Source organism: Malania oleifera, chromosome 8, assembly GCF_029873635.1.
Source record: "Malania oleifera isolate guangnan ecotype guangnan chromosome 8, ASM2987363v1, whole genome shotgun sequence".
Taxonomy (NCBI): Eukaryota; Viridiplantae; Streptophyta; class Magnoliopsida; order Santalales; family Ximeniaceae; genus Malania; species Malania oleifera.
In genome coordinates, this window is record NC_080424.1 from 51,264,804 (window position 1) to 51,336,892 (window position 72,089).

General features: G+C 36.8%; 1 protein-coding gene across 2 annotated transcripts; it reads right to left on the reverse strand.

The window, feature by feature from the left end:
- Positions 1-22,159: 22,159 nt before the first annotated feature.
- Positions 22,160-53,986, reverse strand: LOC131161393 (uncharacterized). Of its 2 annotated transcripts, XM_058117134.1 has the most exons (22): positions 53,529-53,986; positions 52,800-53,405; positions 49,959-50,233; positions 46,235-46,306; positions 45,961-46,095; positions 44,528-44,646; positions 44,149-44,448; positions 42,949-43,036; positions 42,761-42,866; positions 42,563-42,676; positions 41,862-42,025; positions 41,602-41,722; positions 41,269-41,493; positions 40,982-41,172; positions 25,485-25,652; positions 25,291-25,396; positions 24,603-24,740; positions 24,315-24,476; positions 24,041-24,241; positions 23,379-23,573; positions 23,221-23,292; positions 22,160-22,683 (listed from the first exon to the last, which is right to left on the reverse strand). In XM_058117134.1, exons 1-22 carry the CDS (start codon positions 53,574-53,576, stop codon positions 22,531-22,533), a joined length of 3,759 nt encoding a protein of 1,252 aa, XP_057973117.1. In that variant the 5' UTR covers positions 53,577-53,986; the 3' UTR covers positions 22,160-22,530. The 2 variants fall into 2 exon arrangements, with proteins under 2 accessions (XP_057973117.1, XP_057973118.1); XM_058117135.1 differs by lacking the exon at positions 46,235-46,306 and having other exon boundaries at positions 53,529-53,868.
- Positions 53,987-72,089: the final 18,103 nt, after the last annotated feature.

Genomic DNA, 72,089 nt, shown 5'->3' on the forward strand with positions numbered 1-72,089 from the left:
ATTTCTGCGTAAAACTATTGTTATCAATTACAACAATAAAATTTTATAATTATATACTATAACTGTTAAATTAAACTTTTAACTTTAAAACTGTATAAATATTTAATGATAAATATACATATACTTTTCCTTATACGTTTTCTTTGAATCGTCATTTAAACACTAAAATGATCATTTTTATGTAAACTTATTTTTTCTTCAAATCATCAGTAACTTTGTACACGTAATATATATAAACATATATTATAAAAACCACCCTTAGGCCTGTTTGTCGTAAGTCATATTTACCCCCATGACTGGGTTGTGCGGTCTGAAGACTGGACTTAGCTGGCTGGCCGACCAAACTAAATCAACGTACGTAAACTTTAAGTGAGATTTTCCTTATTAAGTCCTGGTCCGGAACCAGGTGTGCACTTAGGAGAAATCCACTAACATAAATAACCACTCTGTAAACAGTGTGGGGGCACTCTGATCCGTATAAACTTTAAGCTGCGGTACCGAACATCTATAACTTTGAACTTTCGTTGCCATTAGGAGTTTTAAAATCATCTTATTATAATTTATGCAATTTAAAATAATATCGTAAAAATCTCATCTTTACTCATATTTTCATAAATAAAAAAAAAAAGTAACGTAGAAATGAACTCATGCCACACAATTTTTGTATTAAAAATATATATAATTTTATTTTTGAATAGAAAGAAATGCTAAAAATTTACCCGAGGGGATTAGAACATTTCTTAACTCAAAAATATATGCAAGTATATTAAAAATAGAACTGGTATAAATAAATACGCGTAAAAATAAACTCATGAAAATTTTGTGAAACTAATTAACATAATTGAAATTTACTTATAAAATAAACTCGAGTATGAATTTTAAATAAAAAAAAAACTAATATAATCAAAATTTACTTACCTTCTTCCTTACGAATAATGTAACTATCTCTAAGAAATGAGATCGGAAAGAGTGGGTGATTGAGAACTTATTCAAAAATTCTCTCTTCACAAATTCTTTCACTCACTAATCCTTCTCTTCCTTGGAAAATTGTTGTGAAAAATGAAGGTTGAGAGCTCCCTATTTATAGGAAAATTTTGGAGAAGAAATGAAATTTATAAAAGTGTGGGGAGATGGGTGAAATTATAATTTTTTTAAAATTAAAGAATGGGCAAGGGATGGGCAAGGTATGGGTTGAGTATGGGATGGGGATGGAGGCCATGTCGGAGTGCTTGCCACCATTCCTATTAAATAAATTTTTAATTAACTACTTACCTAATTAATTAATCAATTAGTTAATTAATTATTTTATTATTTTATTATTTTTCTTAATCATTATTATCATTGTTATTACTTTTAAACTATTTTTAGTATTTATTTATTTTATTATTTATTTTGGAATAAAAATTAAATTTAAATTTTGAAAACTCATGTGGGCCCCACATAGTCTTATGGGCTCCACACAACTTCGAGACCCAAATGGATCCTACGTAACTCGAATAATTCTTATACGATTTTATGCATCCTAAATAGCTTTGAGACTCGTGTAAACCTCCATACGGCTTCGGGACTCATGTGGGCCCCACACAGTCTTATGGGCCCCGCATAGGATACCTATATTATTATTATTTTATCATATATTTCTATAAATTATATCAGTCAAAACATTATTTTATGTACTTATTTACGTATATAAACAGTGTCTTGTGGCTCCGGGACTCATGTGGACCCCACATAGTCTTGTGGGCCCCACGTATGATACCTATATTATTATCATCTTATTATGTACTTTTACAAATTATGTCGTATGATACCTATATTATTATCATCTTATTATGTACTTTTACAAATTATGTCTGTCAAAACACCATTTTATGTATATATACTTATTTACGTGTACAAACAGTGTCTATCCTGTTTATCCTATGAAATTCCATTTTGACCAAGCCGACCTCCAGGGAGCGACTGAGCCGCAATGGTCTCTGAGCACTCACTAAGATAAGGTCTTTCTTAGGCATCAAATATGGAATCAAGGATCCTACAGAAAGACACTTCTGTATTGATATTAACTTAATGACCATTTTTATTATTTTATTATTATTGTACTTTAATTATATATATATATATATATATATTTTGGGTCATCACACACTCTGTGAGGTTAAGTTATCAAAACTTGTGGTATATACGTTTTCATGACGCTCAACTGTGAATAGTATCTTATTATCAGTTTTGTGTTCAACTATGCACTTGTCATGTTCAATGACACTTTGTAGCCTTTATCACACAGTTGGCTTATACTCAACAAGTTGTGCTTTAAACCATCAACTAATAAAACATCATCTATAATTAATGACGAATCATTACCAACTTTACCTATACCTGTGATCCTTCCCTTTGTGTTATCTCCAAAAGTGACAAATCCTTCATCCGTGGGTATGATGGATGTGAACTTCGCTTTATCCTCGGTCATGTGATGTGAACATCCGCTATCCATATACCATCTGTCTTTTAAGGATGATGATCTTAAGCATATCTGCAATACATAATCAGACAACTAGCTTTGATACCCAGATTTTTTGGGTCCAGGGGGGTTAGTGCTAGATTCTCCTTTTACCTTCCATACTTTCTTAATTTTAACATCTTTATTTTTGAAAGGACAGTCAAATTTTATGTGACCCAACCTTTTACATTTAAAACATGTAATATTTCTATGATGATCCTTAGTTGGAGCATATGATTTTGACTCTCTTACAAAATATCCAATGTGAAGATGTCTTTGTTTTAGATTTTCTTTCCCATTAAAACCAATACCTTCCTTTTCTAGAGAATTTCTTTGAGCTCCTAGGAGTTTTTCAAAATTTTTTTGTCCTTCAGTAAATTTACAAATGATTTCAGATTTATCTTTCAAATCCTTTTCTAACTCCTCAATTTTTAATTCTTTGTTTTTCATAAGAGATGCATGAGATTCATTTTGGCTTTCAACTAAACTTGAAAGTTCTTCGACTTTACTTTTCAAATTAGAAATTTTCTTTGTTTTTTTCTCAAGCATTTTAGTAGTGTACAAATATTCTTGTTTCGGTTCATCATATGAAATCATGTCATTTTCATTTTCAAATTCACTAAAATAATAAGAAGATGATGAAAATGATGATTGTACCTCAAGGTCATCATGTGCCATTAGACATAGATTGGCAATCTCGTCGTCGCTGGATTCAGATTCTGAACAGCTAGTCCCGTGTGTATCACAACCGACTTTCAGTGCCTTCTTCTTTTTCTTGGAGGCTTTCACTAGTTTGGAACACTTAGACTTGATGTGCCCAACCTCTCAGAAATTGTAGCACATTGGAGGATCTTCCTTCTTTTTCTTCATGCTTGACTCTTTTCTTTCTGATTTTGAGTTCCGTAATTTATTGTTGAACTTCTTATTCTTTTTCAAGAACTTCCCGAACTTCTTTGTTAGTAAGGTCATGTCATCCTCTGATTCTGAATCACTTTCCTCACTGGAGTTGTTTGACGATGCCTTAAGTGCTGTAGTTTTCTTTGTTTTTCTTTACTCATTCTTTCTCTTATTTATTGTCAGCTCATAGGTGATAAGCGATCCAATGAGTTCATCAATAGACATCTCCTTGAGATTTCTCCCTTCTGCTATTGTTGTAGATTTTTCTTCCCACACTAGAGGTAGTCCCCTGAGTATTTTCCTGATCAACTCATAAGTAGGGTAAGTTTCCCCAAGTGCATTTAAAGAATTTGTGATGTGTGTGAATCTAGTGTACATGGATTGTATAGATTCATCAGCAGTCATTCTAAATGCTTTATATTCACTAGTGAGCATGTCTACCCTACTATCTTTTACTTCCTTAGTGCCTTCATATGTAACTTCTAATTTCTCCCAATTTTTTTTAGCAGAGTTACATGTGATTACCCTATTAAATTCATTTACATCTAATGCACAGAAAAGCAAGTTCATCGCAGTAGCATTTATTTGCACTGATTTCCAGTCTTCCTCTGTATATTCATCTTCAGATTTAGGTACATTTACCTTATCAATTATTTTCATGGGAACATGATATCCCTTAGTAACTATTTTCCATACCTTCCAATCTACGTTCAACAAGTATATGTTCATCCTACGTTTCCAATAGGTGTAGTTTACACCACAAAAGATTGGTAGTCTAGTGGATGAGTGTCCCTTACCGAATGGAGTCACAATGATGTGTGCTATGTGATCTTTTTACAAATGAACGGTTAAGTCTATGTAACCCTCTCTGAAACCAAATGTTGATTTAGGTGTAATCCCAAGAGGGGGTGAATTGGGTATTTTAAAATTCATTGAAACTATATACCAATTAATCCCTATTTCTATATTTAACTAATTAATGGCAAAAATTTGAAGCTGATTTAAATTACTATATCAATGACTTCCTTTTTACCCAATTTAGTGTTTGTGAAGTTATTCAACATACACAAGCAAGTTAAATATTGAAATGCAATGTGGAAAATAAAGAGATAAGGGAAGAGAGAATGCAAACGTAGTTTTTACGAGGTTCAGCCAACCCGGCCTACGTCCTCGCCTTGAGCAACCCACTCAACGATTCCAATATAATCCCTGCTCCTTAAATTGGGACGGAACTTCCTTTACAATCCACTGCTTACAAGAGGTATAGCTTCCTCCTACTCCACTGCTTACAAGAGATACAGCTCTCTCCTCAAACTCGGTTCACAACCCGAACCGTGAATACAATGAAATTTGTAAACCACTCAAATTTACTTCCAACAAAAGCTTGTGAGTACAATTCAAATTCCTAACACATAATCATATGATGAAACTTGAAGCTCAGAATGTATGAAACAATACAATCGTTTATGAATGAATATGCTTCAATACACAATTTCCCTTTTTACCAAAACTCCTAAGTAATGATATATCTAAACGCTTTGGAGAATATTAGGGTTCTAGTTCACTTTGCGAAAATGCACAAATATATCTTATATGAAGTTATTCAAAAAAATTTTATTGAATATTAGATCAATCAAAATCAACAACTTTCTTTCAAATATTCAATCACACAATGTTCTTTGTAATATGCAAATATATATATACGATATGTATTCCAAAGATCAAAAAACAATGTAATATCTTTTAGAAAAATATCCTTCAATAATATATCGTTATGAACTCTATGGATATTCAAACAAATAGTCTTATAATATTAAAAATATCAAGTCTTTGAATGAAACCTCACTTGACTCAAGAATATTTAATCAATGACAAAATCATTTCTCAAGTGATAATCTTGTCAAAATGATCTAATATATGCACACTCAAGATCAACCTCTTAACACATATTCAAAAATGGATTTTGCAATGAAAAGCTCTTTGAAAAATATATATCAATCAGCAAATCGGTATAGAAAAAAAAAAAAACTCTTATGAGAATAACTATTAAAGTGCAGATTGATTTTCCAAACCTCAATACCAAATGGAGTGCACAATGATTGCTAGATTGTCTTTTGTAAATCGAGGTAGGCTCAGCTCAGATTCGACGTAAGAAATTTAAAATCCCAATCTAATGTTTCAGCAGTATGTTCTAATTGAGCTAAAACGTGCAATCGTCTCAAGCGAATGCCAAAGGTTTGTTTTTTTTTATTCTCATTGATCTTCCTTTTTTGCACTAGGGTTTAGATGATGTATATATAGGTGCTTTACCCTTAGAATAGATCTCAATCGTTGGATCAAAGAAATGTCTCGCGAGTTCTTATATTAAAAATTAAATTTTTAAGCTTTCCCGCAAGTTCAGACGAATGAGGTTAAGGCCCAAACGACTAAAGTTCCTTAGAGCTTCGAAAAAATTTAACTTGGATACAGGGTCAGGCGACTGAAGTAGGGTTCAGGCTTCTGAAGTGTTGAGTTTAGGAGCCTGAGGTGACCGAAGTGCCTCAGCCAGGTTCTGTGTTTCACCATTAATTCTTCAGGTGACTGAACTTAATCTTCAGGCGATTGAGGTTAAGTTCAGGCTACTAAAGTGGCCATTTCCTGAATTTTTCTTTCTATTTTAAAATTCTACTTTGCTCTCTTTCTTGGGTCTTTTATAAAAATACTTTTTCAGGGTTTTAAAAATTATTTTCTAAGTCCATGAAAGTCCCCTAATGATGTTCATGAATTGCATGAGTCCTAAAGTCATTCTTGTTCATGATTTGAGCCTCAAATTAAATCATATGAAAATGTAAATACATGAGTTCTAAGTACCCATTCTCATGATGCTCTTGAACTTGGTGCTTGCATCTTCATTCTTGTACTCTTTGAGTTCCATGGATCTTGCCAAGTTGTGTAAGCTTTACTCTTCATGGCTTCCATGACTTGTTATCCTTCCGTGTATGCTATATAGTTCTTGTTCACAATCTCAATGCACAGATCAAATACCAAGTGATTTGTCATTATCAAAACTGGATTGGACTAGTACAGACAACAATTATTTCAAATCCTTTGTCGCTAAGTTGAGTAATGCTTAATAGATTATGCTTTAGACCATCTACTAATAAGACATCATCAATAGTGAGTGAAGAGTCTTCACCTATTTTACCAATTCCGATGATCTTACCTTTTGCATTGTCACCAAAGGTTACATATCCTCCAGTGAGAGAAGTGAACTTTGATTTATCTCCTGTCATATGTCTTGAACATCCGCTGTCCAAGTACCATTTTTCTTTAGACAAAGTGGACCTAAAGCAAACCTACAAGAGAAGATTCATGTGGTTACTTTTGGAACCCAAACTTTCTTAACTCTCTTTATCTTCCATTCATTTTTCACTTTGATGTACTTTTTTTTGAGTGGACAATTAAATATTATATGTTCTTTATTTTTACACATGTAGCAAGTAGTATGCTCGTAAATGTTTGTGGATGAAGTACTTGCATAGTGTTTAGATTGCTTTACAAAATACCCCATAAACAATTGTTTCTTTATTTTGGTTGGTGTTCAATTGTAACCAATTCCTTCTCTATTGTTAGTCATCCTTTGTTGTCCTACCATTTTTTCAAAGTTTACTTTACCTCTAGTGAAGTTGTAAATAATCTTTTCCTTATCTCGAATTGAGTTTTTGAGATCAATTATTTCTAGCTCTCTCAAACCATCTTCATTTACTGGAGACTTAACTAATTTCTGAGATATGTCATTTACTTTCTTCTCAACCACATCAATTTTTAGGTCTTTTTCTTCTTCAACAATTTTCGAAAATTCAAGCTGATTTCTAAGTGTTTCATTTTATTGTTTCAAACTTATGTTCCTTTTTGAGACCTTAATGAATTTATTATGAAGAGAGAATAATTCAACTTGAAGTTCTTTATAAGAAGGCATACTTTCACATGAATCATTACATGATTCATTACAAAAATCTATCGAAAAAGAGTAGTATGAGTTTACCTCTTCGTTGTGTGTCATGAAGCGCATGTTTGCTACTTCTTGTTCGCTAGATTCGCTCTCTGATTCACCTGAGCTTGTGTCATCCCATGTTACCTTCATTGTAGGCTTCTTTTTCTTCTTTTCTTTATTGAGTTGAGGGCAGTCCGGCTTGATGTGTCTGGCCTTTTTACAATGATAACAAGTGGCTGGTTCATTTTTGCTCTTGTATTCCTTTTTACGATTTTCACCTTTTTCATTTCTTGACCCTCTGAATTTTCTAGTGAACTTCTTGTTTCTTTTAAAGAATTTTCCAAGTCTTTTAGTTATGAAAGCTAATTCTTCATCTTCTAATTCACTAGAGTCATCATCTTCTTCACTTGAATTTTCTTTCGAGGTTTTTAAAGCTATAGACTTCTTATTTTTATTTTCAGTGCTTCTTTATTTTATAGCCATTTCATAGGTTAGAAGTGATCCTATGAGTTCATCTAATGAAGTTGTTTTGAGGTTTCTACCTTCTGCTATGGCTGTGGCTTTTGGTACCCAAATAGGTGGAAGTGCTCTTAGAATTTTGCGAATCTTCTCATGGGTGGTATATGTTTTTCCTAAGGCACTTAGTGAGTTTGTGATATGTGTGAGCCTGGTATACATGCTTGTGATGGTTTCATCGGTCTTCATCCTAAAAGCTTCGTACTCACTAGTCAACATATAAATTCTACTATCTCTAACATCTACTGTGCCTTCGTAGGTTACTTCTAATTTTTCCCAAATTTCCTTTACTGTATTACACGCCATTACTCTATTGAAATCATTTGCATCATGTGCAAAATATAGGGCATTTATTGCACTTGAGTTAATTTGGAACACTTTGTAATCTGATTCGATTAGTTCTTTTTCTTCTTTAGGTACTTCTTTTCCATCCACTAGTTTAGTAGGGATCAGATTACCATTTGTGACCACATTCCATGTCTTCCAATCCATTGTTTGAAGGTAGATTTTCATTCATTATTTACAAAAGATGTAATTGAGTCAGCAAAAAATGGGTGGTCTAGTTGAGGATTCACGAAAGGGAGCTACTCCTATTTGTGTCATCTAGATCTTTATATAGCTACTTGTTAGGATTTTTTATAACCGGACTCTAATACCAATTGAAACCTATGGTGTAGTCCCAAGAGGGGGGTGAATTGGGTTATTTAAAATTATTTTTTTAAGTCCCTTTTTGAAATCTTAACATTTTACAATTCTTTTTAAAGACTTCTTATTTTCTTATTGATTAGGCAATCCATAAGAAAAACTTACGTATTCTATTCAATCCACATCCACAACATAAACAACCAAATAATCAACTATTCAAACCAATCAAACACAATACAAGTTATCAATTAATGTATGTTTTGCAGTATTCAGCTTAATTACTAGCAGCCCTGTATATGAATATGCAAGTCCTGTAGTTGGCCTTTGAACTGAAAAATTAAAATAACATCCAATCACTCTTTTCAATAACTCAAATTTTAAATAAACCCTTAGTTAAAAGAATTTAGGAGTTGATCAACCAACATACTCCCTTTCGGTTTCTGCAATCAATGATGATCAACCTAATCAATTTTAATCTTAGGTTTATTTAATATCCAAGGATGTTTATAAGACTAACGCATCCATGCAGTTTATATTATTGCTGGAATTTAAAAGAGAATAAGAGAAGAGAGTAACACAGTGTTTTTACGAGGTTCGGCTTACCCCAGCCTACGTCCTCGCCTTAGGTTAACCACCTAAGGATTCCACTATACCTTGTTCCTTCCGGGTGGAACAAAAACCTTTACAATAACCAACCTCTTTTTTAGGAAGAGAAATCTCTCCAAGCAACAACCTATGCTTGGTGCAATGATCCAACTATACATTGAACCATCAAAGATCTAATAGAAAGGAACGGATATCTACGTATAAAAACACTCTCAAACACAAAGCAAGTTGTACAAGTTAAATCACTAATCGTACTTCAAAACCAAAACTAAATAGAAAATATGAAACTCAAGGTTTAGAAGTCACCAATGGTTCTTTCTTATTGATATAAAAATCTTACTTGCAAATCAGAACCAAAGCTTTTCAATCAACCAACAATTTCGTAGAGTTTCCCCCAGCAAGAGTGTGAGCAAGTATGAGCTTTAGGAAAGTTTTAGCGTAGAAATCTTGTATTGCTCGAGCGTATTTTTTCATTGAACAAGAGAGGTGTTTATAGACTTCTTAAAGAAAAGTTTCCTCATTTAACAAGTTGACATGGAGTGTTTAGGTAACCTTTCAACAGATATTAAATCATAGAATTAATTTTGAAAAACTTCCCGTATAGTTTGAAATTCAAAATCTCCATAGAGTCAATCAGCTAACTCACTCAACTGGGTCATTTTTTGTACTAGTCAACCGGCTGGACAGGCGACTGACAACATTCTGTCTTCAAAAAATTAATTCTGAAAAATTGTTAGTCGGCTGACTCAACTATGTTCAAAATAGTCAGTCGGCTGACTGATCCTAGTTCAAAAATGGTCAGTCGGCTGACCAGTCCTCTCTTTTTCATTTTTGATTTTTAAACTCTAGTTCATTTTGAAAAGCTCAAGTACCACTCTTTCAAAATCATTTTCAAGGGTTTTAGAAGAAATGGTTTCTAAGTCTTCTTATCCTAAATAACTTCACATATCTAAATAGTAATGAATTTGAAGTACTTACAAACATTTTTCTAAACATGATCTCCTTAATCACTAAGTCTTGCAGCTTCTTAAGGTTCAATCTTTACTTCAAGTCCTGCCAATCTTTTAAACTCTTCATTTGTTGTTCATTGCTTCAATATACTGAGAAGCTTTCACTTGATTGACTTTGATTTCCAGCTTACTTCCATGACTAACCATGATTGTCCTTTTACTTAGACCTGAAATAAAGTCACTCAACAACACATGTTAAAATATTCTTCATTTGTTATCATTAAAATAAGATTGAAAAATCTAGTTAAGCCAACAATATATATATATATATATATATATATATGTAAAAAAATTGGTAAAAATTTTGGGTCATTACAAAAAAAGCGTAGGTTATCTCATTAAAATATTAATTAAGAAGTTCTTTGAGCCTATACACAAAACACTAGAAATTAGACATAAAATAGCTTGCCTTGGCCATAAAATGAGACAAGCTTGACTTGTTCTTAACATTTGAACGATAAATATCCTCATGACAGGCATCACTTCTAGACATTGAAACACCACCTTCTTTTGAATCTAAACCAGAAGTAAATAGGGTGATTTTAATCTTCTCCATTGTTATATTTAGGAAAGAGTTTAATGTGAGTTTGTGCAGAATATTGGAGTTGCAAATGTTTGCAATACTAATAGTTGTCAAAGTCCTAACTTTTGGACCATGTAGCCATGAAAACATAAATATGCACAAGCACTCCTCTTCTCCATTTCTAAAAGAATGCTTCTTAATGGGTATGCATGTCTTGTTAGCATGCGTGGGGACTTATATTTATGCATGTACTTGGGTTGGTATAAATATGAATACTCATTTCCGTGTGTGTGTGTGTGTGTGTGTGTGTGTGGATGTGTGTTTAAGAGGGGGAACTAGTCCTTCAAACGACCAAACTTAGTTGATTTTAAATACTCAGGTGCCCAAGTCGGGCATACCAGGTCCAAACCAAGTGGGGTCAGTCCCAACACGTCTGTAACATTGAGCTAGATGTGCAGGAGCTGACAATGCCCAAAAACTCCATCCCAGGAACTTTTTACGCACTTAGAAACAAAGTTAGAATAAAAACAAACTTAGCAAACTTAGTGGTTTTAAGGACTCAGGTGTCCAGGTCAGCCATATAAGGTCCAAACCAAGTTGGGTCAGTCCCAACACGTCTGTGACGTTGAGTTGGATGTGTCGAAGCTAAAGGTACCTAAAAAATCTTCCTCGATTGAAAATTATGCATTTATAAGTTAACTTAGTTAACTTACTTGATTTTAAGCACATTGGTGTTCAAGTCAGACATATAAGGTCCAAACTGAGTGGGGTCAGTCCCGACACGTCCATGACATTGAGTTAAACATGTCAAAGCTAACGGTGCCCAAAAACTCCTCCCCAAGAGCTTTTTATGCACTTAGAAAAAAAGTTAGAATACAAACAAACTTAGCAAACTTAGTGGATTTAGCCACTCAGGTATCCAAGTTGGGCATACGACGTCCAAACCAAGTGGGGTCAGTCTTGACAAGTCTTTGACATTGAGCTCGACGTACAGAACCAAACAATACCCAAAAATTCCTCCTTGAAAGCTTTTTAGGCACGTAGAAGTAAAGTTAGGATACAAACAAACTTAGCAAACTTAGTGGTTTTAAGCACTCAAGTGTTCAAGTCGGGCATACGATGCCCAAATTGAGTGGGGTCAACCCTGACATATCCATGACATTGAGCTAGACGTGCCAAAGCTGAAGGTACCCAAAAAATCCTTCCCGATTGAAAATTATGCGTTTAAAATTGAACTTTGTAAACTTAGTTGATTTTAAACACTCAGGTGTCCAAGTCGGGCATACGAAGTCCAAATCAAGTGGGGTCAATCCCAACACGTCCACGACATTGATCTGGATGTGTCGGAGCTGATGGTGCCAAAAAAACTCCTCCCCTAGATCTTTTTATGTACGTAGAAGTAAAGTTAGAATACAAACAAATTTAATAAACTTAGTAGATTTAACCACTCAGGTGTTCAAGTCGGGCATACAACGTGCAAATCCAGTGGGATCATTCTTGAAACTTCTGTGACATTGAGCTCAATGTGTCGAAGCTGCTGGTACCCAAAAAATTTTCCCTAGCTGAAAATTATGTGTTTAGAAGGGAACTTAGTAAACTTAGTTGATTTTAAGCATTCAGGTGTCCAAGTTAGGCATACGAGATCCAAACCGAGTGGGTTCAATCCCGACATGTTTGTGACATTGAGCTAGATATTCCAGAGCTGGCATTACCAATAAACTCCTCCCCGGGATCTTTTTACGCACTTAGAAGTAAAGTTAAAGTACGAAGAAACTCAGCAAAATTAGTGGATTTAACCACTTAGGTGTCCAAGTCGATCATACGACGTCCAAAATGAGTGGGGTCAGTCCTAATATGTTCGTGACATTGAGCTCAACATGTAGGAGCTGACAGTACCCAAAAAATCCTCCCATATTGAAAATTATGCATTTAGAAGCAAACTTAGTAAACTTAGTTTATTTTAAGCACTCAGGTATCCAAGTCGAGCATACGAGATCCAAAATGAGTGGGATCAGTCCCAACACGTCCGTGACATTGAGCTGGACATGCTGGAGCTGACGGTGCCCAAAAACTCATCCTCGAGAGCTTTTTACGCATTTAGAAGTAAAGTCAAAATACAAACAAACTTAGCAAACTTAGTGGTTTTAACCACTCAGGTGTCCAAGTCTACCATACGACATCCAAACCGAGTGAGGTCAGTTTCGACAGGTTCATAACATTAAGCTCAATGTGTCGGACCTAACAGTACCAAAAAATTCCTCTTCAATTGAAAATTATGCACTTAGAAGCTAACCTAAAAAACTTACTTGATTTAAGCACTTAGGTGTCCAAGTCGGGCATACGAGGTAGCCACCGAGTGAGGTCAATTGCAACTGATCAAACTTAGCTATTTATCATCTTTTGTTTAACTATGTATGATCATTCTTGCTATCAAATCATTTTTACTTATAGTACGTATGTATTTAAAAATTGTATACTAATTTTTTGTATAATTATTACTTTGTAGGACCTGCTGCTGTCAGGAGAAGATGAGGACAATGCCGAGTACTATAGTCGGATGCATTTTTTTTTTGTTTTTTTTTTTTTTTTCATCCAAATAGATTATATATATTTGATGTTTCTGAACAATTTATTATGCGTATATGTGTTTGTATCTATATATATGAAGTTTTATGAACCATTTATGGATGTTTCATTAATTAATTCTGGTTCAATATTTAATTACAGGTTTTGAGAGGATGGGTGATTTTTAAAAAAAATAATTATTATTTTAAACTTTTAGTGATGGTTCTATAAATATCACTAAAAGTTGATATAGTATGACTTTATAGTGTGACTTTTAGCAACGGTTTGTAAATCCGTCATTAATACTATGACTTTTAGTGACGATTTTTAGCTGAGAAAATGTGTATGTTATAATGACGGTCTTAGACTTTTAGCGACGAAATGAAACTGTCGCTAATAGTTAGTCATTACCGCTGTTGTAGTTACCAATCTGAAACTGTCACTAATAAGTCTTAGTGACGGTTTTCTAGTATTAGTGGTGGTTTGAAACCATCACTAAAGACCTTATTTTTTGCAGTGCTTTATAGGACTTTAACCCTTTTTTTTCCTTTTTTTCTTTTTTTGTTATTTTCTAACCTTTCTGAAATTTTCTAGAATTTTTAAGTATTTTTATGCGGCTCCATTAGTGATTTTTTTCATTTTGATAAAGTAAATTTTTAAAAAATAAATTAATTAATTAAATTAAAAATAATTTAAAATAATTAGCCAACTACACAAGTGCAAAAACAATGTTGTTGGTCAACGATCAATTGGTGTTGGCATGTGTTCACACGTGCTAGTGCGCGAGTGACCCGTGCATGTAGATGATATCATTTTGAAAAGTCAAGCCAAATATTTTTTTAGTGTTTTTTATGCATGCATCCCACAGCGTCTGCGGGCACATGCCTTTAGTCGAGTTTTTTCCTTTTTTAATTTTATTTTATATTAAAATATTAAATAACAGTTGGTGAAATTTTCATTTTTTATTTTGATGCATTGTAAAACTCGTTAGATGGTATAGCAATTTTTAAGCAAAATTTGCTAGACCATACAGTGATTTAAATAAAACTCGTCGAGATTTAAACAAAACGTGCCAACAAATTTTGTATGGTGGACAATTAAATTTGTTAATTAATTAAATAAAACCTTAGAATAATGGAGGATAATAAATGCAAACGAGACAGCTCTGCAGCAGCTGCATGAATATCTGCTCCTTCTCCATTAGCAATATTGTCTGCAGTACACAAGGAACTCCCCATGTATACAATAAGGCTGCAAATTGATTAAGCCCATCAAATAAAATAAAGAGTCAGAACAATCAGACATGAGGAAGAAGACAAACATGCACATGCATATATATATATATATATATATATATATATATATATATGAACACACTTATTTATATATATTATATAAAAATGGAAATTAAATAATTGACAAAAGGCACCTGAGAAATTTCATGATGATTTGTTGCAGCTGCAGCATCTGCTCCTGCTGCTGCAAAGAGGAGAAGATGATAATCATAAGGAAATGGAAGAATAAAACAAGTAAGGATGAGGAAGCCATGAAAGAAAGAGAGAGAGATGCAGTATTGATGATATGGATTATGGGAGTTTTTTCGCTTTTTAATTTTTTATTATAATAAAATATTAAATAACGGTTAATGGAAACTTTTTTTCTACTTTGATGCATTCTAAAACTGGCTAGACCATTTTAAGGAAAATTCGACCATGGCCGCTAATTGACATGTGGCAAAATTTGCAAGAAGACGTCTTTTCCCTCTCCCCCATGGAAGCAAGCTCTGTTTTGCTGCCAAAATCCGAGACCCAAGTAATCATCGGCACTATTTCTATCACCTTACTCTCCCTCTTATGGCTTCCCCCCAAAAAGTCCAAGAAGACATAAATGCGGAGAGGATGTTGGGCACAATGGCGGCCTTGAACCACCCGCAGGCATCACTGACAAAGGAAGTGGAGGTGGCGAGGCGGCTGATCTCAAAGTTGAGAATGTTGAGGTCGGTGAGATAGCTGGAGATGACGATGAAGATGGATCGAAAAACTCTTCCCCATCTTCGCCGGTGGCCTCGCCCACACCCTCGCGCCCTCCTAATCTCCACCCTCGCACTGTCCTTCCTCAACTACATCGGCCTCTCCGTCGTCGGCTACACCTCCGTCTGCCTCGATATCATCTCCCTCTGCTCCTTCATCCTCATGTCCCTAATTGCAATCCCCAAATTCCATATCCGCACATGCGATAAAGAAGTCAAAAAAGATTGGAATCTGTTCTTCATGAAAATGGGCTGTGGGTTTGAGCTCAGGATCTGGTTTCAGGGGTTCAGTTCAGGGTCTAGGGGATCTGAACCTGAGTTCAGATTTGGTGGGTATCGAGGAATTTGAATCAAAGCTCGGGTTCGGGTCCAAGATTTGGCAAGCCTGAGTTTAGGTTCAAGTGAGAACCTGGACACTGAGGGGGTACCTATATTCAGAATTGACTGAAAATGCACACTAATTGTGGAAATGATGAAAGGAGGCGGTTATTGGGTTTTACCTCGAGTCCTTTCTCCTCCGATCTTCTTCTGAATCCCTCTGGTTGTATGATTGGGAGTTCCAGAACTGCTGTCCATCAATACATACCATCCATGCAGCGGAATATACAAAGTGTCTAGGTCCCATATATTATTCTAGAGTGCTATAACCTCAACATATATATATAGATTCCCAACAAAACATATCCCCAACTCTAAACACTTACCCTGAATACTAGGGTAACAAGATTACCTCTACCTCAGAGCTCTCTCTACTTGTCTGTCCTGATTTCCTGAAATGTTTAAATTCTAAGTGAGACACCTCTCAGTAAGACGAAATAAATTATTGACAGTGTGTGGTAACATGAGTTTTGTTATATCATAACACATTCATTTAAATAATTATATCAACTGAGAAAAACATACAGATATGTACTCATAATCATATTTATATATAAATCATAATTTCATAAACTTTCATATCATTTCTCATAATCATATATCAACATGTTTCCATAAGCTTTCATTTCTCACAATCATATTCTAACTCATGAGTATCTACCAATATATAACACAACGCGTTCGTAACTCATAACTATTCAATTTTCATTTCATTTCTCATATTCATATTCTAACTCATGAGTATCCACCAGCATATAGCACAACGCATCTGTAACTCATGGTTGTTCATCATATTATAACATACAATTATCGCGTCTGTAATGAGGAACCATCCTAAGGATATTCATGTCACATCGTCATGTGCGGCGGCCCGTAGGCGGGACCTAACCATGGCTGGCCTACTAGGTTAGATCAAAACTAAACGCGTCTGTAGTACGGTTGGCCTACCCAATCCTGGTCCGGACCCCAGGGGTAACTCTACTATTCACATGCCCAATCGACTGTCTCGCCACACTCCATACAAGACCTGTGGTTGCACTAACACATATGCTAGCAACAGTACCGTGCTCTTTGTATATCTCTGGTCCATCAGGGTTCTCATTTCTACATTTATATATTCAATCTCATCATATCTGTATAATTCTCATCATGTCTATATATATCTCATCTTATCATTTCTATATAAAATATTTTTGTGTATATCACATATCATCATTTCTATATAAACACATCTGTGTATATCACGTATCATCATTTCAGTATAAAACATATCTATATTTCTCATATCATCATTTTTGTATAAAAACATATCTGTGTATAAATCTTATATTATCATATCTATATAAAAGATATCTAGGTTTCTCATATCTTCATAACTGTATAAAACATATCAGTATATCTCATATTATCATATTTGTATATCTTATAATTTCATTACTGTATAAAATCATATATGTGTTTCTCATATATCATTTCTCAGTGCAAATCATATATTTCAATATCATTCACATTTCCAACATAAAACTATTATTTCATATTCCTCATGCCACATAATTTTAGACTGACAATCATAATATAATAATCATAGGGAAAATATCCATAACATACTTTTTCCAAAACCATATATAGTATTCTCAATTTCACATATTTTAAATCAACCAGTTAATTTTCTAAAAATATATGTTATAATTTATTCCCCTTACTTGCTTACTGAGAGGGTGTCTGCTAAGATCTCTGAACCAACACCCACGGCATTCGGAGCTCAAAACCCTGAAATCATATTTTTACAGTTTAATCAACTCAATCCCATAATTACAATTATCTTAATATTTCTAGGCACACACACTCCCATTAACCGGTTAAATTCTACAAAAAATGCAGGTATGATCCACCTCCCATATTTAAATTTAATTTCTAACATATTTAAAAACACCAATATGATCAAATCCCCATAGTTTAATTCAATCCCAGGAATATTTCAAAAAATTTAATATAATCCAATCTTACAGTTTAATTTAATCCCATGAATATTTCCAAAAATCTAATATAATCAAATATTACAATTTAATAATTAAATACTAGAATTTAATCGGTTAAATTTTTTAAAACAACAGACATAATTTGCACTCCTCACCTTAACCTTGGAGTGGTGCCTAGGATTCCCAAATCAAAAATTTGCTCTAATTAACTTGCTCATAATCGAAAATCAGGATCTCGTAGTGGTGTCTGATTGTCGATTTGGCCGAAGATTGGGAAGAAATCGAAGAGAGAGAGAGAGAGTGAGTGAGGACGTGAGGAGAAAGAGATGAGAGCTCATGGCCTTTGGGAGAAATTGTGAGAGGGGCTGGGTTCCAGAAGACTTAAAGAAGGAAAATGAAATGGGATTTCAATTGAAGTCTGATCGATCAATTGCATTTAATGCAATCCATCTTCATATTATATTAAATATTACTTATCATGATAAATACACACACACACACATATATATATATATATATATATATATATATATATATATTACTTATCATCATACATACACACACACACACACATGCACATATATATATATATATATTCCAATAAATTTTTATTATCATTCTAATACTATTCATTTTATTTGTCTATTTATTTAATTAATTTAATATAATAATAATAATAATAATAATAATAATAATTATTATTATTATTATTATTATTATTATTATTACATATTTATTTTTTAAAACACTAATCATATATATTATTTTTGGGATTGTTACAAAAGACATGGTGAAACGCACTCAGGAAGAAGATGAATTGAAACAGAAGCTAGAAAATTGGAGCAGAGATGAGCATGTTGTGTAGGTGGAGTTAGAGACTTAGGACAGTGATGATAATATTTAGAATGTAGGGAGTTCTAACTCAAGAACTAGCAGAATGACAGTATTTCTATACACAGGCCTAAACGCACTATCAAGGCACTGCCCAAACATAGATTTGATGATCAAGTATCTTATGCCCTTATTATCAGTTGCAAGGATCAAACTACTTTTCAAGAGGCAATGCACAACCAAGAGAAAAGTATATAGATGGATGCTATGGTGGAGGAAATTGAGTCATTGCATAAGAACCAAACGTGGGATTTGGTGGAGCTTCTAGAAGGGAAGAGGGCGATAGGCTGCAAGTGGGTGTATAGAAAGAAGAAAGCGATTTCAGAAAGGGAAGGAGAGAAGTTCAAAGCATGGTTAATAGCAAAGGGATACTCAAAAGAAAGTGGTTGATTATGATGAAATCTTCTCATCTGTGGTCAGACACACTTCCATCAGGGTAGTGTTGGGATTAGTGGCGCATTATGATATGCAATTGGAACAAATGGATGTAAAAATAACGTTTCTCCATAGTGATTTGGAGGGGCCGATTTATATGGTACAGCTAGAAGGGTACAGTCAATCCAAATAGGAGCATTTGGTTTGTAAACTGAAGAACTCACTTTACGGGCTGAAACAGTCTCCGAGGCAATGGTACAAACGTTTTGACTCCTATATGATCTAGATAGGCTAAAGGAGGTGCGAGTATGATTGCTGCATGAATCTAAAGAATCTTGATGATGGTTCTCTCTTTTTCTTATTGTTTTATATTGTTGACATGTTAATTACTGCAAAGGATATGACTAAGGTAAATCAGTTGATGACTCTGTTGAATAAAGAGTTTGACATAAAAGATCTTGGTGCGGGTATGAAGATAATTGGGATGAAGATTCTCAAGCACAGAACTGTAGGGAGATTGTGGTTATCTTAAGATAGTTATGTGGAGAAGGTGTTAAAGAGGTTTAGCATGACTGATGCAAAACCGATAAGTACACCGTTAGCGAATCAGTTTAAATTGTCTACCGCTCAATGCCCAAGGATGAATGATGATATCTATAATATGTTAAAAGTCTCTTATGCTAGTGCAGTGAGGTGTTTAATGTATGTTATGGTATGTACAAGGCCGGATTTGGCACAAGCTGTCAGTGTGATAAGTTCTTTTCAAATTCAGGTTGACAGCATTGGAATGTCGTTAAATGGATTTTCTTATACTTATGTGGTACTTCTCACTATGGTATCATGTTCAGCAAGCAACAGAGTGATCTATCAGTTTTAGGGTATGTTGATGTAGATTATGCAGAGGATCTAGATGACAGGAGGTCTACAACAGCGTATGTATTCACCGTTGTGAGATGATCTATTTGTTGGAGGTCCATGGTACAATCTCCAATGACATTATCAACAACTAAGTCAGAGTATATGGCAATCACCGAAGCTGCCAAGGAAGCATTGTGGCTTACTGGTTTAGTTAGGAGTTGGGCATACAGCAAGGTGGAGTTGAGCTACATTGTGACAGTTAGAGTGTCATCTATTTGGCGAAGAACCAAGTATATCATGCCAGAACCAAACATATAGATGTGAGGTTCCACAGGATCCGGGAGTTGATTTCTTCAGGTGAACTTGTGCTTGAAAATTTTCACACTTCTAAGAACGCATCAAATAACTTGACAAAGCAGGTTACCATAGAAAAAGTTCAAGCATTGCTTGGACTTGCTGAATGTCTCCAGTTGCTAGACGGGAGGCAGTTCCAACCAAATGTCCCAAGGTCAAGGTGGAGCAGCATGTTTATGTTTTCAATTTTCTCCTAAGGGGCATGTATTCGCCAAAGTGGAGATTATTGTAATATGTGGCTCATATGATTGAGTGGAAGGCATATACAAATAGAAAACATGAAGAAAATAGGAATGCTGACTTGCAAGAGGAAACTGTCGACGGTTACCGTCTGGTCCAGGTGTAGTGAAACAGTCGACGATTTTGAGTCTATTACTTCGATTGTTTGCTCTCAGTATTAAACCATCGACAGTATCTCTGCAAACCATCGACGATTTGCCTCGATTACTTAGTGTTTGTTTTCAAATTTTGAATTAGGACGTTGGACAGGCTGGGTTTTGGAGGGAAAGCCTCCGAGAAATTTATAAATATATGTTGTACTATGTAACAAAGTGTCTTTGGACACAAGATAGTAAGAATTACATTGCCGACTGCTCCTATGGGTGTAGACATTGCCGAACCACGTAATTCTTTGTGTCATTGTTATTGCTTTCACTATAATCTGCGAGATTGTTGTTTTGTATATTTTACTGTTGGTTGTTGCATTTGTAAGATCATTTTATTCCGTTGTGCATTCAATTTTCACAACAACCAGGAATCTAATAATGATCATACATCTTAAGTTTGAAAATACCATCATTAGAACTATCTGGACCAACCATTATATGAAAGAAACATACTGAAATCATCCTCATGATAGTCACACAGTCCAATCCAGGTTAACCGACCATACCTCCAAATCAATAATTGTATGCCAAAACCAAGTGTTAAAAGTCATAGAACTCTTAGGCCCTAACATTGTTGCCTTCTGCCCATACGATATTCACTCAAGAGAAATTGTCACACAAGCAATGTCCGTCATGTGTTTCAATTAGGGATCTCCACGTAATTTCTTGGATGACTACCTTAGTTAGGTGATTATCACCCAAGCTCCAAGGGGAGGCACAAGGATTGCACAAACAAATCCCCCACAAATGCTTCATTAGTTGCACTTAAACCTTTTAAATGAGCAATCATAATTTGTTGAAGGCATTACTAGCACGGGCAAAGTATTGGCCAATTGTGAACTATTATACCTTTTGGCCATAAAATATATATTTAGTTCACTATTTTCTTAGATTAAAAGATTGTCATGCTACACAGCTCAAGCATTGGCTGATTTATATGTATATTTTACTTCTTTATTATATCATTCAACCTAAAGTATTCATAAGCGGAGCAACTTTATGAGCGATGTTTATTTATGAATTGTGCCTTCCAAGCATGTTAGAGCATGTCTTAACCAACAAGGGTGAAAGATAAAACTTGGTCATCCTATGTCATATTTAGGCCAAGCTAAAGCATGGCCCTCACTTTTCATTGATGAATTCATCAACCTCCAAGCCAACTTGAGATCATTTTCAATCTCAAGATGATTGTAGCCTTTATCATTAACAGGCTTTGAATCCTCATCCTAGAAAGAGTAAATTTTCTTGTAATTTTATTTTCCTTCCTCAAAATCCTTAATCCACTTAATAAAGCAAGATAATCTCGACTCACACAACCCCTTCCCGTAAAAATGGATTATGTATTGGAAAATTGTTATCCTTGTAGATGAGCCCAACACAAGTACTAACAAAAAATAATTTTCTGAAAAAAAAAAAAAACAACTTATTTTTTAAGATGACGTAAACATAAGCTTAACCTAAATTTATAATATCTGTTCGACTACGGAACCATATAGCATTCGGCATATCACCCAAAAGTCTGCTACCTCCACTCCTCTAAAAACCACAATTACCAGAAATGTTCCAGCAATCCAACAACTTCATCAGTTGTGTTTGATTGCAGCAGATGTAGCAATTGTAAGCACCTAAGCTATTTGTTTTGCCTTGGGGGGGTGACTTGGAAGTGGATGAGTCTTTGTTCAGCAAACTACTACATATGCTTGCAGTCTCATTCCCGATCATTGATTCTGGAGGGCTCTCTAGTTGTACTTCTTACAAATCCAGTGGCATGATTACAATTATAATGGATATTGGCAATTTGTGAAGGCGAAGCTATTAACTCATGTGGAGAAACAACATTAAATTTTGCACTAATCTATATTTTTAACCCAAAGCAACCGAGTCGCTTGCTACTCTCAAAATTGGCAGGCACCTGTGGCTTGAGAATTGACTGCAATCTTGGTTGCCATCTATCATCCACTGCCTAGGAATTTCGAGCTCTTTCTTTGATAGTTTGATGACAAGAGTCATACTCCCACTCATATCTACACAAGTAATAATTAGATCTAATAGTAGAATGTGTTGTCCTTTCGATTGGATGTGTCTTTACAAAGCATCGAACGCACTTCCATAATAGACCTAGGTGGCTCCAGATCTTTATCTTGTAGAGCATTCCCCAGCAGTCGCTGCATCTGGGATGCAAGTGTATCATCCAGAATCTGCAGGACAAAAAATATCACACACATAGAAGCAAGGTGAGCAAGAATCGAATACAAAGAAAAGTAATTGCTGAGGATGATGAAAGGGAAAATAATCGCTCAGGCAACCAAGTGCTTGTGGATATTAAATATGCTTTCTTCAAACTTGAATAAGAGATTTTGCATTATCTTTCAAAAAAACCAATCAGGCAGACCCAGCATGACCACCTTTTTATTTTGGTCTAATTTTAAAAACTCCTCTAAGGTTATAGAAGCATGCAGGATAGAACAGTGACGATTCCCATCAACAAAGCATGTTATGCTTTAGAAGCCTGTTTGAATAATTCTAAACATCAAATGCATTGCTCCACAATTCTTAACTGATCTACTTAGCACCAGCTGGTTATAAAAATCTGATCCAAAAACCCTTTTAGATAGTAGAATCCAAAGGATAATTGGCAAAAGCGCATAACCAGCATATTAGTGCACAACAGTGACAATCACTTGCATATTAGGGATTCAGATAAATAAATAACTTGGGCTTCTAACATTACTTACAGCCACTGCAACTCGTGATCCTTTATACCAAGATCTATTTTCTTTCCTGTTCTCCAAGAAATTAAGAACATCCTGTGACAAAGAAAAACCATTTAAGATGTGCAGTTACTTGTCCTAAAGAAAATTTTGTTAATAAAACCAAATAGCAGGAAACTTACTTGTCCCATCCGGTCCCAATAGCCTCGGCAGATTGCAATGAAGACATGAGTCTCAAAAACAGTATGAAGATGATTTATTGTACTTGTCATCTGGTCTATCAGTGGCTGCATCCTACTTCGTAAGTCTGATTCTACAACAGTCTCCTTTGAATCTTGGAGAATCTTCTTTAATTTTGTGCCACTATGTAACCTTGACTGGAACCAAATATAGGAAAGCACATCAAGGAAAAACCACATTAACTCGCCTAAATTTTGTTTTAGTGTTAGTGCAATTTGATCAGTTATAAAAGAAACAGATATGGTTGACGTTCTGAACTGGTTGTCGATTAGCAGCAATTCAATTATGTAAAAAGTTGTAGCATTTGTTCGTTCATCGGAATGCACGCATGCTGTGTGCAACTATAGCGAAGCATTCCACAAAGAGGCAATACATACATGGAAATTAGAACTATGCCAAACTGTTTAGCTACTCTTATTGTTGTGCATAAACTAAGACACGATCCAGTCATTATCTTGAGAATAGCATGCAAGCTTGATAGACGTACACAAACTATTACTTTTTGCATCTGCTTCTGCTGCTTAAGGAGGATAAAACATCCATTTGTTTTCTATATGTAACAACTAATTCAAACAAAGTGTGTCACCATTAGAGTGGTACTCACATTCTCAGCAAGTTTTTCCACAACAGCTTGCAAATAATTTCTGAACTTGGCCCTCAACATCACTGTCACTTCGCTAAGACGCTCTCCAGGAACAGAATTCGCACCATCAGGGATGCAAGAACCCCATGACTTCAGCTGAGTTTCAATCTTTGGGCGAAGAACATCCAACATTCTCTTCATGGAATTCAAAAGGATTCCCAGCTGAGAAGCAGAAACCGAAGGTCAAAAAAGTATAGATATTAGGATCCTGTTTGATTTGAAATTTAAAGCTCACCTCATCAGGGGCCACATAGGGACATCCAGATCGTTTGGCCAGTTTCTGGACATACTTGAAGCCAAACTTTTTAGGTGTCAGATTTTCCTTCAATGGCAATAAAACATCTGCATACTGCTTATCCAAGGCCTCCACAATTGCCTTCTCAATGTCAGCCATTGCCTTTTTGTGTGCACACAACACAAAAACAAAAGCAAGTTCAGCATTAGAAAAAAAACATGTTCAGAGAGAGATAGAGAATGCAAGACAATAAAGGTTGAGGGGTGAATAGCGAGGTTGTGGATGTACATTTTCCAGCACAGAAGTATATTCTGGCCAACGGCAAATGATAATCTCATAGTCATTCAAAGTTTCTTTGAGCCGGTCATACATATCATCAACAAAAGGAGTTGTTGAATGTTGGGTCCTGACTCCTGACCATTTAACCTGCAAGCAAACACATTTCAACAAATGTTTCAAACAAAAAGGCAATGCAGCTCAAATTAGGATGGGCCATATTCTATAACAATGCCGGTAAAGCTTCACTAAAGATTTCTTCTGTATTATTCTACAAATTGATGCTAAATAGAATGGCACATGACATGCTTGTATGTGTGTGTAAACATAATGTTTCCAGACATTCATGCAAAACTACATAAATTTTTCTGCACGTGTATGAACAATCCGTCTAATGCAGCATATGCTGGTCATTCAACAAGCCTCCAATTAAGTGTTGCAAGGATCCATAGTTCAGCTGACTATTATACAAGTAGGGATTGCAAGGAACCTTGGTTTTTCAACAATTTGATTCATGGCACGAGCATGAATCCCATTCATTTAACCTGGATCTAGGAAAGTGTCAGAAACTAAAGGAAGAGGCTTAACAAAGGAGTCCACTTTAATGCTAACTTTTGCACTTTCTTTTTCCATTTTCTACCCCTCTCCAAAATCTGAACACATCCCTATCTAATTTGTTGCCATTGCTTAATATATGTACCTTATCTAATTTGCATGACTCGAGCAAGGAAAGACGTTTGTCTTGAATCCAGAGCACAATATACAAATGGAACAATTCTTTTGCATCAACTCCACCTTTGACAGGACTGAAAAGAATGCATCATCAGTGAAAACATAAGAATAATAAATCCCTGTATAGCAGTAACAACAAGGAGTTGAATCATGGCATATTACTTAATGTTCAAGCTGTCAAGATCCCTCTGAAAATTTGCAGTTGCAACAACAAGATCAGCTACAGGAGGTGTAGGTCCAGACGGAGGGCATGCAATGAGGAATGCACGCAGTCTATTGAAAAGATCAGCGCTATATATTGATGAAGACAGATTGGGTAGATCTATAAAGCTGTACAAAAATGGGAAAAGAAATTATTTGACATCAGATAGCCACATAAACTACTAAGAAAAACTATACAATTGATCCAAAATGAAATTATTATAAATATGCCCAGTAATATTGCGACTGCACTAGACATCCTTCCATGAGTGGATGGTAACAAGTGTCTATCATAATAAATATTAAAATAGTTACTAAAGATATGAAAACCAACACACTGTCACACAATGCACACTTAGAGAGAGAGAGAGAGAGAGAGAGAGAAGTTGGGGTTGGACCATTGGAGCTTTTCTAGTTTCTGAAAACTGAATAGCCAATAAAACATTTTTTTTTTTTTTTTTTTTTTTATAAGTTGCAAATAGCTAACAAAATGTAACTACAAGTTTCCAAGTTAATATTACAAAATAGCATGACAAGGCATGTCAATTGAAATGGGTATAACATGAAACACAGCATCCAAGTAAAAATATGAAATTAAGTTACTAATCTGGGGTTGACCATTGGAGCTTTTCTAGTTTCTGAAAACTGAATAACCAATAAAACTTTATTTTATTTTTTTGTTGATAAGTTGCAAATAGCCAACAAAATGTAACTACAAGTTTCCAAGTTAAAATAACAAAATAGCATGATAAGACATGTCAATTGAAATGGGTATAACATGAAACATGGCATCCAAGTAAAAATATGAAATTAAGTTACTAATCTTCACACAAGACACACAATCAAAGAATACACAATTTACTTGCTGTAAGAAGAATTCTATATGAATAATTCTTCCATTAAATTTATGTATGTACGTCCCAATCTTTTATAATACAATCAACTAATTTAAATAAGGAAATAATCTCCCTATAGAATAAAATAAAATAAAATAAAATCTCCTACGTTTATCCACCTTCCTAATTTATTCATTATTCACAAAGATACTTGGGATTTTAACACTCCCCCTCAAGTTGGATCATAGATATTAATCATCTCCAACTTGCTAATGAGATCATCAAAGTTCTATCGTCCCAACCCTTTAGTGAAGATATCTGCAATTTGTTCCTTGGTAGATACATAAGTCATACAGATAGTTCCTTCTTCAATTTTTTCTTTGATAAAGTATTTGTCCACTTCCACATGTTTGGTCCTATCATGTTGAATTGGATTGAGAGAGATACTGATGGCCGCCTTGTTGTCACAATAGAGTTTGATAGGAAATTCCACCAGGACCTACAATTCCTCCAAGAGTTTCTATAACCACAGTCCTTTACATATTCCTTGAGCAACTGTCCTGAACTCTGCTTCAGTGCTACTATGAGCCACTACATTCTCTTTTTTTTCTCTCCAAGTTACTAGATTTCCCCAAACGAATGTGCAATATCCTGTGGTGGACCTTCTATCTTCCACTGATCTTACCCAATCTGTATCTGTAAAGATCTCTACTTTCTTGTTTTCACATTTCTTGAAGAAGAGTCCTTTGCCCAAGGAGCCCTTGAGATATCGAAGGATCTTGTACATAGCATCTAAGTGGGCTTCTTTTGATGAATGCATATGTTGGCTCACTACACTAACTGCAAATGCAATATCTGGTCTAGTATGTTATAGATTAGCTTACCAACCAATCTCTGATACCTCTCCTTTTCAACGGGTATCCCACAGTCTTCAACCCTCTTTATTGCTTCAATCGGGGTTTCACTGGGTTTGCATCCAAGCATACCGGTTTCACTTAAGAGATCAGTAACATACTTTCGCTGAGAAATACTAATTTCCTTTTTCGTTCTAGCAACTTCCATGCTCAAGAAATACAGCATTTGTCCCAAGTCTTTAACTTCAAATTCAGTAGCTAAAACCCTCTTCAATCTTTCCATCTCTACCGTATCATCCCCAATTAGGATTATATCATCAACATATACTATTAGAATTGTTCTCTTACCCTTTTCAAACTGTTGGAAGAACAAAGGTGTGATCTAATTGCCCTTGTCGATATCCTTGGTTCTTTATTACTTTTGCAAATCTGTCAAACCATGCTCTGGGAGATTGTTTAAGTCCATACAGGGACTTCTTGAGTTTACACACTCTGTTTTCTTCACCTTTTCTGCTAAATCCTGGAGGTATAGTCATGTAAACTTCTTCTTCTAACTCACCATTTAGAAATGCACTCTTAATGTCAAGTTGTTGTAGTGGCCAATCTAAATTGGCTACTAAGGACAGGAGGACCCGAACTGTATTCAAGTTTGCCACTGGTGCAAATGTCTCCGTATAGTCAATGCCATAAGTCTGTGTAAAATCTTTTGCAACAAGTCTAACTTTATATCGTTCAACTGTCCCATCAGATTTATGTTTCACTGTGAAGACGCATTTACAACCAACTGGCTTCTTCCCTTTTGGCAAATTCATTAACTCCCAAGTTCTATTTTTTTCTAGAGCCCACATTTCCTCCATGACCGCCTCCCTCCATTTAGGTATTTCCAAGGCTTCTTGAATGTTTTTTGGAATTCTCATCCTGTCAAGATTAGAGACAAAAGCACGATATCCTGTGGACAAACTTTTATAAGACATGTATTTAGACCAGGGATATTGAGTGCATGACCTAGTTTGTTTTCAAATTGCAATAGATAAATTGATGTCTTCAGGTACAGGATTATCAGATGGGAGCTCTATTACCGGATCAGGATTGGGTGTGGACTCATGCTTATTCGAAGCCATCACCGGTTCCAACACTCTTGGTGCCTCAGGTATGAGATTCTCCCTATTCTTTGTGTTCGGATTTCTTGAGTAAACAAGTATATCTGTATTGTTTTGTTTTCCTGTATCTCCCCCTAAGATTAAGCGCTCTTTTGTGTTCGGCAGGTCAGGAAGTGAAGCAATGGAAGACTCAATAGATGGGTCAGGAAATGAAGCAATGGGAGGCTCAATAGCCAGTACGAGTTCAGATGGTACATATTCAGTAGTAAAGAAGTCAACGAACCGATCTTCACTCCATTTCTCCCCCTGAAGAGACGTCTTGGGAAAATAAGGAGTGGTTTCAAAGAATGTGACATCCAGGCTAACAAATGTCTTTTTTGAGACAGGATCATAGCATTTATATCCTTTCTGGGTAGGGGAGTAACCAATGAAAACACATTCAACAGCACGAGGATCCAATTTAGCCCGATAGTGAGCATGAACATGAATAAATGCAGTGCAACCAAGGATTTTTAGAGGAAGACTAGAGGGAAAGCGAGAAGTAGGAAAAAATTCCTAAAATTTCTAGAGAGGAGTGGCAAAGGAAAGTACTCGACTCGGCATTCGATTAGTGAGATAGGTAGCTGTTAAGATGGCATCTCCCCAAAAATAGTTTTTCATGTTTGTAATGAACATCAAAGCCCGAGCTACTTCAAGTATATGTTTGTTTTTTCGTTCGGCAACCCCATTTTGTTGAGGGGTGTCTACACAAGAACTCTGATGAATAATCTCATTTTCTTGAAGATAAGTTCCCAGAATTTCATTAAAATATTCTGTACTGTTATCAGTACGTAAAATTTGAATTTAAGTTTGGAATTGTGTTTGAACCATGGAATGAAAATTGACAAAAATGGATTGGAGTTTTGTTTTATCTTTCAACAAGTAAACCCAACAAAGGCGAATGTGGTCATCAATAAAAATAACAAAACATTTTGTATGGGTGCGATTGGGGGATCGTGAGGGTCCCCACACATCACTATGAATCATAGTAAACGGGCAAGATGGTTTGTATATGGATGATGGGAAAGAGGCACACCGGAGTTTTGCAAGCTCACACACTTCACATTGAAACTCAGAAGACTTTTTATTTGAACATATAGATGGAAACAAACGTTTCAATTATCCATGGTGGTTTGTAACATGATATAGTATTTAAGGCTGACAAAAAATCACCTCAGTGAGCCAGAGAACCAATGGAAGACTGACCCGATGTTTGAATTGAGGAAATCATTTTATACAGCTGATCCAATTGCTTAGGACTGAATGCACTACTTGAAATATTGTTGGTTTTTTCACCTTGTGGTTTTTTAGTTGAACAATCAGCAGTAGCCTGATACCCACGATTTTTTTGATATTGTCTCGGCTTCCAATCTGCAGGTTTTCCATGAATCTCCAAACAAGGGTCTTTTGAATGTCCTGACTTTCAACAATGTTCGCACCAAGTCTTTCCTTTTTGCGGCCTTTGTCCAAAATCGGAGCCCAAACCCAAGCCGAAGCCTGTAGGTATTTCAAATCTGCTCGTAGGGTGTTTTGACATTAGGGCCGAAACTTCAGGCCCCATTTATTTTCGGGTTAGGGCTGGAATTTCAGGAGTGTCCTGCGTCTTCAACATCACTTTGCGGCGACTCTCCTCACGCTGCACTTCTGCGAAGACCTCCCAAGTCAAAGGTAGGGGACGCCGGCCAAGGATCCTCCCTCATACATCATCCAGGTCGCGATTAAGACCCGCCAAAAACTCAAACACCCTCTCATTCTTGAGGCGTTGTTTGTACTGTATGCTGTCGCCGGAGCACTCCCACTCTTCATCGACGCTGAGGTCAAGTTCCCGCCAGAGGGTTCATCGACGCTGAGGTCAAGTTCCCGCCAGAGGGTGGTCATCTCCATGAAGTACTCGGTGACCTCCCTTTCTCCTTGCCGCAGCTGCCACAGTCGGGTCTTAATCTCAAAAATTTGGGAGTAACTTTCAGCATAAAAGTATGTCTCGCGAACTGCGTCCCAAACATCCTTCGCCGTCAAAAGGAACAAGTATATCTTGCCGATGAGGGCTTCATCGAATTTATGAGCCACGCCGTCACCATGGAATTCTCAGCTTTCTATTTTTGCAAAGCTGAAATGTCGGTTGTAGAGGGCTTCTTCCGTTCTCCGGTAAGGTATCCTAACCTCCCTTTTTCCTTCAATCACTAGTTTAATGGACTAAGCCCATCCACAAAAATTTTTTCTTGTTCAATTTCTCCACCAAGAGTGGAAAGGTCGTGTTGTCTAGCCACTACGAACTCACGGTTGAGATGATGTCAAGAGTTTCAGAGGAACTTGACCCTCTGCTGTTGACAGCGGCTTCGTCTGCCATAGTTAGCTAAGGTTTAGAAACCCTAGCTCTGATACCATGTAAGAAGAATTCTATATGAATAATTCTTCCATTAAATTTACGTATGTACATCCCAATTTTTATAATACAATCAACTAATTTAAATAAGCAAATAATCTCCCTATAGAATAAAATAAAATCTCCTACGTTTATCCACCTTCCTAATTTATTCATTATTCACAAAGATACTTGGGATTTTAATACTTACTAACCATCATACACAATCACTTAACCCTATAGAAGGAGGCAGAGCAAGCCACCATCTTGCATCCCAATAATTGATAATTGTCACTTCAGTGAAAGGATTAAATCACAATTTATTCTCTTATATAATTATCCAAGGCAAATATCACTATATCATAAATGACATTGTTATTTGTTATTTAGTACTCTTGCTTATATTAGTATGTTTAAGGGTATTATAGTCACTGTAATGTACTTGACACATATTATAAGTAAAGAGGGAGACCTGTCGCTGTGATTAGGTTTTCCAATTTACTAAACACTGTAACATGGTATCACCATACAAGCAACCATGGTTGCCAAGAGGCCCTTGTCTTGTTGCTAACATTTATTGTTTGGTAGTTAGAAACTGTATTTATTTCATGTAGCAGGTATCAATTATTGATTATTTATCTCTACGTGAGCAGTTGAGCAGCAAGTGAAGTAGTATTAAGGTGCTACAAGATACAAATGAAGGCATCCCAGTGACTTGTTTGGGGAGAATTAAGAAACTAGCTCACAACATTTGTTGCAAAAGATATGTCTAGTCAAGACTGAGATAGTGCTTCAATATAAGTCTAAGATAGTAAATTTCAACAAGTCTGATATGGTACTTTTCGATAAGTCTCCATATTATATAGGATCAGCCAACAAATCACCCACATCAGGATGTAATCTACTGTTACAATTAACACGTGCATCAGTCTCCGGTCTCATCTAATGATCTAAAAGATCTAAAACATATATTTCTTCTACGACAAAAGGGTCCCTTACAAGATTGGCAGAGGACATAAGGTTGATGAATTTTACTATTTGGAGCACTATCTCTATCTAATGCCTCGGCTGTTTCTGCCATGCCACTTCAAATCCATTATTACCTTGATCATCCTTCATGGACAAGTTAAAACAATTGATTCCTACTTTGAGTTGGGTCTACTATTAATTGTGAGTCGTCCTTCTTGACTCAATAAATGGAAGGTCAGGCCTTTAATGTTAGTTTATTTTTATGTTTGGGGTTAGTACTTGTGTTGTGTCAAAGTTGAGTTTCGGACGTAGATGACTTGGGACTAAGCTTTATTTTATAAAGGATCGTTCTGAGTTATTTCACATTTTGTATGCCTTTGTTCTGAAATAAACACTCAATTTGATTTACCTGTCCTGATACTTCATGGTGTTCATACTGATGAGTGCTTCAATACCCAATTCACCACCTATATGACTAAATTTGGTATGATTCAACAGTCATATTGTGCCCATGCATCACAACAAAATGGAGTCACATGAAAAACAAAAGTATACTTGTAGTCGCTTGTACCCTGTTATATTAGATGAATGTCCTTAATACATCTCAGAGTGATGTCATGCTCACTACTTGTCCTCATATCAACAGCCTCTGTCTTTGATTGCAAAATATCCTGTTCAGTTCTCATCCCTAATGCTCCTTTGTTCTCACTACCTCCATGGATATTTTAAGTGTGTACTTTACCCATTTGTTAACTCCATAAGTGGATATGTTGGATCTTTGTGCTACAAAATGTATTTTTCTAGGCTACTCTTCTACTCAAAAGTGACATCAATGTAATTGCCCTCCTTTGCATTGTTTCTTTGCCTATGCTGCTAAGGTTACCTTCTTTAAGTTCACACCATATTATCCTAATTTTTTGTTTAATGTGTCTATTCCTTTGTCTTGTCTTTTAGATTATAACCTATTGTCTCTCATCCCAGTCCTCTTCCCAAATCATCTAAACTGAATCCTTCTACCCACCTAGATCCTCCTCATTTGTAAGTACACACCCAATAGCAAATCAAAGGAGAACCACCTTGGGACCCTAATGTTATGCCTTTGGTTTCCTCGACTAATGATCCAATGTCGAATGATATTGACCTTGCTATTACTGTCCAAAAAGGTAATTACACCTGCACTGAGAATCCAATCTCTAATTTTGTCTGTTATGTTTATATGTAACCCTTACTATCTCTTTACCACTTTATAACATGTTTCCCTTCCTAGAACGTGTCTAAACATTTATCACATTCTGGGTGGCAGGTTGCAATGGTCAAAGGTATGCATACATTATGTGATAATGAACTTAAGAAGTGCCTCTTACTGTTCATGTGTATGAATGGATGTCGTTGGTTGTGTCGCGACGTCCAGGAGCGCGGGTGATGATCAGAATACTGGCACTGTTAATGGCTATCGCAATGGTCTGAGTTTCGGATCCGAATTTGCTGCGTTAGGGATTACGGTTAGTGGTCTGAATCAGGTTAGGATTCAAGATGGGGATGGGGATGAGGTTGCAAACGAGGAGACTCGTCTTTGACTCATCTAGTCAAGATAAGGGTCCACTCGAATGAGTCAAACCGGGGCGAGTTTAATGGGCTCGGCGAAGTCTGAGTCAGGTTGGGTCAAGCGTGTGACCTGGCACGTGGGGGGTTTGGGCTAAGCTTCAAAATGGACCAAGATTTTGGAATGGGCTCACTCGGGGTGGATTTTAAAAATGGGTTGGGGTGTGTAAAACGGGCCGACTAAGTTAATTTTAAAATATGGCCTGAATTAAATTTCAAAAGTGGGCTGGCCCAATTTTATTTTTTTATTTTTTTTTTAAATAGGGCTTGATTTGAATTTCAGAAACGGGTCAGCCCAATTATTTCAAAATAGGTGGCCTGGGTTGGTTTTAAAACAAGCTGGGCCTTGATTTTAAAAAAAGTTGTTGGGCTTGGGTTTTAAAAACGTTATTGGGCTCGAGTTTCAAAAACACGGACGGGCCTCGGGTCTTTTAAAGTGAGCTTTGGAAATAAACGCGCTTGGTTTTTTCTTTTTAGAGAAAAATGATCTTCTGGTTTCTCAGATTAGACATTGCAACGGCATAACTTATTGAGAATCTCCCTAGCTTTCAAAATCTGTCCCAAGATATTTTTCCGCGACCTCATGCCCCTTCCCTAATAGTTGGGGGGCTTCACAACTCTCACAGCTCACCTTCACTCACAATCTCTGGGGCCTCTACGTGCATCTTTACCTCCTGTCATTCACACACTTTAAATCACATCCAACTGGGCAACAACCTTATTGTTGTTTTTTTAACACACTTCCTCTCACCTCCTTCCTTCTTTTGATGACACAGCCACCTTCACGGTAGCCACACCTTTAACACTACAAGCAACCTCCACGTGCAACCACTACCCATCTCCAGCCACCCTCTGTCACGACAACCACGCCTTAAACATTTCAAATTTCAATTCTTAAAAACTCTCAATCATTCCCATGGCAAGACTTTCGTCTTCCAAACAAGTTCCCTGACCTGAATGCGGCAATGGAGATGCCATCCTTCCCTAATGTCTCTGGCTCATTCCAATTTCCACCTCAGCTCCAAAGTGATATGCTGAGGAATGAAATGGTAACGGTCATGATGTCTAATGCAGGTGTAGCTACCCAAGCACTCTCTTTCGGTGCCCAAGCAGTCGCTTCAACGTCTCACTTAGTTCATCGTTTGCAGAGCCAGAACCACATCGTGACCCTCCTTGAAAATAAAGTCAACCTCTTGTGGCAGAAATACCGAGAAGAACAACAAAAAATGAAAGACTTAAAGTAAGAAAATAAAATGCTGAAACGGCAGGTCAAGGAACTGAGAAGAATGATGGACACTTACTCCAGCAATCTTGGGCCTAGAATAGCCGGGCTGGAGAAAAGCTGGGAGGACTTCCAGTGGGACCACAAATGGCTCAAAACTACGGTGCATGGAAAAGGTCAGATTTCTCGCTTCTCAACTTGAAAGGTGAAAATGCATGAAAGGGATGAAAAGAGCTATACAGAAACACTATACAAAAAATGTAAATGAATGATACTATGTATGTATTTATAAGGCGTGCATGATGTATATGTAAAGATGTGTACGCTCCTTTTCCTTTTTTGGGTGGTTTAGGAGAGTTTTGGTTTGGTTATTGTAATCTCCCAGAACCGTAAATGTAACCACGGTATTCCTTTACTATAAGTGATTGCGATTTTAAAATTTTGGTGGTTTTTCTTTAAATGAGGACAAGAGTATTGCTGGTTCACTAACCCGGGCCAAAACTTCCTCAAAATGGTTTGCTGCGGATGTAGAAATTCGAGCCACAGTGGTACAACGACCCAAGCCTCTATGACGATTTGCTGCGAATGTGATAATCCGAGCCACAATGGGTTCAATGATCCGAGCAAAAATTTTCCTCAAATGGCTTGCTACGGATGTGATAATTCGAGCCACAATGGGTTCAATGACCCGAGCTAAAACTTTCCTCAAATGGCTTGCTACGGATGTGATAATCCGAGGCACAACAGGTTCGATGACCCAAGCCGAAACTGGAAATGGCTTGCTACGGATGTAATAATCCAAGCCACAGCAAGTTCGATGACCTGAACCAAAACTCGAGTATTTAGGTATGAAACCTTGTGTTTGAAAAATGATTACTTCACCATCCCTATCTTAAATCCTAACCTGATTCAGACCACCAACCCTAATCCCTAACTCAGCAAGTTCGGACCCGAGACTCGGACCATTGCGATGGCCATTAACAGTATCAATATTCAGATCATCACAAATCAAAAAATCCATACACATATCAGATCTCAGATAATAATAATAATAATAAATAAATAAATAAATAAAGGGGGGGGTACCTTATCTTTTGCGAACTTTGCGCTTAAATCCCAAGGAGAGAGGGAGCCCCATCGCCGAACCTTGGTCAGACCCGTCCTGGGTGTCAAGTCAAATCACCCACTGAGATCATTTGACCTGCTGGACTTTCTTGAAAGACTGAGGAATTAGGTTTCCATAGGGATTTGAAGATATGCGAGAAATTAAGAAAGATTTGAAGGGCGAAAGAGAGGATAGAGAGTGGGGTTCAAAGGAATCTAGGGTTTTCAGAGAAGAGCTTTAGAGAGAGAGTCACCGAGAACACAAGATCTGAAACCTTAGGGTTTCCAGATCGCTCGAAACGAGAGGGGAAAAATAAGTAAAGAAGGCAAAACCAGTCCGTGACAATTAAGGCGCATAACCATCCTTACAATACCCGCAGAAAGGCGAAAGCCATGGCAGAGCAGTTGGAAAGCTACGTCCTGGGCATAGAGCAAGGACAGGAAGAGTTGAGTGGCCAAATGAAAAGGATACTGGATCTATTACTAGACAAAGGAAAAAGAGTGCAAGAGCAGGATAATGAAGCTGACATGGATCCCATCCACACTCCAGATTTCACACCAGTCTATGGGCAAGCATCCAAACCACCGCCAGTCATCCTAGAGGCCCCTCCGCCGAATATGGCCACATTTATCCCACCTGCGCCGGTACCAGGAGTTGGAGTGCCTCCCGTAATGACTACGGGGTTAGGTGCAGGCAAATCAGCTGAATACCGCTATGATGAGCTTGAGGAACGGTTAAGAGCTATTGAGGGGACCCATGGATCCAACTTCGTCAACCCTGCAAACCTCTGTTTGGTGCCCAAGGTAGTGCTTCCCCCAAAATTCAAGGTGCCCGAATTTAAAAAGTTTGATGGGTCCCAATGTTCACAAACTTATCTGCGACTGTACTGTCAGGCAATGGTAGCTTACTCTGACGACAAAAGGTTAATGATGCACTATTTTCTGAGTAGTTTAACCGATATGGCTGTCAAGTGGTATATCCATCAAGATAGGGCGCAAATCCGCACATAGGGAGATCTGGCCAATGCTTTTGTAGCTTTGTATCGCCACGGTCATGGAGATGGTGCCGTGCCAGATCGGATGGCCCTGTTGGAAATAGAGAAGAAGTCCACCGAGACCTTTAGGGAAAATGCCTACAGGTGGGCGAGATGTGGCAGTTCAAGTAGACCCTCCGGTGGGTGACCGGGAAGCTATTACCTTGTTTGTAAGTACACTAAAAAACCCCTACCAGGGACATCTTCGAGGAGCAACTCCCCATGATTTCCTAGATATAGTGGCCACTGGAAGAAGGATCGAGGCCGATATCAAAGCAGACCGGGTCAAGGACAGTAATGCTAAGACTGATCCAATCAGGAAGTATACCAATAAGAAAAATGAAGAAGAAACCCAAATGATCCAGGGACAACCCAATCAAAGAAACCAATACACAAAAGGCCGGAACCAGTGGCCTAGAAGAAATTTTGTAGTTGAACCCGCTGTAAACCAAGCAACGTATACAGGTGGCAGGCCCCAGTTTGTGGCCCCCTCACTCGCGCCTTCCTGGCAAAACATGCCGGCATACCCGAACTTGCAAGCACATGCAAGGAATACACCTACAAACTTTCGGAGGGTGGATCCAATCCCCATGGCTTACGCCGAATTGTTCCCTCAATTGTTGGAGAAAAGAATGATATCCACTGTTCCTGGGATTCCTATTACCAACCCTCGCACTGGTATAATCCTAAAGCCCGCTATGCATACCACGCCAATTCTCCTAGCCATGCTATTGACCAATGTTGGGCTTTCAAGAATAAGGTGCAAGATCTGAGGGACGCTGGCTGGCTGGCATTCGAGGACAAACAGCTAGGGATTCAAGAAAATCCCTTGCCAGATCACAGAAGAGATTTTGGGAGATATGGAAGTCTTGTATTGTTAAGTTTGTTTCTCTTTGTGAGTGAACGGTAACGCTACGTTTCATTCTATTGGAAAATCCAGTGGTCGACCAATCATGTTTCCTACTACTGTCGGGTCATCCCATCTGAAGAAAGTACTCCGTAGTGCCTCAACTCAAAGTTCATGAACTATCCTCAGAAAGACGATGTAGATTGACCCCTTGAAGACTAACCAACAGGAAAAGAAGATCGGAGGAGAGGAAGACGAGAGGTAAAACTAATAGGTTTCTCCCTCCTAAGTTACATTCTAAAATGTGATAGAATAAGTATGAAATTGTGAATGCGGGAATTCAAGCTCAACGTTAGTTTCAACCCTGGATTTAAACCCCATTTGCTCCTCTGAGAATCATTGGATTCACTGAACCGATTTGAACCGGTTACGCAATATTTTTCTTATTTATTTTTCTACTATGTTATCTATTTGAAAATTCGGGCTAAATATATATAAAAAATCAAAAAAATTATTTTTGAGACTCAGAAAATCGTTTTGTAAACTTTTCATCCCAAATGAGTTTAAAAACCTCCCAAAAAATTTATAAAATACTATTAGACTTTTTGGAAAATTCTATAGAGTTTGCGAAGCAATTCTAAGAGTTATTTTCATAAAATATTTTTCCAATTTTTATCTCTATGATTATAACAAAAGGATATTAGCTTTTCAAGCTTCGTGTACCCCGGTTCTAAGGGAACATATATATTATGTAAATATTTGTGTGATTCATTCATGTACATTTGTATTTTGTAAACTCTCAAAAGGAGTAACATAAAAGACTTTTCGAATTTATTTTGGGATAATTTTATAATTAATTAGGTACCGTTCGTTAGAATAGGCGTGTAGGGGGGGCTCTTACCTTCCCCTCACGTAACCAAACTCCCGATCCTTGCTTTGATAACGTAGACCGATTCTACCCTTAATTGGGTGGTAATCAAGTGTTCTAACCACACTAAAAGTTTAGTGGGGACTCCATCACACCATATTTTTTCCCGAAAAATAAAATTACAATTTTTATTTTGCCACCCCGGGGCACCTGCGCTTCAGGACATCGCGACAGGTTGTTTAGCATGAAAGTCAATCATGTTTTGTGGCTTGCCCCTAAAGGTCCATCTTGTTGCAAAAGGCCAAAGGGTATTCAAGTGTATCAGTGTATGGTTAAAACCATTTTAACACATTCTCGCCAATTGCCAAACTTACATCAATCTACATTTTATATACTAAGCCAACATTCTTAATGGACCTTGTATTAGTTAAATGTCAAGAATACCTTCCCGGCATGGGGTGATCTTCAAGAGGAAATTTATATGGAGCAACTACCTAGATTTGCAACTTAAGAAGTAAGCAACAGTTTGTTCTCTCAAAAAATCCTTTTATGGCCTGAAGCAATCCCACAAAGCATGGTTTTGGTAGGTTTAGTGTACTAGTGCTTCGGTTTGGCCTTCATTTGTGTGTGGGTATATAGCTGTTTATTTTATCACCTACTACTAATAAGATTTTGCTCATGTAAGTAGATGATATAGTGATTACTTGTGATGATGATCACAATATCCTGACACATTTTCTAGAGATAAAGCTTCAGATTAAAGGTTTAGTGTACTAGTGCTTCAGTGTGGCCTTCATTTGTGTGTGGGTGTATTGCTGTTTATTTTATCGCCTACTACTAATAAGATTTTGCTCATGTAAGTAGATAATATAGTGATTACTTGTGATGATGATCACAATATCCTAACACATTTTCTAGAGATAAAGTTTCAAATTAAAGATTTAGGGCAATTGAAATACTTTTTGGTTATGTATTCGGATATCATATAGGGACCATTTCGTCAAAGAAGAAGTATGTTCTAGATCTAGATCTTTTTGGTGAGACTGGGCTATCGATATCCAAGCCTGTTGATAACTATGGATCCTAAAAGCTAAATTCCAGCCAAATGTGAGTGATTTATTGGCTGACCCTTGACAATACTAGAAATTCATTGAAAAGTTAAATGGTGCATAACGGTCGCAATGGCCATTATGTGCTGGTATTAGTGGCTTCCAATAAAATTACAGGCCAACACCTTGGAGTTCCTCCGATTCTCAACTGCCAATACAATCTGTTACACTAGTAACGGCTCTTATGGACCATTATGGGCTACTATAGAGGCTGCTACATTTCTTATTGACTATGAATGACTAAAATAGGTTTTTTAATCCCTTTTTTTTTAGTATTAGCACTTTTTTCACTCTCTTCCCAATATTGAAGGATAGAAACTCAATTAAGTTGGTTTATTTTTATTAGATTGCCACTTTACCTATTAAGCTGTTAGGTTGTGGGCCAACAATGTATATCAAGCTTTAACACTCCTCACAACGTGCAGCCTAACAGCACGTGGAGAGATAAGCACAGGGTAGATATCAAACATTACAGGAAATATAATAATTTTTTTAACACCACACAATGAACGGGGGCAACAAGATTAGAATCCAAAACCTCCTGGTACCAGCTTTGATACCATATTAGATTACCACTTTACCTAAAAACTTAAGTTGTTAGGTTGTGGTCCTGTGGGCCAACGATGTATATCAAGATTTAACAATTTTAGTTAGTAATTTTTATTAAAAAAATCATTTTTGGGCTTATTTTCATTGATATTTAGTGTGTGTTTCTTTAATAACTATAGCATATAAATAAAACTAACCTTTTGTCTCACAAAAATTACATATTTGCATATTGTGAGTTCTTTCAAGTTTATTTTTAGTATTTTCTTAGACATAATTTGGAAACAAAAATACATCTTACTACTATGCATTTTTTTCTTACTTGATATATGACATTCTATATTTTATATTTCTTTATATTTATGATTTCTTGGTTTAAACTTCACTTATAATCTATAAATAGTGAAAAGTAGCAAATCATGCTCTGCTTCTTGCCAATGACATCCAATTCTTGTAGCATATGTTGTATTTAAATTGATTAAAATTTACTAGAAATCATTTATTAGTAGTATTATTATGTTACTAAGCATGAGTTAGTAAAGGCATTATGCCCATTGTCATGTATTTGACATATAATAGGGAGACTTATCGTTGTGATTAGGATTTCCAATTTATTAAATGCAGTTAAGAGATCTGTCCAACTTTAGGTAGTTAAGTGAAGAAAAAAAATAAAATTTTTCATAAATTGCTATTAGCCACCACAAATAAATTATTATGTGTTTTGTAATCATATGTACATGTATGATATGCCAATATGTGGTTTGTACATGTTTTACAAATCATTCTGCAGATAAATGTCAGATTCACTCTTGTTCTGCAGTATATTACGTACACATCCTCCAGAAAAGATACCAATAAACAATAATTTTTTTTATAAAGAAATCATGCTCAATCATTTTAATAAAAAAAATGACTTGATTAAGCTTTGCTATGCTGGCATGACAAAGAGGAGAGGAAAGTGCCCACCTGGGTAATATATGTTGATTGTGGATCTCTATATCTGTAAAAATTTCATTTCTAATGTTCAAGCACAGTGATTTCATTTTCTGGTAGGCAGTAGAAATAGTTAGAGCATCCATCAAATTGCCTTCATTATTGTTGGTAACAAATTCATCTGTCTCAGCCAAGTGCCATTTTGACCTCTTTTTCGCAGCCACCTAGAGAGACAAGCAACAGCTTAGTCAAGTCGTGAAATATAAAGAAGCTTAACTCAGCAGTATTTAAAATTAAATTAAATACACATATTGCAGAACCTGGAAATAGCGGCACAGGTTGATCTGCGCCTCAGGAGATAGTATATCACGAAGAAGACTGTATAGTTTTACAGCAGGTGCCAACACCGGAGCTGCAAGCCCAGTTGCAGGCCTGAAGACATCCACAATCCCTGAAGGTAATGATTCATCAAGGGATTTATAGTTCTCAAATACCTGAGCAAGAATCTGCTCAATTTGATCCTTAATGTCCCCCAAGATTCGATTCTGATAACCAGACAAGCAATCCACACAAAAAAGCGGCCAATTATCATATGCAGGAAGCACAACCACAAAAGAAAATACACATGTTTCAAACAGGAAATTGAATTTCACCTCCTGATGACTTAATGTGCTCTTATTACGTCCTTTCATAACAACAGGCAACAACAAATTATAAACCAAAGTCAGGCAGTCAGCAGTTGGTGTAGCCACATCCATGACAAACGAAAGATATCTGTTGTTACAGCCATAGAGGACACCAGCACCATGGAAAATTGGCCAAAGAACAGGAATAAGTATTCTCAAAATTCAGCATTGTGTAAGCATTTTGAGAGAGAGAGAGAGAACCACTGAACACAAGAATATCTTATTACCTTAGCTTGGTATATGCCTCAGAAACCCCATAATATGAAGCAAACTCAGCTAGCAACCACTTCCATTGGCCATGTAGCAATAAATTTCTTTGTTGAAAATGTTGTGCTTTCATCGCAACTTCTAATACCAGATCATATGCTACAGTTTCTGCAATGGAGCCACACTAAACCGAAAAAGAGCAATGAATTACTAACTGAAAATAATTCAGAGACTCCGAAATTTGCATCGAAACTACATAATATCAATCTTACAAAAAGTATTGCTCACTTGAGCAAATAAACACAACTAGAGACATACAAACATGTACACATACAAAATATTCTTTTAATCAAGAGGTGAAAAGGATATTGAGAAGGCAGCAAAGGTTTTAGTAGTTAATTAAAAGACTTATACATTGGTGTCAATCATGTTCATGCTCTACCAAAGGGAAAACAATGTTCACAATGTAAGCAAACATTTATAACAAATGACTTTAGAATTATTACCAAAAAATATATATAAACCTAGAGCCCTCAAAATATTGTTACAAAAAATATGCTAGTCAGAATTGCCAACTTGACGCCATTCTTGTAACAGCTTAGATAAAGAGTTTCAACTTGACGCCTCAGATAGCATAAATACAATTTTGTCTCAATTATGAGCGATCAGCTTGCAAGTTGCAAAAAATTATTTCAAGTCTTGTTGAGCAAAGGCAACATACCTTAAGGTGACTATTTTCATCCAAACTCGTTGAATAATTTATGTATAGTTGAACTTTGCCAACAAGGTCGTGCTCTGGCTCATGGTAAATGGACCACCACCGCAGCTTGTCACTCTACATTAAACTCAAATATCAGCTTTCTGCAATACCATTTTTTATTATCATTGAGGGGTACTTTAAAATTCCAGAAAATTTTACCGGGTCTTCAGCAATAGCAGCCACTTGTGCAAGCACACGACCATAAAGCTTTCCCTTGGAATCCCGGACTTCAACAATTAGATCATCTCCCAGACTATCTGGGAAGCTGTAAAGCAGTCACTATCTTCCTCAAGCAAATCAAAAAATAAAATATTAAACAATATGGAAAACAGCATAGAAGCACATACAAAACATGTGTTTCACCAGATCCAGGTTGCATCCGAATGGCATCCTCCACAGCTGAACTTTTTAATCTTAACAAACAAGAGTATGTTTCTGGCAACATTTGCAAAAATTACCGTAGTTGAATTATTCGTGAGAATTGGGGATAGGGAAGAAGAAGAAGAAGAATGCAGCAGAAAGTTTCTCCAAGTACTAAGCGGGTTAGGTTAGCAATTAGCCCTTCAACAGTTAATAAGCCGCATATGTACTCCATACTATAGCTATTAAATCGAGATCCAAATAGAAATTCCAATTTCAGGAATTGAGAATCAAATCAAATCTAATCGTAGATTCATAAAATTTGGTAAAATTTTCCAAAATTGACTTCAAATAAAATGCATATTGACATACGAACAAGCAAAATAGTAAAATACATTTAAATTTTGATAACAAAAAAACCCCAATCCATGTATATACTTTCCCTAAACAACAAAAAGTGAGGAATGAGTTAAGAAATATTACCAAAAGAAATGAACTTTATGTTGTCAAGGGAAGGAACCAAGGAAAAAGAAGTTGAACTTTTGGTTTTTATCAACAAATTTAATAAAAATAATAATAATATTTCTGGCATATTCTTTCTATATTAAAAAGAAAATTGGATTTAAAAAATGATAATAATTAAACAAGTTACTAAAAAGAGAACTTTCAAATCTTAAAAAAACAAAGAAACAAGACTAACACCTTAGGCAATGAATGTTCTGCCCCCTCTCAATAGCAGAACACTATACTCCTCCAAGAGTGAAGAATGATTTTGTGAAGGCAACATAAGGCCTAAAATTCTATTTTCTCCTCTTTTCTAGCACAGAACTGACCTAGAAAAGGAATAGAAGGTAATCGTGTAAAAATAAAATCAATAAGAAAAAGGAAATGCTGTTTCTGGGGTTTTAAACTAGTCGTGAATCGTAAGACCATAACCTCTAAGCTCCATACACAAAGATTACCTAGTTGCCAATGGCTATGGTACTCATAAAAAATAAAGCATGTATCAAATCATTAGGACCAAATAAATTGAGATTTCTTTCATTTGGTTAATCTAAGATGGACCCATTAAGGTCCAAAGGGTAACAGCTAATTTGGCTTGAATTAGCAATTTACGTAGGATTAGCAATTTCAATGCAAGAAAGTTGGTATGTAAATGAAATCAACAATAGCACAGTGACACAAACCTTGCATATCTTCATATGATGATGAACTATTGCGTAGTGTTGTTACACTACTTTTCAGAAGCCCAGACACCTGCCTTATATACTGAGTACCAGCATGCACATATGCTAAACTCTGACGTGCGACACGGACAGGTGCACGTGGAGCAACATGACTTTTCCGAAGTGCTTTCCATCTAGAAGAAAGTGTTGATTGTAAATTGGTGAAGCAATATTGAACAGATTCCGGCTTTATCATGGGTGCCTTTAGAGATGAAAAACTGCATCCCGTTGGTGGATCCAGAGTCATTTTCACTTTACGAACTGTGCATTGAACAAAACCTCAGTACAGTCTCATTTTGAGAACTAGAGCAGTGAGAATGTCAACTGAAAATGACACTACCTTGCACCTTCATCTTCCCGATGATATTCTTTGGCTTTGGAGCGGCACCTTCACCAGCACGCTCTGAAGAGCGGTGTAATAATAGTTCATCCTCTGATTGTAAGAGCACTTGCTGCAAACTATAATTTAAGCATAGGAAAATAATAAGGAAAGGAAAAATCACCAATCAAATTCACTGCATTTTAACAGTATAATTCCTAAATGCTCCCCAATATATCAATATTTTATTACTGAAATGTAAGTGACATAACACTAGGATATTTTCAGGAAATTAAAAATAAAATAAGAGGAAAGAAAAATTTTCTTCAACTACCAGGCTATTGAAAATTAAAGTTACCAACCCAGACAAAGTGGAACACTAGCAAGGTTTACCTCAAACTCCGTGAAGCATAATGACTGTAAGAGGATGTGGAGTTTGTAACACCAAGTTGGGCATAAACTTATAAAGAAGCCAACCCCAAATTGGTCTATATAATGACTTAAAAGGAAGACGTAGTGAGAACAATTAGACGCAACCACAAGAAGAGCAAATAATAATCTATCATGCCTTCTAGATAAACTAAACAAAAACTAAAATGAAAAATATTTACAAGAACATAAAATTACATAAAAGCATCAGAAAACCCTTGGAACTATATAGAGAAAAATATTCCAGAAATCCCAGTTGAGGGATATGGTTAGCAAGCAACAAATAATGATATGCAGAAAATAAAATCTTAAGATAAAAGTATTCCAGAGCTTAAAAATCAAATAAGACAAAATTCTTGTCTTTTAGTATGGCTTTTGATCCAGTAATTATGAATTATGGAAACAAAATTATTGAGTCATACAAGAAGAAAATGAGCAAAATGGACTGTGACACATGCTCAGGAAAAACCAAAATAGAGTGAGGACATAAAAATGAATTAAGTTTATTATTGAGACAAACTAAACACAACTATGTTAACTCCTAACATTACAAAAGCAGTTTGCAATAAATTATGAAGCATTAACTGAGATGTCGCAGAACGATTAATGATAACTGACAATCTGTCAACAGGTAAATGTGAATTAAGAAGCTAAGGAATAAGGATATACAGCCCATTCAAAATTCAGAAACATAGCTTCTAACAAAAAGTAACAATGAAACTGGGCTTGCTGTTTTAAACCCCAAATGATTAGAAAGGCATTAGGGACTACGGCAGTTGTTGGAAAAATCAACTTAGATTCTCCAAAAAAATGTAATCTGAGCATCAAAACTTTTTTCTCTCAAGCATCTTGTGATTGTCAAAAACTTTTTCTTTCTAAAATAGTCAACCAGCTCTTATGCCTATTAGTATCATAGCAGCTTCTTGCTTAATACACCAGACTAGCAATCACTATCAACCTTAATTTCATTACTGTGCTCTGCCAATTGTTCCTAATTTGTGGAAGAGAAGTTGTGACATACTTACCCAAATACGTTTCGCAACAAAGCACATTCATTTTCCAAGAACGTGGGAGCTTCCTCGCAACCTTTTGCCCAAGCATGGAGACAAAGCCGAACACATGCATCATATGCAATCACAGCAAGCCATGGCCCTTGTGCACTGAATTTGATTTGCAAAATACACAAGCATAGGAAACAAACAAAATAGTTATGATGATTAAATAGTTCATTCATCATCAACATCAAATAACAATACGTAAAGTCAGCTAATTTCCAATTATTGTGTTGATTAAAAGAACCTTGCATGAAAGGTGGGGGGGCGAGCTCGATATGAATTTGAAGATGCAGCAGCTTTATCACTAGCAGTAGTCCTACAAAACAAGAAAAAATATATTTGTCCAATTTCAGGAAAATTTCCTGGGGTTTTCTATGTTGTTAGTTTTCTATTAAAACAGCAACAAAGACTTAAGTTCCACTATGTCAGGTGAACTAAGTCAATCATTTTCTCCATTCTGGTCAATCTAGATTCTAGGGCAACATGGTGAGGAAGGTAGAGTGGCATCAAATCCTTACTAATTACCTTAACTCAAACTATTTTTAGTCTACCATTTCCCCATCAAATAGCCTCTAACATCAATAGAATCACTCTATCATCTATGCACTATTGGCAATAAAGTGCAGTTTAATTGAAACTAGAGATTGTAATAGGACGAGGAAAGATCTCTAATTAGTCGGATAAAGCACTCCAAGTTTGATAGGATGTTTACCTCAATTAAGCAAGATGGCAAACAATTTAATGTTTTACAACAGCAAACAGAAATAAAAACAATTGGTAAAAAACCAATGTTTTAAAAGGCATTTTTGAGGCGTGCCACGATTTGGGGTTAAAGCTCCTCAAAACGTGAGAGATGAGTGCAAAATTGCTCTTGAAAAATTCCAAGAAGAGAAGGGTAAAGGAAATGAACTTCTTGAAGATATTGGGATGGGTCCAGAAGGAGGGACTCAGAGTGCTATGTCTCCATTAGTTTGAGATATTGAGCAACAGAATAGTGGGACTAGCCTTAATCCTAGGGCTAGAGGTCCAATGGATAAGTTTTCATTTTCACAGACCAAACAATCCACTCTAAACTCAAAATGGAAGAATGAAGAAAGAAATGAAGTGCGTAGGAAAGTTGGCCGTTGTTTGTTCAACAATGTTCTACCATTTAATTTGATGGATGACGTATATTGGCATGTTATGGTGGATGGTATTGCTAATTATGGGCCAGGTGTCAAGCCTCCATCTATGCAAGAGATGAGGACGTGGATTTTTAAAGATGAAGTGAAAGACATCGATGGCATGTTGAAAGACTACAAAAAAGCTTGGAAGGAATATGGATGTTCTATCATGGTTGATGGATGGACTAATGGGTGTTCAAGGGTCTTCATTAATTTCCTTGTGAATAGTCCTACTAGTACATGGTTTTTAAAATCCATTGATGCTTATGATTCTATAAAAAATGATGATTTGATGTTTAAGTATATGGATGAGGTGTTAAGGAAGTTGGTGAGGAAAATGTTGTGCAGGTGATAACTGATAATGCGAAAAAAATGATAAATGGTGGAAAACAGCTTATGGAAAAGAGGGAGAAGCTCTATTGGACTCCACGTGCTGCAAATTGTTTGGATCTCATGTTGGGGGATATTGCAAAATTGAAGATCCATGCAAGCACAATCCTAAAGTGCAAGTTGTAAAATTTATTTATAATCATTCCTATGCACTTGCAATGATGAGGAAGCATTTCACCAACAACAAAGAACTCATCCGCCCTGCAGTGATGCGCTTTGCTACTGCATTTTTGACACTTCAGAGCATTTACAAACAAAAGCGAGGCCTTCAATCTGTGTTCTCCTTGGAGATGTGGTGCACTTCTACATATGCAAAAAAACATAAAGGTATAAGGACTCGCTCAATAGTTTTATTTTACCAACATTTTTGGTCTCACGTGTCGAATGTTATCAAGAGTGTTGTCCCTCTTGTATGTGTTCTAAGGTAAGTTGATTATGGGGTTTCTCTATGAGATAATGGATTCGGCGAAAGAAAAAATTGCTGCAAATTTTTCTAGAAATGCCAAGAAGTATGTACCCATTTGGAGAAAAATAGATGATTGATGGACTCCACAACTTCATCACCCTTTACATGCCGCAAGATATCATTTAATCCCCAATTGCGTTACAAGGAGAACTTCTTTGATTGTGAAGAAGTGAAGAAAGGACTATTTGAATGCATGGATAGAATGTTGACATATGAGGAGAGGCTAGCTGTAGACATCACATTGGATTTGTTAGATAATGCACAAGGGGATTTTGGGACTAGAGTGGTTGTTGACTCCAGAATGTTGAGAAGACTAGGTAAAAGTAATGTTTCAGTAAAAATTAGTTATTTAGTACTCTATCCTTGTTTCTTCTTATAACTTGGAACTTAAACATGTTTTTTTTCCTCTTGTAGCTGATTGGTGGAAGCATTTTGGGACAAAGACCCCAGAATTGACGAAACTTGCTATTCGTGTTCTTGGTCTAACATGTAGTGCTAGTGGAAGTGTGAGGAATTGGAGCACATTTGAGCACGTTCTTAGTTCTTACTTCTTACAAATGCCATGTTATTATCATTTCACTCAAATATGAAAATATCTTCTAATATCTAAAAATGTAAATGGCTTAAACTCAATTGTAGATTCATATGAAAACGAGGAATAGATTAGAGCACAAGAGATTGAATGCTCTAGTTTACGTGAAGTACAACACCAAACTGAGGGAGAGAGCTATAAGAAGAAGACAAAATTATGATCCAATAATGATGCCGGAAGTAGCTTCAGATGATGAATGGATCACAGAGAAGGAAGAACCTATCCTCCCAAAAGATACTTCTTGGTTTGATGATGAAAATCTCCTAGATGTTGATGCTATTCGAGTTTCACCCATGGTACCTTTTGAAGGAGATGACGCTCAAGCAACACAAGCTTCTAGTAACTCACATTCTAATTTTCCTAGCAAAAGGAAGATTAGTGATTATTGTGAGAACTTGAGTACATACATATCAATAGTCATTTTTTAATCGACTAATTTATAATTCTCCATTTCTCCTAACTCCTAATCTATAGCTTTATTGAATATCTAGGCACTCAAGACAAAGGCAAGAGGCTAACATTGGTCACAATTGAGGAAGACAATGATGTTGAAGTGGGAGAGGAGGAATTTATTAGTGGAAGAACTCCTACTATAGATGATTTTGATGAAGATGAGGACTTTGATGAAGATCTTGATAGTTCCCTTTGAACTTTGTTGATTAAGATTTAGATTTTTAGAAATTAGAATTATGGATGATGAGACATTGTGATGCTGTAATTTGGTTTTTTTCTTATTTTTGTAAACTCATGGCTTATTTTTAACATGCATTGTTTGAGTTTGTTAGCTAAAATTGGCCTATATGATACTTAAGAATTAAGTTTTTATTTTTTTCTCCATTATTCTAAAATCTTTCTCATTTGTATACTATATATAAAAAAAATTTATTTATGAATTATTTTAAAAAATGCAGTCCCAAAATGCTTATGCCTCAACGCCTTACGGCTTACTCCTCGCCTCACAGAGGGGGTAAAATGCTTTGCCTTATGCCTTCGCCTTTTAAAACATTGATAAAAACAAACATGTAGGTTTTATAATTTCTTTTGAAAAATAGCAGAAAATAGTCTATTAAAAATAATTCAAATTTCATACTTCAATATGCATTAAATATTTTTTTCCAGAAACAAGCAGTCGGCAATTTTTGGAGGCAAAAATCGTACTAGCTATTTTGATAAACAATCACAGAGCTATTTCACACTTTCTTTGTGGAAGCAAAAAAAAATAAAAAGAAATATATATATATACACACACACACACACACATATATATCTTTCAAAACATTGTTTGTTAACACAGACTTTCCAGCTTAAGTCTAATCATACAAGGTTCCAAAGGAAACAAAAAGATAATTGCTCGTACCTTACAAACTGATTGGGAGTCCTACTCCCAGCATTATCCTCTGCATTAACCACTGGCGTGTCTTTTAACGCACTTGATGCATACCTATTTGAGATGCCACGTGACTCAGCTATGCGTGGTGTAATATTTGCTCCAGAGACTGGAATTTGCTCAGAACCTTGGTTGATTTCCTGAACAGAACTGCAAAATGGAGGTGCACTAGGAACATCATCATTATCATCATCATAATCATCATCAGAAAACTCTCCATTCTGCACGTCTTTAGCTTGCAACTCCTGAAAATTAGTGATGATATTTACAAGATTATTCTATAGAGATCAATTGAACAACAAGAATAAAAATGCTGCAACAATTGAGAAGCCAACAAAGCCACTTGCATTTACCATACTTACATCTAATAAAGTACAGTACAATTTTTTCAGAAGGAAACAGAGTACATATGAAAAATAAATATGCATTATTTAAAGCAGGGGTTGTCAACAACAGTCCTCTACATACATATCCACGTGGAATGTGTCTATCATGAGTAATTGAATGATTAATAATAAATATTATATTAATAAAATGATGATGATGTGGTTTACAGACACTAAGCCTTGACTCTATTTTACAGGGTGCTACTTCCAAACCACAGGTTCAAGTCACAGAAGCAGTCTCTCCAAGCATGGAGATAAGACTGCATAGATCTCACCCTCCCCAAACCCCAAATGTTGTGGGATTCTTGTGCAGTAGGTGCTACATAATGGTGTGGTTCATCATTGATTGTTCGATCACTAGCATGATAAATGTGTCATACGGATATCTATTTAGAGGACAGTCCTCTGCACCCATTTACTGAGGAAATAAACCTTAAGGATCATTTGGTGCCACTGTCAAAAATTATGAAAACAAAAAGGCAAAAATGAAAACTAAAAACTAGAAACAAAAACAAAAAACTGAAATCTAACATGATTGGTTAATATTTTCAAAACTAAAAAAAAAAAAAAATTAAAAATCTAAGTGAACCCATGTTCATTTTTGTCCTTGAACTTGAAGTAAATAACAACTAAAGAATGTGATTTAAATAATCAAAAGGCAAGACAATACAAATTAGAAAATGGTATAACAGAAATAATTAAATATAGTAATTTTATTTAATTATTACATTTTTAAACTGACTTCTTAGTGCTCCAAAAATAATCATATTGTACATGACAATTAAAAATCGGTAAAAATAATTTTTCTTAATGACTTGATTTTTTTTTTTTTTCATATTTTTAGAAATTCTATAGATTTTTACATTTTAGTTATATTTAAATTCTTAATGTCATTATATTTTTATTTTAATTAAAAATTTTGTATGGGATGAATAATTTAGTCCACAAAATTCATCCAGCACTTCAGGACTAAGAACTAAAGTTTCCAAAGGCGCTTCAACTAATCTTGAAGAGGGGGGCCAAAGAAAAAGAAACACTGCTAACAAGAAATGCTAGTACACAGAAAAATTCATTAAAATTCATTCACGATAAAGTTGGAAAAGTATGTCTAATTATGTTAGAGTTGAGTCATATAGCTTCTCATTTGTTATAGCTTTCCCCTTTTACAGCGGATATTGGTCCAAACACTGCTTTCTTCTATATTTTGACAAAAAAGAGAATGGGTAAATGATCTGTTTGAAGCTGCCACCAGTACGAGAATGGTGCATAATGGGTACCTACCAATCTACCTCATGATTGGATAGATATTTGTTTGGATTTCTGCAATTATAAATTTTTGCAGCAATGACTGAATATCAAAAGCCTATCATACGAGAATCCCTTTTTTTTTTTTCAAGTTGAAGGAGTGTGAGTTTTTGGCAGACAAGAAGCAATAAATTGGGGTTTATCAGGATCAATGTCACAGCAGATCAGAATAACATGACACAAGCCCCCGGGAATAAGCTCAGGTGGTAAGGAGGTTCCCCAGAAGTCCGCTTATAACGGTGGATCTAGGGTTCAAACCCTGCCACTTGCAGCACACATCCGGATTTACCTCCTACTTGTTGGTTGCGGGCACGGTTGGCGTAAGCATCGGATTAGTCTAGCGTGTAAGTGCAGAAAACTCGGCGTATCATAAAAAAAAAAAAAAACAGGGAGAATAACATGACACAACAACTAACTAACTCCTCCTCAAGGCCATTGCCTGCCAACTAGTGCCATACTCTTTCTTCAAATAAGACGTGACTGATTACTAAATTCAAATATCTGAAAGTCTATATCTCTTTAAAAATTAAAATTCTGAACTTAAGAGGGTTTGTACTTAGATCCTACATCATGAAAGCAGCATAAGACCCCAAATAATAAGCAACCAAATGCAAAAATCAATATCTAGTGAAGAATTAAATAGAAGGATTTTTTTTCATTGAATATATAATGCAAAACACTTGTGCTAGAATTCCTCTCAAAAGTGTTAACAGAGCATGGATATCATTCAGGGTCATGAAAGCATAAAAAGGCACTGCAAACACAAGAAACTATTCCGCAAATTCTCACACTAAGAAGATAATCCATACATGTCTCACTGAATTGTAACTAAAAGGGATGGAAAAGGATAATTGTCAAAATGGAAAAATGCATGTATAATTTTACAGCTCTTCAGTCAATGAATGTAGAAACTAACTTATTTTAGCCAATAATGTGCTAACTCCTGAACTAAAAAGCAAACTCAATACCAAGGGTAAGACCAAATTGAACTACTTGTGCTACAATCCAAACCCAAAACATCTGCGCAAACAATGATAAACCAACCAGAAACAACTAAAACACAATTGAATAATAAACCAACAGCAAAGAAAATCCAAAACTCAATTGAATCATATCAAACCTTTTGGGCAGCACTTTCCGCGTTCAGCTGTGAAGGAACACTGGAAGCATAGCCCTCCGAGGCATAAACTCTTGCATGAGGCACCGCTCTATTGTTGCTCTCAACTTGTGTAGAGGAAAATTCTGAGCTAGAAACAGAATTGGACAACTCATCTTCATCCTCCGAATAACCATTCACTCCAACTGGGTATCTTCCACTCCCCACGGCCAATCGCTCTGCTCCACTCCCCGCCCTCCTTCCAACTGTCTCCATCGAGGAGCTAACATCGGAGTACATGTAATCACTCCCATAAGGTGGCCGTCCTTGCAAGGGTTTTCTTCGTCTTAGAACGGAACCATTGGGAATCCTACCATCCTGTGGGGAGGAGTCAAGAGAGTATCTTCCACCATAACCCTCCCCCTCCGAATCGGTGGATAGATCTGGGTCAGAACCAGACACACTATCTCCGGTATCATCTGGAATCGGCCTTGGAATTGCGCCCAGTGGCAAGTGCCCACTTCGGAATTTTGCGGGCGGAGGCATCGCGAATCCCCGCCCCGCACTTCCAACGCCTGTAACCGGATCAATCCGGGTTCTGTAGCTCGACATTGATGATGGAACAGAGCCCTGAATTTTAATTTTCAACAATGCAAGAAAATGAACAGATACCCCACTCCCTTAACACAGTGAACAAGCGAAATTTACCAAAATAAATGCGTGGGAGGTTGGAAAATTGCGTGAAGCTGTTACCTCTCTGACCCAACGAAGTGCATTGGTGTCAAGGCCTTCGGTGAACATGATTTCTAAGGGTTTTGCCTCTTCACCTACATCAACAATACCCACATTCAGACCCACGAAACCACCTTCTCGGAGTTTCCACAGGTGCCAAATGGCTGCTGAGAAGGAAAAAGCTCTTCGCTGCAGGGCCCTTCCCAGAAGCTCTCTTGGGCTCCGATCAGCTCCGTCAGTCTAAGAAAATGTCCGACCCACGGCTCGGCAAATCAAAAAAGAAAAGAGTATTTCGCTGCACACACACAGTCTCCGCCTCTCCCAGTCCCTTGTGTCATTTTCTGCGACTCACCCTATTTCTACCTCACAAGATTCCTATTTTCAAAATTTTCCAATTTTTGTTCGTGCCTGGGTTTTTCCGCCACGCAAACGCCGTCGTTTGAAAGAGGAAACTCGTAATACGGCGTCGTCTGGGATTAGGCACACGGGAAACTGCCCGTTCCCCAAAACAGCCCGAGAATAAAGCAGCACGTAGGGAGCAGGCACCGAACCGGAAGCGTAACGGGCAGTGGACGTGGCGCGACACCGGCGGCCCACCTTAATATTTTAACAGCCGCACTCGCCAGTCGAACGTTGTAGTGGGAACGCCCTCCGTCTAATTTCCCGCTGGGCCACATGGCCGTAGGCCCCTCTGGCCCACCGTCTCATTAATAGTTTTTGAATGAACTTGGGAAACACGGGCACCTGTCAAGTAAGGGAGGCGTTTTAGCGATGGACGGTTCGATGGCGAAGAGATCTCAACGGGTCCCTGAAATCGACGGCTATGAGAGCGACTGGGATCGAGAGTGTGATCGGACGATCGAGGACCAAGAATGATGATCTATGGCAGATTAATCACATCGAACGGTCGAAGATTGCAGATATTTGAGCAGTTGCGCACGAGATTTTTACCGGTCCGTCAGGCCCACGTTGCCACGTCAGCAGCTAGCAGACATCATTGAAGCCTGAAGGCAAACTTTTAGTTTGAAATTTTTTGGCAAAATAAGAATTTATATTCTTAATAAAAGCATAGTTTTTAATTTGGGTGTCTTTTCTTGTTCCTTTCAAAAAAAAAATTCTATCTTGTCACAATATATATTTATTAATCAGTAATAAAATAAATTTGTGAATTAATAGTTTATAATAATTGTACAATCATATATTTTTCACATATTTTTATAACAACAACAATAACAATTGAGAATGTATTTACAAAAAATAATATAAAAATAATTAATGAAAGATATTTGTATCTAAAAGCCACTATATTGATTTTATTGAATAAAGTTAATTTCATTGCATGTAGTGAAAAAGTGATTAGTAATCTAATATTAAATTTCAAAAAAAATTAATAATTAATAAATTTCTTAGAAAGTAATTTATATTTAAAAAAAATTACCTAAAAGAATTAGATTCATTCAATGTAATCAAATTAAACTAATATTACAATTTAATTATTTTTTATTCTAGAACTCCCAATTTTCTAGTTTGAAAAGAACACGACAATTTAATATTTTGTGTTAGAGTTGTATGTTTATCTCTTATCTCTTTTATTAATAACTAGCTATGGGTTACGGCTTTCTATTTTTAAAAATTAAAAAAATTATGGAGAAAATAATAAATGGGCATTTCGGGATAGTTGTAGATAGTTATAGGGGTCTTTTTTTTTATCTGTAAATGTAAATTTATATAGATCAAAAGTGGTATGTACATAATACACTAGGCATACCTAGGAGAGACATCCATATCAACTCATAACATTACCTCCAAAAACTTAAAAACACATAAAACATGACGTGTATTACAATGAAACCTAGGCATACCCAGGGACCCCAAGCCAATCAAACAAACCAAAGAGCTCACATAAAGAAACTTCCCTCTCAAAATCACACTCCAGGAGGTGTGGGAATTTCTCATACAAGGTTCTCAAGATGTGTGATTAAATAAGCCTCACCATAGCTTCAGTCGATGTGCTTTTGTTTTCAAACTTTTTCTTGTTTCTGAAGTGCCACAAGCAGTAAACGGTGGTGGCCAGACAAGTCCTCTTAGCAACTGTTTGTATTTCAATCCCTCTCACCTCTTTTTTCAGCCATTTCAGTGCAGCTTTTACAGTAGTCATTGCTTTGTTCCATCCAAGCCAACTTCTTAAATAATTCCAAACTTTAGCACTCACTTTGCATTTGAAAAACAAGTGCTCCATTGTCTCCAACTTTGAGTTACAAAAAACAGTGTAAGTCTACCCCCCCCCCCCCCTCCTCTTTCACCATTGAATTTGTCATTTGTCAGCACTTTGTCTTTAACTCAAAGCCACAGAATGAAGGAGTGTTTTGGTATACAACCATTCTTCCATACTAAAGCATGCCATGGCTTCTTAGTTCCTTTTTCTCTCCAAAATTGGTAGACTTCAGCACATATCAATTGGTCTCCATTAGTCCATTTTCTAAGTTGTTGGTCTACATCTTCACTATTCCCTGCATTGCTGCAACATCAGACTCTTTATTTCGACAGTATTTTGGAATAATCATTGGTAGTTATTGTTGAGTAGCTGGAGCCATGAGACACGTGTGTGAGCTGGTGCTGTGTGCAAGCTGGTGCAAGCTAGAGCCGCATTGAATTGTGTCCGCTGATTTATTGTAATTCCTCCATTACCATTTAATGTAATTCCTCTAGCCATCTATAAATAAAGAGGTGTGTGTGAGTGAAAAATGTACAGAGAAGAGAGGTAGAATGCAGAAAAGAGAGTGAGCAAGAGTGCGAAGAGAGTTGCCTAAGAGTTTGTATTTTTCTCCCGGTTTCATAGTGGATTGTAGTGTGCTCCATGGACGTAGGTCAATCTAGACCGAACCACGTAATTTTTTGTGTCATCTATTTTTCTGGTGTGTGTTTTTTTGCTCATAGATTCCTAACAAGTGGTATTAGAGACTGGTTCAGAGTAGAAATGTTAGATTAAATAAATTCACCGAAAACATAGTCCTGTCTAGTGTCTCGAAATTGAATTTTGAGGCCATGTTAGAATTGGTGTATTCCCAAGAGGGGGGGTAAATTGGAATTTTAAACTTTTCTCCTAGGTTGAACTAGATGTTGGCAAAATATTACAACCTAGGGTCTTTCTATGTAGTTCCAAATACGCCGATAAATATAATATAAGGAAATTTAAATCAAGCGCATCATCCACATAATAACATACACGTGCAGTAAATATAAACAAACACACGATATGTTATCGGGGTTCGGGCAACTGTGCCTACGTCCCCGCCTCTAACTCGCAAGTCCGAGGATTCCACTAGAAGCTCACTTAAGGGTGGAGCGACACCGATTACAACCAGGTCAATTAGCACAGGGCTGACCTCAACCTTAACCAGGTCAATTAGCGGGGCTGACCTCAACCTACACGCCTTAACAGGATGACGCACCTAGCTTTCCTAACCGGGTTTAAGCCAATCCAGGACTATACCAAGGCTAGTCTCCCTCTTCAAGCCTGTGCCTGGAAATACAATAGTATTTAAAAATACAACCAAATGGTATAATGAATATGCTTTCAAGTAAAGCAGATGTGTACCCAGATACGCGCAATCATAGACACCACAATATGATTTAATATGTAAGCTCAATGTGGTCTAAATAGTTCAACTCTCAAAGATATTTTCTATCAGTGTAATGCGTACGTGAGAGTGTCAACAACAATCTGTGTAACCTTTGTATTCAGCAAATAATATATGAGTGAGTGAATATTGCAACAAAGATCACTATCACAAAAACAAATATCTTCTCAAAGTTATATCAAAATAAATACCACTAGATATTTGAAAATGTTTTGAAGAGATTTTGCAACCAAAATACTATATGATCTTCTCAAGATATTGCAATGAATATACAACCTCATAAGATCAAATAAAAGTCTTCTTATGAGAGACTTATTAATAAAGTCCCCTAAGAATACTTGGGTTTTGCTCTCAAAAATATCAAGTCAATCAATCAAGGCAAGGAGAGCAAACCAAGGGAAACAAAAACACTCAATCCACTTACAAATGATGGAGGCACTAATAGAAGGTAAACATAAGTGAATAAGGCTAAAAGATGAGTAGTATATGTTTTTGGATTATCAAAGAATTCTCCCTAATCAAGGTAGCTCAGCATCCCTAATTTTCACAAATGATCACATATATATAGACATGGGAAGAAATATGACCGTTAGGGACCTATTGGGTATTGTTAGGGAAGTTTAATGACATTTCAAATATTTTAACCCTGTTTAATAGATGTTTAACTGCGGTAAAAATCAGGGCAACCCGAGAGCTCCGGTCGACCAGAACAGTTCCAGTCGACCAGATCTCATATGGTTCAATCGACCAGGGCATTTTTGAACTAAGTGGTCAGTTGACCGAAAGTGCCTTTCCAAAAGGCGATTTTTCATTTTACCGAGGTTCGGTTAACAAGGTCATTTTGAACTGGCTGGTTCGGTTGACCAGATCGCTGGGATTTTTCCCAAAGACCCTCGGTTGACTAGGTAGTTGGAGTTCAATTTTGTCTCGGTCGACCAGATGGTCAAATTGTTGACTAGAGAGGGTTTCGGTCGACCGGGTGGTTTTGAACCGCATTGGTTCGGTCGATCAGGGCCTTGGTCAACTGTTAGCCCAAGCCAGTTTTGGTCAACCAGGGCAAAATGAACTGCCTTGGCCGGTCGACCGAAAGTACACCAAGTGTGCATTTCGGTCCCGTTTCGAAACATACAAACCCTATTCAAGTGCCTAATACATGAAAGTGTAAAGGTAAGTGTCTTAGGGTCATTTTGGTCCAAAATAGAGACACCGAAAAAGTCCGGTGTCGGTCGACAAAACCCTAAAGTCTTTCAAAGGTCATTTTTCATTTACGGTTTGTTTGAGCTTTACGTATTATCATGCATGTGATGTGTGTTAGCTTATTACAAACCAGAGCCCTAATTACTATTACAGGCCAATTATGTAAATGAAATACATATTACAATACAAATGGGATTTTGTCTTCACTTGCTTTGTGCCCATCTCGATCTTAACAATTTTAGTTCCTGCACAAAACCTCAAACACCCATTAGTTGCAATGAGTATTTGTCACAATCAAAACTGGGCGTGACCAATCAGGTCAATAGGCCAACATCACGTTTATCTCGTCGAGATGAAGCCAACGGTGCAAACCGAAGCTTGAAAGATGGCACCACATACGCCAACACACGCCACACCGGAGTCATCTGTGTCTTCATGCGCCTTCACATGCTGGCGACCTGTCGGCCACGCGCCCACATGCGCTCCACGCATCTTCCTCACTTGGCCGCTTCGACCCGACCAGGTAACCTGCTCCGTACTCGAATCGTACCCGACCCGGATCCATACCTATTGATCCAAAACTAACCAATCGACACGCGGCATCCCCGTCAGTCGCCACATGGCAACCGCAGCAACTGACACATCAGCGCTACCATGTCATCTGCCACGTTATCCAGTAGGACCCATAGAATTTAACAATAAGTGAGCGCCACAGTGCCACGTCAATGCCACATCAGCAATGGACCCCACACCCTACCACGTCAACAAACGAAGTTTGTTAACGACATCAATGACGCCATTAGGTTTATTCCATCAGTCAGAGGTATATTCCGTTAAGTTTGACTATGTTTGACCAAATTTGACCGAGGGTTTGACTGGGTTTTTTGAAGCTGTTTCGAAGCCGTTTTTTGGAAGACTTAAACCATTTCTAAGGTTTTTCAACTATTCTGGATCCAACCATGTTGTCCATTTGAGCTAATTTCATCTCTAAATTAGTGAATTGAGATGTCGAATGAAAAGAGCTCAAAGATCAAGATGTTTAATGGCAACAATTTCGGTTTCTGGAAGATGTAGATTAAAGATTACTTGTTTGAGAAGGAGTTGCACTTACCATTGAAGGGAAAGCCAGGATCTATAAACGAGGACGAGTGGGAGTCGCTTGACCGGAAAGTTCTTAGAGCTATCAGAGTGACATTGTCAAAGTTTGTGGCATTTAATATCAAGCACATATCATTCACCAAGTCTCTGATGGATGCGCTTTCTAACATGTACGAGCAGCCGTCATCCGCTAATAAGATATATCTTATGAAAAGGTTATTTACTATGACCATGTCTGCAGGTAAAAGTTTTAGCAGACATTTGAATAGTTTTAATGAGTTGTCGAATCAACTCGCTTCAGTTGAGATTACATTTGATAGTGAGATTTGTGCCCTACTGATTCTCAGTCAGTTGTCTGAAAGTTGGAATGGTATTGTTACTGCAATCAGTAGCTCCGCATGGAAATCAAAGCTAGTATACGATGAGTTCATCAGAATGATTTTAACGGAAGAAATCAGAATGCAGTCAAACCATGGTTCCAATTTGAATTCAGCCTTGAACATGAAAAGTCGAGGCAGGGGAAGCAAGCATGGACAATCAAACAATCACAACAGATCTAGGTCTAGGCGATCCAGATCTAGAAATCCCAGAGGTTCTTAGGACACAGGTTCTCAGGGCACAAAGAATATTAAGTGTTGGAGTTATGGAAAAACTAGTCATTACAGAAACCAGTGCAAAGGTCCGAAGAAAGAATATGAGAGGAAGGCAAAAACAGAAGCAAATGTTGTTTTAGAAAATGATGATATGTTGATTAGCTCTTTGGAGATCAAAAAGGAGTCGTGGGTGTTAGACTCTAGAGCTTCATTTCATGCCACTTGCAGTAGAGATCGCCTAGAAGAATATACACAAGGTGACTTCGGTAAAGTATACCTTGGAAATGATCAACCGTACGACATTACCGGAGAGGGGACATATCAAGATGAATGGGTGAGTCTGGAAGTTGAGAGATGTCAGATATATTCCAGACCTAAGGAAGAACTTGATCTCAGTTGGTCAACTGGTAGATGAAGGATATAACACAAATTTCATTGGTGATGAATGCAAGATTTTGAAGGGTGCATTGACGATTGCACGAGGTCAGAAAAGTGGAACTCTTTATGTAACCCCTAATGCATGCATGTCTATTACAGTTGCTATAGGAAATGATGATAGTAACATTTGGCATCAGCAACTTGGACACCTAAGTGAGAAGGGACTCAAGGTGATGCACTCAAAAGGAAAGTTGAGTGATTTATAGTCAGTGAAGATTGACACATGTGAGGATTGCATACTTGGAAAACAGAAGAGGGTCAGTTTCCAAATGAACACCAGTACCCCAAAGAATGAGAGACTTGAGCTGGTCCATTCAAATGTATGGGGACCAATGACCATTTCATCCACAACTGAGAAGCATTACTTCGTAACATTTATTAACAATCATTTTTGGAAGGTATGGATTTACTTCCTGAAAAAAAAAAATCTAATGTCTTTGATGCTTTTAAAATTTAGAAAGTAATGGTTGAAAATTAAACTGGTTTGAAAATCAAGAAACTGAGAACCGATAACGGTGGTGAGTATGATGACACCAGGCTCAAGAAATTCTTCTATGAGCATGGTATCAGAATAGAAAGAACTATGTCAGGTACGCCTCAGCACAATGGCATAGCCGAATGGATGAATAGATCGTTAATAAAAAAAAATCTAGAAGCATGCGTATGCATTCAGGCTTACCAAAGATGTTTTGGGCAGAAGCAATCAACACAGCAACTTACTTGATTAACAGGAGTCCATCAGTACCATTGGACTATAGACTACTAGAAGAAGTATGGAGCAGTAAAGAGGTAAGAATTTCACATTTGAGAGTTTTTGGTTGTGTTGCATACGCATATATCAATGATCATGTCAGGAATAAGCTTGATCCAAAATCTTGGAAAGCACCTTCATCGATTATGGTGGAGATGAATATGGGTATCGCATTTGGGATGATGAAAACAAAAAGGTGATTAGAAGTAGAGATGTGATTTTTGATGAAAAGGTAATGTGCAAAGATAGACACACAATAGAACCTACAGAGTTTGAAACAACCTATGTATATGGGGATGATATCCTAGAAGGTATAAGGACACGTCAGTGGAACACCAAGAATCCTCAGGCAGAGGAACCTGTGGAGCAGATTATTGCACTACTACCTCCTACTCCAGCTCCAGAGCTTAGGAGATCTTCTCGGCAGCATGTACCAAATAGGAGGTATGTGAATCATTTACTTCTTACAGATGGAGGAGAACCTGAATGCTATGTTGAAGCATATCAGGCAGGAGATTCAAGTAAGTGGGAGCTTGCAATGAAAGACGAGATAAAGTCTCTTACCTCCAACAAAACATAGGAACTAGCTAAGTTACCCAAAGGTAAGAAGGCTCTTCACAACAAATGGGTGTACAGGATCAAAGAAGAGCATGATGGATCCAAAAGGTATAAATCCCGGTTAGTAGTCAAAGGTTTCGAGCAGAAGAAAGGAATTGACTACAGTGATATTTTTGCACCAGTTGTGAAGCTGACAACCATCAAATCTGTCTTGAGTATATTGTTGCCTCAGAGGGTTTACATCTTGAGCAGTTGGACGTGAAGATGGCATTTCTTCATGGTGACCTTGATGAGGAAATTTATAAGCAACAGCCATAAGGTTACTCAGTTAAAGGTAAAGAGAATCTTGTGTGCAGATTGAAGAAGAGCTTGTGGTCTCAAACAAGCTTCTAGGCAATGGTACAAGGAATTTGACAGCTATATGCAGAGAAAAAATTTTCAGAAGTGCAAATGCCAACCACTGTTGCTACTTCAAGAGGTATCATACTAGCTATATTATCCTATTGTTATATGTTGATGATATGCTAGTAGTAGGATCAGATATAGAAGAGATCAGAAAATTGAAGCAGTAATTGTCAGAGGAGTTTGACATGAAAGACTTGGGTCCTGCAAAGCAAATTCTTGGGATGCGGATCTCTAGAGATAAGCAACAAGTTACATTGCGGTTATCTCAGTCTAAGTACAGTAGTCGTGTTTTACAGAGGTTTAACATGAGCAGCTCCAAAACAGTAAATACACCATTGGCAGGTCACTTCCGTGTCTCTAAGGATCAGTCTTCGTAGATATATGAAGAAAAATATTTCATGGCTAAGGTACCATATGCCTCAACCGTTGGAAGTCTCATGTATGCTATGGTTGGTACCAAACCAGATCTTGGCCAAACAGTGAGAGTTGTCAGCAGGTATATGTCAAATCCAGGGAAGACTCACTGGGAAGCAGTGAAGTAGATTTTGAGATATCTATGTGACACTATTGATAAGTGCCTATGTTTTGGCAAAAGCGACTTGAAAATTCAAGGGTATGTAGATGCTGATTTTATGGGTAAAATTGATTATCGCAGAAGCACCACCGGATATATATTCACTGTTGGCACAACAGCTATTAGTTGGATGTCACTGATACAGAAGATTGTTGTTCTATCCACTACATAAGCTGAGTACGTAGCAGTGATAGAAGCAAGTAAAGAGATGATTTAGCTTCAAAGTTTGTTAACAGAGCTCGAAATAAAACAGGAAAGAAATGTTTTGTACAACAATAGTCAGTGTGTGATACATCTGGCAAAGAACTCTACATTTTATTCCATAACCAAACACAATAGATTACGTTATCATTTCATCAAAACTCTATTAGAGGATGGAGTGTTGACGCTAGAAAAAATACAAGGTAGCAGGAATCCGACAGATATGTTAACAAAGGTGGGGACTACAGAGAAGCTAAAGATGTGTTCAACTTCAGTTGATCTTCATGTCTAAAGACATATTTGAGCACATCATTTAACCATATACTGGTTGAGGAGGCATCTCCGTCTCCTATTGGGAGATTGTTGAGTAGTTGGAGCCAGGAGGCGCATATGTGAGCTAGTGTCGCGTGCAAGCTGGAGCCGCATTAAGCTATGTCCGCTAATTTATTGTAATTCCTCCTTCACCATTTAATGTAATTCCTCCAACCGTCTATAAATATAGAGGTGTGTGCAAGTGAAAAATGTATAGAGAAGAGAGGTAGAATGCAGAAAAGAGAGTGAGGAAGAGAGCAGAGGGAGCTTCATGAGAGTTTGTATTTTTCTCCCAGTTTCATAGTGGATTGTGGTGTGCTCCGTGGACATAGGTCAATCTAGACCGAACCACGTAATTTCTGGTGTCATCTATTTTTCTGGTGTGTATTTTTTTGCTCATAGATCCCTAATAGTTATAGGGATACATTTAATATTTTTGAAAGATGACACCAAATAAAAAATCCAATTTATAATAGTATAGAAGACAATATGATGATAGATTTACACAAGTTTAGCCTTAACGATCCAAAAAAATAAAAACCTCAATTTTAATTATATAGTAATGTCTAAGCTTAAAAGAAGGGATCAGTTCATGAACACACCAAGTATCAGTTGGTTTGAATAAGAGTAGGATTAGTTTCTAGACAAGTTAGATTGTACATATCAGGTTCTTGGCAGAATTTGAGTCAAATTACTTTTGCAACACAAGTTTACCATCCTAATTAAAGTATGTTTGTCCGTAGTGAACTTTGTTATGACTTCCAAATTTTTTTAACTCATAGCTTGCATTTAATATATATATATATATATATATTCAAGGACACATAATTGAGCTCACCATCATTCCAAGTCAAAAGTAATATTTGCTTAAACACAATTCCTTGATTCAATTCTCATTTAGAACTGAATTTTTTTAGTAAAGTGTATAGATATTATCATTAAAAAAAATTCACAATTAGAACTCATTACTGAGACATAACAAGCAAGTAGGTTCAATAGATCAAGACTTCAAATAACAGGTTGAAGTCTTCCATAAATTAAAATTTCAACAAGGACAACAATGGCATAAATATAGCTAACCTAAGGTCTCTAAGAAATTTTTTAAAAAAATAGGATTTTTTTTCTTAAAAAGTGTTCAATGGGCTCCTCAAATCCTTCAATGCAAATGTATGTAAGTCAAGACAAGGAGATAGTAGAAAGCATTAAGAATGTAAAGGGAACAATGAAGATGAGGCCTCAAACAAAGGAGCTCAAGCAGAAACCCTTAGGCAGGCTGTAAGAACCCAACTCGTGAGATATGGGATAAATAAATAAAAAAGGGGGTAAAATAGTGAATTGAGTAGGCTTCGTCGACAAAGCCATAGTTTCGTTGACGAAGGCCCTTCTATTGTTCGACGACGAAAGGCAGAAGTTCGTCGATGAGGAGAAACCCAGAGATTTTAGGAAATCTGGAAATCTCAGGCTCGTTGACGAGGTCACCGCAACGTCAACAAATTTCCTTCGCTAGCTCGTCGACGAGGTTGGCCGGGTCAAAGGCTTTATAAATATCCTTTTTCTTTGCTTAGAAGCTAAGTTACCAAAATTCTCTCTCTTTCTCTCTCTCTCTCTCTCTCTAAAACTCGAAGCTCCACTCTCTCTCTCTTTAGATTTCTTCCTCATTCGTTGTGAGAACCGACTATCCGACGTTACTGCGAGGATCAGGGAAGGAATCTCTATGTGTTCTATGGAACGAATCTTTGTTTTGAGGTCTCCGGGTTTTTGACCTAAAAATCAAGGTAAGGCTTGGTTTTCATTTTTGTTTTGGTAGATTTATAGAGAGTAAGATTGTAAGTAATTATCGTACTGTGATTTATAGGTTTTGGGAACTCGGTTCACTGTTTAGGAGTCATAGAGTTCGTGTTGGATTTTTAGGGAAAGGTAAAGGGATTTTGTTTATATCAGTTATTTTTTATATCGGATTCGGTAGATCTGTGATTCACGATCCTGTGTATGTTTTGGCTACTTATTTGGGGAAATCTAATGGGTAAAAATTACGGAATTTTCACATTACAGGTTTGGGAAAAAGGGGGTGTCAGGTTGCATCTCTAGTTTTGTTGGAAAACTGTGGATATATTGTTGAGTATATTGTGTTATGGAGATGGCCATTACTTGACTTTTTTTAAACTTTATTCTGAAAATCATGATTTTTTTATTACCAAATGAGTGTGGAATAAGCTATTATATGAATATGCATTGAATTGTGATTATCTCAAATGAGATATAGGAACGTGTGTTCTGAATTGTTCCAAGTTGTGAAAGAGTGTCCAACTCTATATCCGAGGGTGTGAAATACCACCTGCCAGTTGTAAGAGTGTCTGACTCTATATCCGAGGGCATGAAATATCACCTCTTACCGGCTAATCACCAAAGGGTGTGGATCCACCAGATGTACCGGTATGATGCCATGAGAGCCTGGGGCTACGCCATGTGCCGGGGATGTCGTGTAATGCAGGCTGGCTTCATGTCGAAGGGTGTGATGACACCAGGTTGTTTGATCATGTGTGTGTTGAGAACTATATTGGAACTGTTTTGTGGAAATATTGAAACTAAACTGTGTATATTTTATGTCATGATAACACTCATATGCCACACACCGATATAACCTGATTCTGCCTTATTGAGATGTGTCTCACCCCTATCGTATGTACATGTTTTCAAGTCCTTCAAGTAACCGAAACTAGCGTCTTAGTGTTGGGAGCGTGGTGGCCGATTTACTGCGTAAAGTACTTGTGTAAGTACTTGGACTGTAACAAGGTTGTCGTTTTGGGTATTGCTGGCACCTTGAGTTATGTTTTGTATTATGCAGCTTAAACTCTGTATGTATAGACTCTGATATGGTACTATGTATGTATGGAATGAACTTTTCCGCTGCATATATGTCGTGTGTGTGAATTTGTATAGGGTGTACGAGAACCCCACGAGGTCGGACCCTTATTCATTATAGTATCATGTGTGTTTTGTATGATACAGGAACAAGTTAGGTTACTACATCACACCTTGGGTCCCATTGTCGGGTTCGGGGTGACAGCTTGGTATTAGAGCTAACCAGGTTGTTAGGTCTTGTAGACTTGGTTAGGTGTAGCTATGTGTACATACCAGAGTATATGATGTAGGAAATGGGTAGAATAGGTTGAGGGTTGTTTTGTTGCTAGACAAGGACTCATTGGCGGTGTTCTGTGTTTTTCCTGGAATGACGATTTGAGTAAAATCACAGCAAACCATTGATGGTTTCGTGTCGATGTGATAGGACAGACTTGGACCCGTGAGATTGGTAGTTAACATGATTAGATGTTAATGATTGTGTAAACTGTATATGATGTAGGAATTCTAACCGATTCCTATTATATTTTCAGAATGGAGCCCAAGGATAATAACTTGGATAGTGGCTCCGAGAGGACTGTGAGCGATGAGTCTCCTTCAGTGCCTCGAGGGTTGACTAGGTAGGTTATGCGAGATTGGGCAGAGCGTTAGGAGATGTGAACATTCTCCTACAGCTGCGGCGTGTACCATCAAGAGGTTCACACATATGCACCCTCCGACGTTTTCAGGAGGACCCTATCCGATGATAGCAGAGGAGTGGGTCGAGAAGACCGAGAGGATTCTAGAGGTCCTACACTGCACAGATAAGCAGAGAGTCCTTTACACTACCTTCCAGCAGTCTGGAGAGGCTGGACGATAGTGGACTGCGATGAGTTTGCTGGAGAAGTAGAGAGCCGGTCTAACAGAGATGACATGGAGCCGCTTCAAGGAAGTGTTCTTTGAGAGATACTTCTCGACCTTAACAGATGATGCTAAGGTAGATGAGTTCTCTATTCTGACACAGGGAGATATGATGGTGCAGGGGTATCTTGCTCGATATATAAAGCTATCCCGTTTCACGTTGTGCTTGATCTTGAATGAGTACGAGAAGACTCGGAGTGATAGCTTTACCGTGATCCTAAGAGGGGGGGGTGAATTGGTACTTTTAAAGTTTAAGCCCTAGGTCAATCTCCTAACAGCAGTATTTTCACAATCCTATGGTCAATCTAGTTCAAATAATGTAAATCATTTGTAATATATACCAGTAATTAAATAAAGCAATCTAATTAACAACACAAGCACCAAAAAACAGTAAAGTAAGAGTGACATGCAGAGATGTTATCGAGATTCGGCCAATTGCCTACGTCTCTGCCTTGGCTAAAGAGCACAAAGATTACCACTATAATTACTCACTTAAGCGGGTGGAGCGGCACTTATAACAAATCAGGTCAATTACCACAGGGCTGACCTCAACCTTTATAGTCAATCCTTACCGGGCTGGATTATTGCCACTTCAGGCCATGCCTGGAAATACAACAGTGTTCTCTCAAACAAATGGTATAGAAATAGTGCTTTCACGTAAAGCATATATGTACCCAAATATGCACATTCACATACACATCAATAACATAGATATAGTGTAAGCTCAGTGATGCAAGTTTTGTACAATCAACACCCAATACGATATAATCAGTATGATGCTCAAGAGTATTCAACACAAGTAATATCTTAGAATCAAAATAAAGTATTTCAATAGCACATCAATATTCCAAGTATACGAATCAGATAATCAAACTAGTTCAAAAGAGTTTTCCTCAATGAAAGATGCACAATACTAGTTTAAAAATACTTACTTGTTTGAGAAATCTTTGCACAACAAAAATCAAGCTATTGGACACTTGCAACAAAGATGCAAATATCTTAAGCTTACTTGGTTTATCCCCACACAAGATTTATAATGAGCAAATCTATGGGATAAACCTAAGCTAAAACTTCCCAAAAGAAATATAGCAATCAATCACTCAAATGGGAGTTTCTAACAAACTATAGCAATCTTAAGCACTCTAGAAACGTTCGCACAATCTTAGAAGATATCAAATGAATGGAGATTTGAGAGTGTTTGGCCAAAGAATGAATTTTCAAGAGAGAGGATTTTTTGGCTAATCACTTTGCTAATCTACACTGCATGATTATGAAATCTTTGCGATTTGTTATATCATATAATTATTTTTCCTAATTATATTAGGTGCCAGCTCTCCATTTGTATACTAATTTTTTTTAATGATTCTTAATTTGTATAGTTCGCGATTGTCATAACATTAGCATGATGTCATACATGCATGCACTACAGTCGTCGGATGCAACTTTTGATTATTTTTTTGTAATTTTTATTGTTATTTGAACAAATGGAATTTTTGTATTTTAATTTGAATTTGTACTAATATTTGTATTTGAATTTTGAATATTTTGTAATTTTTTTTGTTATCTGAACAGATGTTATTTCTTTATTTTAATTGAATTTGTATTTGAATTAAAATTTTAAATGATTTACGAATTTTGTAGTAATTATGGTTTTAGGTTATGTATGCGAAAATGTAAATACAAATTGTTACAGGAATTGATGATCAAAAAATTAGGATTAAAGATTTTTAAAATTTTTTAATTATTAGTAAAGGATTCAAATTCGTCACTAATAGCAGGATACTAGTGACGAATTACAAATTCGTCACTAATAATAAAGTATTAGTGAAGGATTGAAATTCATCTCTAATAGTGGAGTATTAGTGATGGTTTTTCGATTCGTCACTAATAATATGCTATTAGTGAAGGATTCAAATCCTTCACTAATACTGTACTATAAGTGACGAATTTGAATCCTTCACTAATTCTTTACTATTAGTGACGAATTTGAATCATTTACTAATATTGTACTATTAGTGACGAGTTTATAATTCGTCACAAATACCCTAACTATTAGTCACAAATTTGAGCTGATCCAATGTAGAATTTATAGTGACGGTATTAGGGTTTTAGTGACGGTTATAATCCGTCACAAATACTCTATTATTAGTGTCGGATTTAAAATTCGTCACTAATAGTTAGTAGTAACGGTAGATATAACAACTATTTTAAAATCGTCACTAATACTCATTAGTGACTAATTTATGAGTATTAGTGACAAATTTGATCTTTCACTAATACTTTGACTTTTTGTCCAGTAATTCCAAGAAGTCTATATGTGATTAAGAAATGTGAGTAAATATGTAATGTCTCTTTTGTAGCTACATGTAATGTTTTAGGTAGTATGTGGTATTTTAGTTTTGGGAGAAATTTTCATTTGGTATATGTAATCTCCCAGGACTTGAAATGTAACCACGGTATTCCTCCGCCATAAGTAAGGGTAAGTAATAAAATAAGTAGACCATTTTGCCTTTATGAGATGATAGAAGGAAATACAGATAGTAAATTTCGAGGACAAAATTTTATAAGGAGGGGGAGAATGTGACGACCCAAATAATAATAATGTAATTTAAATAAAGAGAAGGGGAAATGGAAATAGTAACAGAAGGAGGAAGTCAACTTTGTCGACGAACGCTAATAGAAGGAGAAAGTTGACTTCGTCGACAACATTGCACTTTAAAAGGAATAACCGCGGGAAATTATCAGGGCCTCATCGACGAACACAGGGGGTTCGTTGACGAGGGTATAAGAGGACCTCGTCGATAAAGACAAGATTCGTTGACGAGAAGATACCGAGAGAGGGTTTTGGGGAAGCCTGAAATTCGTCGACAAAGGTACAGGTTCGTCGACAAACTTTCTACAGGACTCGTCGATGAGGTGACGTGTCTCATCGACGAATCCAGTCTTATAAATATCAAAAACCTGGATTTAAACTTCATAATTAAGAAATCTCTCTCTCTCTCTCTCTCTCTCTCTCTCTCTCTCTCTCTCTCTCTCTCTCTCTCTCTCTCTCTCTCTCTCTCTCCCTTCAGCTCCCTCCTCTCCTCCTTTAGATTTCGGGCCAGATTTCCACCGGTTCGAGGATCTGAACCCACTACGACGCTCCTGGGGAAGTTCTCTCCATATCTGTAGGAGCGGATTGTCGGTGGAACTCCGTTGAAAATCATCCCTGAGTTGAGGTAAGGCTTTTTAAGCCAAATTTGGTCTTGCGGTAGTTATAGGAAATGATATACACGTGAAAATACTGAAGTTTAGTACTGAGAGTTTTCATTTTCAGGGTATTGAGCAGGAAATCCTACGAGTGTAAGTCTAAAATTTATAGGGGCTTTCTCAGTAGTCAGGTAAGGGAATAAACTAAAGCAGTTATTTTTCATGCAAATTACTATTATTTATGAGCAAATTGATTTTCTAAAAAATATGTACGATATTTGAATATTATGGAATAAATGCATATTTGGGAAAATACTTCTGTTGTACGGGAATTATGATTTTAGAATGAAATGTATGATTTACCCAACTTTGTGTGGCATGAATGTTATTTTCCATGAAAAGTATTATGATATGGAAGATTTATGAGTAAAGCATGTTTTCAGGAATTATGAAATAATGCAGTACATTATAGTTTTGAAAATACATGATAATTGATTTATTTTCAAAATGATATGTATGAGATATTCGGCGCAAGGCCGTGTTTTATGTATGATTTTAGCACGAAGCCGTATTTATGAAATGTTCGGCGCAAGGCTGTATTTATGAAATGATTTCAGCATGAGGCCGTATTTATGAAATTATGAAAGATGTTATATTATCATGTATTATATGTTATCAGAACTCGGATGTTAGTTTAGTTCAGTTCAGGAGCACGGTACCGTAACTTATAGATCAGATGTTTATGATCAGATTTGTGCTAACCACCCCATGAGGGGGTGGGAGATGGATAGTCGATGTGGCTTTCAGTAGAGTGTGGACATCCACCTGACAGTACGGACCAGGGTATGGCGGGCCCATCGTACTTACACACATTTTTGACTCGGTAGTGGTCGGCCAACCATTGTCGGGTCCCGCCTTCGGGCTGCACAACCCGTCATAGGGGGTAATACATGACATCAGCCAGCCATTCATCTTGGGTATATTTTTAATATTATCATATATAACAGACAGTTTCAGAATGATATGAGTTACTAGAAAAATAAGAAAGTATATGATGATTCAGTATGTTATGACGAATGTTTACAGATATATGAAATGTATTGTATATGTATAACTGCATTATATATTCATGTTGCCACACAACTGTATTTAGTTTATTTTCCCTTATTGAGATATGTCTCACCCCCGAACTTAATTAATTTTTCAGGAGACCTTGAGAGACCGGCGGGTCGTGACCGCCGTTGAGTGAGTTAAGCCTCCCTACTAGAAGGGTAAGCTTTGATCTAGGATCAGAAGATTTTTGTTGTAAGACTCTAGATCTATTTTCATGTTTTGGAGATTGTATTCAAATACTGTATTTTGGGAATGTAGTAGACTCTAGTATTATGTAAATAATGGTTTGATCGATGTAAATTATTTTTACTTTTGCTTAGGTTTCCACTGTTTATGTCAGGCTATCCCCGCTACCCACGGGTTTGGGTTGACTATTCTATTTATTATATTTCATTTTATATTAAGATTTTTGAGGTCGTTACACCTCAGGTACTTTTTCATGCAGAAGGAGTTGAACATGAGGCAGAGAAGGTGGCTTGATCTGATCAAATACTACGATTGCACCATCAGTTATCACCCAGGGAAAGCTAACATGGTAGTTGATGGGCTGAGTCGGAAGTCGGAGCATTCGACAGTATCTGCAGTTGTAGCTCAGCATCATATCAGACGGGATTTGGAAAACCTTGACATAAAGTTGGTGATCGGAGACCATCAGACTTTCATTGCTAGCTTGGAGATCTAGCTGACTTTGTTTGAGTGTATGAAAGTCGTGCAGGCTAGTGATGTGGAGTTAGTTGAGATTGTGGAGAAAGT

Coding starts and splice junctions, on each gene's coding strand:
- LOC131161393 (XM_058117134.1), bottom strand. CDS start 53,576: ATGTTCACCGAAGGCCTTGACACCAATGCACTTCGTTGGGTCAGAGAG. Junction 41,494..41,601: donor GCACATTAAGTCATCAGGAG/GTGAAATTCAAT, acceptor TCTGGTTATCAG/AATCGAATCTTGGGGGACAT. Junction 41,173..41,268: donor ACCTGTGCCGCTATTTCCAG/GTTCTGCAATAT, acceptor TTGTCTCTCTAG/GTGGCTGCGAAAAAGAGGTC.